The sequence below is a fragment of the Cetorhinus maximus genome, chromosome 10 (assembly GCF_964194155.1).
Source record: "Cetorhinus maximus chromosome 10, sCetMax3.hap1.1, whole genome shotgun sequence".
In the NCBI taxonomy this organism is placed as follows: Eukaryota; Metazoa; Chordata; class Chondrichthyes; order Lamniformes; family Cetorhinidae; genus Cetorhinus; species Cetorhinus maximus.
Window position 1 is genome coordinate 127014138 of NC_135888.1, and position 72089 is coordinate 127086226.

Consider the following 72089-nt stretch of genomic DNA (forward strand, 5'->3'; position numbering starts at 1 on the left):
TACCGTGACGCCACTTTTAATTTTAAAAAAAAATCCCCGAGGTCCGCGAATACCCGAGGTAAGGTTTTTATACTCACCTCTCTGGAACTCCACCCTCTGACTCTGCTCCCTGGAACTAGGCCGCGAATCCCCGAGGTCAGGTTTTTATACTAACCTCTCTGGAACTCCGCCCTCCAACACTGCTCCCTGGAACAAGGACTTCTCCCAGAATTTTTTTTTTTTTTTTGTAAAAATATACTTTATTCATAAAATATCTTCAATCACATTCCAAACCATTTCAATAACAACATTACAAGGGTACAATCCAGGTTAAACTTTTACAAAATGTATCACCAGGTGCATCAGTACAAACAATATTACAATCATTTACAGCCTTTCATTTTGATCTGTACAGCCCGAGGGGCTCTAAACAGTTCCCAGTCTCTCGGTGCGCTGTGGTAGAAAGGTCTTAGACAGCGACCCTTCCCCATTGCGCCTTTGCGGCAGCTGCCCCAAGCTTTAGTGCGTCCCTCAGCACGTAGTCCTGGACTTTGGATTGTGCCAGTCCGCAACAATCGGTCGGGGACAACTCTTTGTGCTGGAAGACCAACAAGTTTCGGGCAGACCAAAGCGCCTCTTTCACCGAGTTGATGATCCTCCAGCTGCAGTCGATGTTTGTCTCGGTGTGTGTCCCTGGGAACAGCCCGTAGAGCACAGAGTCCTGTGTCACAGAACTGCTCGGGATGAACCTCGACAGCAACCACTGCATCTCTCTCCAGACTTTCTTTGCAAAGGCACAATCCACAAGGAGGTGAACAACGGTCTCTTCCCCACCACAGCCACCTCGAGGGCAACGTGCAGAGGGGGTGAGCCTCCTGGCGTGTAGGAAGGATCTGACGGGGAGGGCCTTTCTCACCACCAGCCAAGCTACGTCTTGGTGCTTGTTGGAAAGTTCTGGCGATGAGGCATTCTGCCAAATGACTTTGACAGTCTGCTCGGGGAACCATCCCACAGGGTCCACCCTCTCCTTATCCCTCAGGGCCTCTAGGACGTTACGTGCTGACCACTGCCTGATGGACTTGTGGTCAAAGGTGTTTTTCTGCATAAATTTTTCCACCAGGGACAGGTGGTACGGCACGGTCCAACTACTTGGAGCGTTCCGCGGCAGCGTGGCCAGACCCATCCTTCGCAACACCGGGGACAGGTAGAACCTCAGCACGTAGTGACACTTGGTGTTTGCGTACTGAGGGTCTACGCACCGCTTGATGCAGCCGCACACAAAGGTGGCCATCAGTATGAGGGCGATGTTGGGCACGTTTTTTCCCCCTTTATCTAGAGGCTTGTACATCGCGTCCCTGCGGACACGATCCATTTTCGACCTCCAGACAAAGCGGAAGATGGCTCGAGTGATCGCCATCGCACAGGAGTCTGGAATGGGCCAGACCTGCGCCACGTACAACAACAGCGAGAGTACCTCACACCTGATGACCAGGTTCTTACCCGCAATGGAGAGGGAGCATCACTCCCACATGCCCAGTTTCCTCTTCACCATAGCCACTCGCTCCTTCCAGTTTCTAACGCATGCCCCGGTCCCTCCGAACCATATCCCCAGCACATGTCAGGGCGGACTTCTCCCAGAATGCTTCATTCACTTCTCACCGCTGCCCTCTGTTGGATGCCCTTCCTCCTGCTGAGCGCAGGAGTCCTTCACCTCGATCCCCTTCTTAGCCGTGGTGACTTCTCCTAGAATGCTTCTGTCACTTCTCACCACTGCCCTCTGTTGGTTCACTTGATAGTCTCCTTCTGCGGTCATCATTCTAACAGCCACAATCCATTTATCACCTATAAACTTGACGGAACCAACCTATTGTATGGTGTACAATGCTTCATCAGACTCTTTGGCTGATATCTCTCCAGCGACCATCTGTATAGGCTTGTTTTGCTTCTTTGTAGCCAAACACTTGTGTGCGAAATAATTTGGCTTCTTGCATTTAAAATGCTGCTTTCCCTGTGCTGGACAATCCTTCTTTTCCTTTGTATGATGTCCTCCACTGTATTTGCATCCTGCCCTTTGTCCGGGATTGTTCTGACCTTTCAGTCTGGAATGTCTCTCAGCATAACGTAGCTCCTGGTCTGTTCTGCCAAGTACATGCTCTAGCTGGCATTTGACAACCTCCACATTTCTGCATACGTCTATCGCTTTCTTGAGATGAAATTTCTCCTCTCTCAGTGGACTTGGTCTCATTGTCAGATCTCTTATGCCTAAGACAATTCTGTCTTTAATTCATTCATCTTTTAGTTGTGCAAATTCACAGGATTCTGTGAGTTGGGTTACTGCAGTCCCATACTGATCAATGGACTCTTTTTCACCTTGAGACCTAACGTTGAACACATCACATTCGTAAGTTATGTTCACTTGGGGTTCAAAGTGTGTATTCGAGGCTTTCAAAATTTCTGCAGTGTGTTTTTTCTGTTCCTCCGATACATTTAGGGTGGAATACAATTTGTAGCAGTCTCTTCCCAGCAGTATTAAAAGTATTGTTACTCGTATCAGCTCTGGCTTATAAATTAAATCTGTTGCGATATCGTAGTTTTGTCATTGCAAGTGGAAAAATTGCAGTTCTGCCACCTATCTCCTTTTAGTTCAACAAGAGCTGGGAGTGGAAAATTTACAGCCCTTTTTGTCTCACCCAGTATTTTACTTGCAACCTTCGGCTTGTGTTAGCTTTTCCTTGTCCGTGTATTTTTTTTCAGCAGCTTTTAGTAGGTTGGAACATTTCAGTGTCTCTCTTTCATTAGCTGTGGCTTCTCCTCTAGCTTTTCAAAACTCAATCTCAGCTCCACTTCTGACACCCTGCTATGAGCTCAAAGACTACAGTCTTTCTAGTGTAACGTCTTTATTGAACTGAATGTAAGATAGTTACCTGCAGGAAGGCAGAGGTCACATGACTATGGAAAGCCACAGGTAGCAATGATTGCACTTCAACAGCCAAACACGCATGAAGACTGGCTCAGTGGGCAGGGTACCAGAGATCTGCCAACACCCATCAACTGCCAGGAGGGGCAGCACCTTGAAGGAAAGAGTTTCACTATGGCAGAGAGACAAAGTTCTCCTGAGTGTTACACTTGTGCCATATAAAAGGATCTGTTTTCACTGGTACAAATCCTGCGTTTGTTGTAATTATTACTTGTCTGCATTGTCCGCACACAATGAAACCCAGCTTTACTGGCCCAGTGTTCCAGTGCTGGAAACCAATTGGAATAAATCATAATTGAGCATAGGTAGTTAAGCTAACATTGTGCTCATTAAAAATACTGTGATCTCTATATGCATGTTTCCGACTGAAAGCAGGATTAAATATTGAGCAAAAACAAAAATACCTGGAAAAGCTCAGCAGGTCTGACAGCATCTGCGGAGAGGAACACAGTTAACGTTTTGAGTCCGAATGACTCTTTATCAGAACTAAGGAAAAATAGAAAAGAGGTGAAATATAAGCTGGTTTAAGTTGGGGGGGGGGGGGGGGTGGTGGGACAGGTAGAGCTGGATAGAGGGCCAGTGATAGTTGGAGATAGCCAAAAGATGTCATAGACAAAAGGACAAAGAGGTGTTGACAGTGGTTTAAATATTGATAGCATGGTCTGAGCATTCCTAAGAACTAATTTTAACCCTGCCTGATGGAAGCCTAGCAGGCGAGGAGTTAAAATGGGTGGTGTAATTACCCCATGCCAGTCTTGCTGCCTTCCAGCCAATTGCCACCTTAATCTGCTCTAGTCAGCAGGCAAGGGGGACGTCTGCTGGATGACAGCAGAGCTGTTCTTTAAATGTCAAACACTGATAGCGTCACTGGGGCCCAACTGGAATATGGGGTATCAAGGAATAGGGCAGGATTGAGGAACTGTGGTAGAAGATCAGCCAGCATCTTGTTGAATGGAGAAGTGGACTCGGGGCCTCTACTCCGTTTCCTGATTCTTAGGTTTTCAAGTTTTTAACTGGAAGCCTTTGTGGGCAATCTGTTGTAACGTTCCTTGCCAGGCCAACTTGTGAATAAATGGAGCTGGGGCCAGAAGAATGAGCTAATCTTATCTTTTTGTTTCCTTGTTGGGCACAAGGAACCCTCCCACTGCTCCTGGGCCACAAGGGAACCTTTAGAACACCAAAAGCTTGCACCTTCTCGTCCTTTTTCCAGGCCTGCTCTTGTTTGCATCCAGCTTTCTGTGCCTCTGTGTGTAAAAAATCACAACAGGGTCGCAAGGCCTTTAAGGGGCCCTCACCAGCCTGCCTGAAACATGCCAGTTATACTGGCACGGAGTATGACAGTAACCCAGACGAGAGGACATTGGCTCTGTTTTAAATTCCCCCACACATCCCTTCTTGTTGGGTGCAAGATTCATAATCAGCCCTCAGTATTTATGTGTTCCATGGACCACAGGGTGACATTAAACACTTGGGTGTCTAAATCTGCAGTAATCCATCTGTACACCTAAATCAATGACGGTGTAAGGGGTTCGATCAGTGCTCGTTTACTCTTACTGTTATTCTTGACTTTAGGATTTTATAAAGGACAAAACTCACAGGGACATAGAGGTTTAGGCTCAACCAGAAACTTATTTATTGACAGAACACCTCCACTGCCCCTAATATAGGAACTCTAAACTAGTGTAATAACGCCGCACAACACTCTAAACCACAAACTCATTTATAAAACTCCACTGAAAAGTGGAACCACAGGCAAAACCCCACGTTTCTGCCCCAAAATTTACTCAGTTCAATTCAATTCTGCCCTATTCCTTGATACCCCATATTCCAGTTGGGCCCTAGTGACATTATCAGTGCTTGACATTTAAAGAACAGCTCTGCTGCCATCCCTTTCAGGATTTAGTTACTACCCTTAAAGCTATCCTTAATTGTCAGCCCCAAAATCCATGGAACTGGCTGATACTTACAACTCCCCACACGGCTGGTCATTCCAGCGCAAGTTGTAGGTCTGTAGATCAGGTTGACCGTTTCTAATCCTCCTTGGTGATCAGGTGACTGCAGTGCCAGATCCCACGGCCTCGGCCTTTTTATTACAAAACTTATTTATAGTATCAAAGCACATTTCCTGGGGCACATTCTGTTTGGATGGTCAGTGCTTAGCACCCCTTAATCTCTTTAATCTGCTTCCTGCCTTGGTTCAGACAACCCATTCATTGCGATGTTGTTTCCACGACCATAGCAATGGATCCCGTCCCAGTGTGATGTCTCTGGATCTCAAGTTAATGTGCAAGTGATAAGATCCATTTCTCCTTAAGGTGCGGTCGATGTTTGTTTGTGTGATGCCTGTTGTCTAGGGCCATTTGCTGTGATGGTCTCCCAGTTTCTTTAGTTGGATTGTCTGATGGCACTTGCTTTGTGTCTTTGAGATGGTAATGTCCCAGTGTCTTTTCACAGTATCGATTTGGTTTCAGTATTAACATGTTTGAAGATTAACCCCTTGCGGTACGGCCTGCCTCTGTGTTGAGGTTTGCCTATTTTGTTTTGCGGTGTTTATATCCATGAAGCCAGGTCTTTGGAGTTTTCATATTTAATAAAGTCCAGCTGGAGGGGATTCCAATCCTACAGTGGACATCTTAATGAGACAGTTTAGTAGAGATTTAGACAGATGTTGAAACATCTTGATGTCAATAGTCCGTGGGGAAGCGTTTAAAATCATTACTAATAAATGGCGACCCACATGGATCTTCAAAAGCCACCAGCTCATCACAAGCTACCCTCCAGCATTTAGCCAGAGATACAACACATTCAGGTCCAAACCTTTCCCCATGAGAGTACTTATAAGACCTCATGTGTGACTTCCTTGATGCAAATTGGCTCTGAAGGTTGGGAGATGTGACAGAGATCTCTGAAAATAAAACAGAAAATGCTGGAAATACTCAGCAGGTCTGGCAGCATCTGTGGAGAGAGAAACATAGTTAACCTTTCAGGTTGATGTAGATCACCTGTAACTCTCCTTCTATCTCCATGGATGCTGCCTGACCTGCTGAGTGTTTCCAGCATCCCTTGTTTTATTTCAGATGTTCAGACCCATAGTAATTTGTTTTTGTACAATCTGCTGCAGTTGTTTGGAATAAAAAAATTAACATAACCTTAACTATGCCAACCGCTGACCTGTAAAAATTAGTTTGGAAGCCTGGCAGCAGGTTTGTATACAGTTACTTAATAGCGGGAATATTAGTCTGTGTCAGCAATTATTTTCAGACATGCTCGAGATTGAAAGTTGCATGGCACGTTCATTCTCTTCCAGATACTGCAATTAAAGCAGTGTTCCCATGCTAGCATGTATAGCTGCAAACGCAAGAGGTTAGTAGCCTGTAGTTAGAGAAAAGAGATGTGATAAGAAGTGCCAGGAAACTGCAAAAAAAGTTTCGCTCAGTTCTTTTGCCCAACAAAATCAAATGGAGTAAAAACAACGAGCTGCTAGGAGATAAAGCAAGAACAGCAATATACTCTTTAACAAAGACACAACTGAAATGATTAAGCCTCCTTGTAGCATTGGTTTTATATGGGCTCTTAGCCTATTGGGTGAAGGCTCAGCACTCTGAATTGCATTATGGAAACTTCACCTTATTTATATGAAATTTGGCCCGATAATAAGCCTTGCACACAGTAGATTCTAAATTCTCCAGTTATTGTAGCTGCTGGGTTTAGTTATGGCACAGCCGATGGTAAATGCTGAGCTGCTCAAATCCAAAAGGGAAATTTGAAACAATTGCCACAACTGTTTTGCAATTTGTATAAATTTTGAGATTCGTGCCTTGAATTCAATAGTAATAAGACCACCGAGTCTTGCAGGTTTCTTACAAAACTAAATTAAACCTTTATTAATAGAAGAAATCATTTTAAGCATATACATAGATCTACAAATTACTACTATGATAACTTCTAAACTCCCTATTAATCTAACTCCCAGTTACATCTCCATTAAGGCAACAGTAAAAACACATATATTTTAAAAGACCCAGGCAAAGTAACACCATACCCTGAACAGTCAAGTTCAAAGTAAGTTTTCTTAACTTCAGTTTCTTTAGACAGCAGCTTGAGATTAGATGCTGGAGGCTTTTCACAATTGTTAGATCTTAGAATTCCTTCTTTCCTACACACAGCCTCATCTCCTTTTTACAGATTTCTCCCTTTTCAATGTAAATTCCATTGTCCTAATATGTCTTTTCAACTCTACTTTTCTAATAATAAAAATCTTTCATTGTATCAATTTTACCAGTAATCTTTGGGAAAAATAAACACACTTGACTCTAAACTTCTCCTGGCTATGTGAAACATTTCAACCCCTCTTTTGAATTCAAGCTAGTCTGGTTTATTTAAAAATGCAAATGTTCCTTTTACACCTTACATTCTACAACTTCAACCATGTTTACCTACATAACATTTCAAACCTAGCTTGTCTTCTGATACATCAAAGCCTTCAGACCAACTGTCTTTAATTCAAATAAGTCCCACACACATACACATACACACACACACACATATACACACACAGACCCACAGACACAGACTCCACTATTACACTACTTTACAATAAATTCCAATAACATTATGAAAATTTTTATATCTCCCTGACAATTTAAGGAGATTACACATATGCTGTGTAAGTATACAGCTGGATGCATGCATCTCTTGGAGACACACTGTAGCCTTGAATTTGTTCTATGCCATGAGGCCTGAACCAAATTGAAGCCTGGACCTTTTTGTGCCTGCAAATGCCATGGTACTCTGTAGCATGCTTGTTGGACTTCCAGAGATCGGGGGTCTAAGGTGATCCTGGGACTGGGGGCTGATAGGGAGGAGGGAGGTCCCAGAATAAGCCAGAAGAGGCCTGGGGATTTTTAGTAGGCTCAGCAGGAATACCCTTGGTCTATTCGGCCCCATAAAAATCAAAATGAAGAAACAACGCTAGCCATTTTCTCAACAACATCCTTAACAATTGGTACAAATGGGCAGAAGGTGCGTGCTACTCGTACTCTCAAAATTGCAGCCAGGATCCTACGTACCCTGCCTCTCAGGACCCTATCCTGAATGGTAATGGCCAGGGCACCAATGTTAGTAGGGCCACAAAGTGATCCAACTCAATTTTCAGCCTGTTTATGAGAGGTTGGTCAGAGGAGGTGGGGGTGGGGTGGTGGAGGGTGCGGGGGGAGTGCTTTTGAAACTGGCATCTCTGTTTTGTAAAGCAGAAATGCTGGGTAAGGAAAGAAAGAACTTGCATTTATATAGCACCTTTCATTACCTCAGGATGTCACAAAGTGCTTTACAGCCAATGAGGTGCTTTTGAAGTGTAGCCACAGTTGTAATGCAGGAAACGTGATGGCTAATTTTCATACAAGGACCCAACAGCAGCATTGTGATAATGCCAGGTACTCTGTTGTAGTGATGGAGGTTGAGGGGTTACTCACTGGGAAGATCTCCTTTGCTCTTCTTTGAAATAATGCCATGGGAATGTTTTACATCTGCCCATGAGGGCTGATAGGTCTTTATTTAATATCTTACCAAAAGGCAGCACCTTTAACAGGGCAACGCTCCTATAGAATTACACTGGAGTGCCAGGCTAGACCAGCTGTTCAGGGCTCTGGAGAGACACTGAACCTGCAGTTTCGTGACTCAACGTTCGACCAACTGAACAACAACTGACACAATATGTAACTTACTGAACTTGTTGTGAATGTAAGGTATGATTACAGATATAAGTTAAAAAAAAGTGCTGTACATTGTCACCAGCAATCATGCTTATGACAGTTCCAGATCTGGCCTTGCTTGGAAAAGGAGACAACGGCCTAGGTGTTCTGACTTCTTGTCCTTGGGGTGGGACTTCTGGTTGCTATGGAAACCTAGCTAAAATTCTGGCCTTGCGGACTCCCTATGAAGTGTAGGAGTTGGAGGAGCTGTGGTAGTTTAAAGGCAGAAGAATTGCAGTCTTTTTGCTGTCTGAAGAGCTGTTTGATTCTAAATCATTCACTCTGGCTTGTGAACAACCCATGCTCTGTGAATGTTAGGCCAAAGAGGCCTACAGGCCCTGCTGCTATTAACCTTTGAACACTAGATGACTGGATTGAGCTAGTGATTCTTGTGTCCAGGAGTCAACTGAAATAAATGATAGGAAGAAAATATTTTGAATGACACAGCACCTTAATTTGGCTCAGGTTCCAATACGTCTGCTCACATGGCACATTCTGCAACATCATTCCCAGGAATTGGGAAATAGATGGGGTTGGGGGTAGGTACAAAGAGATAGGGATATATGGAAGATCATTATTCCATCCCAAACCACTTCAGGGCTACCGGAAATCAGAGGGGTTTTGGGCAGAAAGTTATGACTAATATATCTGATAGTTTCCCCTTTGCAATCTACTTAGGAACAAGAGATACATTGAAAATAATTTTGTGGTGGTGATGTATATGCCAGAGACACATGGATAATTTAACACCAGAACACAAGAAATAGGAGCAGCAGTTGACCATATGGCCTGTTGAACCTGCTCCACCATTTAATATGATTATGTCTGATTTTGGGCTTCAATTCTATTTTCCTGCCCGCTCCCCATGGCCCTTGATTCCATTTGAGACCAAAAATCTGTCTATCCCAACATTAAATGTACTCAATGATGGAGCATTCACAATCACCTCAAATGGAGAATTCCAAAAAGTCACAACCCTTTAAGTGAAGTAATTTCTTCTCATCTTAGTCCTAAATGACCAGCCCCTTATCCTGAGACTGTGTCCCCGTGTTTTAGATTCCCCGACCAGTGGAGACAATCTCTCAGCATCTACCTCATCAAGTCCCTTCAGAATCTTGTATGTTTCAATGAGATTACCTCTCATTCTTCTAGACTCCAGAGAATATGGGCCCAATTTACTCAGCGCCTCATCATAGGACAATACTCTCCCTCTAGGGACCAACCTAGTAAACCTTCACTGTACCGACTTCAGTGCAACATATCCTTCCTTAAATATGGAGACAAAAACTGCACACAGTGCAGTCTCACCAAAGCCCTGAATGACTCTAGCAAGTCTTCTTTAGTTATTGGACCCCAATTCCCTTGCAACAAAGGCCAACATGCTATTTGCCTTTCTATTTGCATGCCCTGCCTGCATGCTAACTTTCTGTGTTCCTTGTATGAGCACAGTGTCTCTGAACATCATCATTTAAAAATTGTAAACGGATTTAGTATTTATTAAAGCAAATTCCAGGTGCGATGAATTTTATCTTCTTCTTAGGCTTGCCGTTCCTTTTTGTCTGGTCACACCATACTGTGGGACATTTTTCTACATGTAAAGCATTGCACAGATACAGGTTATTGCTGTAGTATACAGTAAATGAGAAAAGGTAATGGAAACCTTAACGTAACCTCTTAATTATCTTGAATTTTCCTTGTGTGTGTTTGATCTGCTGAAGAATGTTAAGGGGAGATTTAACGGATGTGTTCAAGACTTTGAAGGGTTTTGAAAGTGTAAATATAAGGAACAACTGTTTCGATTGACCAGAGGTTTGATAACCAGAGGACACAGATTTAAAGCACAGAACCAATGGAGATATGAGGAAGATTGTTTTACACAGTGAGTTGTTATGATCTGGAATCCACAGCTTGTAAGAGTGGTGGAAGCAAATTCAGTAGTAACTTTCAAAAGGAAATTGGATAAATATTTGAAGGGAAGAGTTTGCATGGCCACATGGAAAGAGCAGGGAAGTGGGACTAATTGGTTAGTTCTTTCAAAGGTCAACACAGCCACAGTGGGCTGAAGGGCCACCTTTTGTGTTTGGATAATTCTATGACGAGGTTAACCCATAAAGAATTAGTCACAATCTTGTTGTACTAAATATGAAGAATATCTTCTCTGCTCGCTATGGGCTGAATCTTATCACCTCCGAAACCTTTCTGCTGTTGGGATCAAAAGGTGGTGTCGCTGGCCACATGGTGTCATGATCTTATGGGGGCCAATTAAGAGGCCGGATGGTGGACAGGTTGCCAAGGCACGTGGTCCAATCAAAGGGCCTGAGGTTTAGACAGCCAGCAGCACCACAGGGAGAGGCCAGCCCTACTGAAGCATCTAGGAGACTTGAGGGTGCTTCAAGGTGGAGGCACTCTCTGAAGTCTTATAAAAAAATTAAGATGAAGAATGGTCACAGGTCATCATTGCAGGGGGGTCACCTCCAGTACCTGCTGGGCTTTGGCCTCAGTGGGGAGTCTGTCAGAGGTCGGGAAGTTCCCAGAGGCAAAAGCATTCCTGCATCCCCCCCACCTCCTTCCCCACCCCCTCCACCTCCATTTGGCCCCTTAAGTGGCTTAATAGGATGCTGGCCACTGCCAGGTGGGTAGCTGCTGCCATGTTGACCTTGCCTCCAGCAAGGTAGCTCGGACACAGGAATGTGTTGGGAAAATGACCTGATGTGCTACCTGCAGATTTTACTCCAGGTCCCACCTGCAATCTCGCTTCTGTGAGACTGGGAAGATTCCACCTTATGTGTTGTAAATGCAGTTGGAAATGTTCCTATGTCCACTGCTCCTGATGAATTTGGAAATCCATTCTAAAACCGATTAATATCTCTGTTAAAGTAGTACACAGTGTCATTTAAATGTAATAAATTTTCACTAATATTGCAAGTGGTGGGCTTTGACTAGTTAAGGATTATGGCCTGTGATCATAATTTTCATTTGAAGAATGATAACTACAATGCTGACACTTGTTATAATCCACATTTCATGTGCAATCTTGTAGGAGCAGGTGAAGTTGGGTTTAGGGGCTGAAATGAAGAATCCCCATAAAATTGGTGTTATGCAAGAAACAGTTCATTCCAGAAGTTAGTTCTACTCCTAGTAGCTACTTCGCAGATCTTCTTTATGCTTAAATGGTGCAGACCAGCCAAACACTTGGCTGCCATTGAGTAGAATGCTGCCTACAATATTTCACTGTCTAAACTGAATAACTAAGGTTCCCCTAATGTGAAAGATCTATGAGAACTCTACACCACAGCAGAGCTCAAAACTACTAGTGATATCCTAAGTTGCTTGGAAATGTGACAGAAGATCTGAAATTTACATTTGCAGAAGTTGACAGGGAAAAATGTCCATTATTTCCTCTGGTGCAGAGGCACTTCTGTGATGGGATGGAGCTGTTAAAGATGCACAATTTCTTTTAATAACACTTTGCTCTGCCATCTTTGAGCTATCACTAATGGTGTAATCTTGTTCCACAAAGTTTAGAATGTTTCTTGGTTACTGTTTAAAAATCAATTAAATAACGCCTAACAAGAGCCTCTCGGAATGAAGGATCAGTAATTATTTATTTCCATTTTCCTCTCTAAAACCCAAAGTGGAGGTAATGGAGATCAACACTGGAACCCTCTAATCCTAAACAAACTGAGGACATTTCAGCCCACTGGCTTCAGAGAACTGGATTTTGCATAATTTGTTCTAAAAATGTTTCCTAACTGGTTGTGGCCGGAGCAGTGAGACCTTTGAATACATTTCCTGCCTTGCCAGCAATCGAAGCAATTGTTTTTCAGAGTGACGACTAAGTGAAACACTTCCCAGAAACAAACTGGGCACAGCTGTTGAAACACAGCCTGTGGAAGTTAATTTAAAGATGACTCATTTGCCAATAAAAAAATTGCACTATCACTTGCAATTTGGGTTTGTGTTATAATCTTGTAGTGAACTTTGCATCCCCAGTCTGAAACTTTCAGTGTGCAACTTGGGCTGAAAGAAACTTGGTGCTGGTCCAATCTAAGTTTTCACTGGCTCACAAATTACTGATTCAGCAATCAGTTGCTTTGTATCAGTCACCAGGAAAAATCGCCACACTGTCCTTGCATTTCAGGAACAGGGTCAATCTTCAGAGGCTTTAGATCATTGCTCATTTGTGACCTTAAATCTACATTTGATTAAAGTTTGCTTTTCACCAAGGAATAGGTTGGAGTCATACCTAGCACAAAGGAAGATGGTTGTGGTTGTTGGTGGTCAATCATATCAGCTCCAGGACATCCCTGCAGGAGTTCCTCAGGGTCGTGTCCTAGGCCCAACCATCTTCAGCTACATCATCAATGACATTCCTTCCATCATCAGGTCAGAAGTGGGGATGTTCGCTGATCATTGCACAATGCTCAGCACCATTCATGACTCCTCAGATACTGAAGCAGTCCATGTCCAAATGCAGCAAGAGCTGGACAATATCCAGGCTTGGGCTGACAAGTGGCAAGTAACATTTGCGCTACAAAAGCGCCAGGCAATGACCACCTCCAACAAGAGAGGATCTAACCATTGCCCCTTGACATTCAATGGCATTACCATCACTGAAACCCCCACTATCAACATCCTGGGGTTACCATTGACCAGAAACTGAACAGGACTAGCCATATAAATGCTGAGGCTACAAGAGGAGCTCAGAGGCTAAGAATCCTGCGGTGAGTAACTCAACTCGTTACTCCCCAGAGCCTGTCCACCATCTACAAAGCACAAGTCAGGAGTGTGATGGAATACTTTCCACTTGCCTGGATGAGTGCAGCCCCGACAACATTCAAGAAGCTTGACACCAGGATAAAGCAGCCCATTTGATTGGCACCCCATCCACAAACATTCACTCGCTCCACCACTGACACACAATGGCAGCAGTGTGTACCATCTACAAGATGCACTGCAGAAACTCACCAATCCTCCTTAGATAGCACCTTCCAAACCCATGACCATTACCATCTAGAAATACAAGGGCAGCAGACATATGGGAACACCACCACCTGGAAGTTCCCTTCCAAGCCACTCACCATCCTGACTTGGAAATATATCACTGTTCCTTCACTGTTGCTTGGTCCAAACCCTGGAACTCCCTTCCTAACAGCATTGTGGGTGTACCTACACCACATGGACTGCAGCGGTTCAAAAAGTCAGCTCACCACCACCTTCTCAAGGGCAATTAGGGATGGGCAATTAATGCTGGCCCAGCCAGCGATACCCACTACCATGAATGAATTTTAAAAATTAGAGTTTGGCAGGTATAGATGTGTATATCCACATAAATTAGGGCTACAGTAACATAGAGGATATGTTACTGGACTAGTAATCCAGAGGGCTGGATGAATGATCTGGGGACAAGAGTTCAAATTCCATTGTGTGCCTGGGATTTTAAATTCAATAATTTAATTAATTAATTAAATACAATCTGGAATAAAAAGTTAGTATCAGTCATGGTGACGATGAAATTGCCAGATTGTTGTAATTACCTGATTGATTCACCAATAAACTTTACAGAAGGAAATCTGCTGTCCTGAATTGGTCTGACTTATATGTGACTCCAGACCCACGCAATGTGGTTGATACTTAACTGCCCTCTGAAAGGCCTAGCAAGCCTTTCAGTTGTGTTCAAGAGGGTGGCTATCAAGAGCATTACTATTGTATTGAGGAACCTAAGAGTGGAATTTTCAAGTTGAAATGTTTTGTAATGTACTTTTACAAATTTTGATTTTTTTTGTATATTTTTGGGGAAAAAAATAAGGTGCTCATCAACACCAGCTTAAAGCAATGAGGGATGATCAATAAATGTTGGCCTTACAAGCAATGGCCACATCCTGTGAATGAATAAAAAAAAATACTAATCCTACAGTTCCCTTCATACAAATTAGCCATTGAATCTCAGCACTGTACTTCAGATGCTTTTGAAGCCTCTTGTCATATAGATTGTGAGGGACCATTTGTTTAAGGCCCACTCCATACTACTGAGACTGGTACCCAGTACTGCGCTGAGCAGCAGAAGTTTCTCTTTATCAGCTAGCTTAGCTTACATCTCATGTGGCATATTTAATGAAGCTGAGCTCTTAATTTTCTGAGTAGTTCTTCCTGTTTCTGAAGGAGTAGTACAGGAGGACCTGTGGTTGATTCAGGTTTTTTCCCCTGAATTCCTTTATGTGGTCTTCTGAGGTACAATACACCTTTTAGAGAATGTGAGCAGATTGACCACATGATTGTATTATCCAATTGCTGTGTAGCACAGGCTACAATGTTAATCAGTAGTTTAGAATAGGGTCTGTTTTGAGAACACGCATGTGTTAGTGCTCTGTGACTTGTGTTAATAAACAGCATGTGCTTCATCTTACATTGGCCTCTGCATCTGCAGTATATTGTTTACCAACTCACTCACTAATAGAATGATGTGCAACCGTGTTCGTGGGCTATCCATTGTATTTGGCATTAGAAGTTCCACCAATACATCCATGGTTGCCACTTCACCAATGTATCCAATCACAAGCCACTACGAGTCTTGTTCGGGGAAGATAAGACAATATCCCCAATTGCCTCTGCACGCATCCAAAGGTGGGCACTGATTCTAGCTGCTTACGAATATACTTTTATCCACCAGCCGAGAAGCCAGATTGCAAATGCAGACGCACTAAGCCGATTACCTCTAAAAGACAGCAATGTGAACATCCCAATTCCTCAAGGATTTGTCTTGTTAAACTTTCTGGATTCGTCACCAGTACATGCCAAACAAATAAGAGAGTGGACAGACCGTGATCCAGTTTTGTCTCACGTAAGGGAACAAGTCTTAGAGGGATGGTCTAACCAGCCAAAGTCTGACAAAATGAAGCCCTATTTTAATAGGAGATACGAGCTCACCAGCCAGGATGGTATCTTGCTGTGGGGAGCGAAAGTCATTGTGCCTATGATAGGTAGAGAGCCATTATTTACCAAATTGCATAGTGCTCACCCCGGCATCTCTAGAATGAAAATGTTGGCGCGCAGCTACTTATGGTGGCCTGGGATGGATACAGAAATCGAAAACATAGTCAAGAGCTGCATACAGTGCCAACAGGTACAGAAATTGCCCCCTTCTACTCCATTGCAACCATTGGAATGGCCAGGAAGGCCATGGGTCTGCCTCCACATTGACTACGTGGGGCCTTTTTTGGGCACAATGTTCCTCTTGATTATAGGCACTCACTCGAGGTGAAATCTCCTACATCTGCCACCATCATAGACAGATTGCATCAGAGTTTTGTGATACACAGATTACCAGAGATAATAGTGTCTGATAATGGAACGGCATTCACCAGCGGGGATTTCCAATGATTTGCAAATCTCAATGGCATAACATATGTTAAGACCTCGCCATACCACCCTGCATTCAATGGTTTGGCCGAGAGGGCAGTCCAGACCTTCAGGTCTGGAATGGAAAAACTGGATGGAGACTCTATGGCAACTAGATTAAAACGTTTCCTACTCAGCAATAGGACTAATCCATGCACAGACAACTGATATTGCCCCCACAGAGTTGTTGATGGAGAGACGTCTCAGGACATGTTTGAGTCTCATAAGGCTGAATTTAGACTAGGAGGGTGCAGGGGGAGGGTAGAGAGAAGTCAGGAGGCCCAGAAAAATGGACACGATTATCATAGTCATGACAGAAACTTCACTGTTGGAGACACAGTTTTTGCAAAGAACTTTGGAGATGGGCCCAAATGGCTATCAGGTGAAGTTAGTGCTGTAACAGGACCCCTTCCATATCACAAATTAGTCAAAGTTCAGTTTATTAAGAGACATGGAGATCACCTCAGGAAAAAGGAAAAAGATCTACAGGAAAGGATGCACCAAGCATTCCTGTTGGAGTCTTCACCACATGTGGAATGAACTCCACTTGGTTTGGAAGTGCCTGTAGGATCCATTGAGCCTGAGAGAATTGAATAAACAAATTTACAGGTTCCTACTGGAGAGCCTAGTGGACAGAGAGCTCCTGAGAGGAGGCCTCGGATAAACCATCCAAAGTCGTAGACCTACGACGTTCGACACGTTTGAAGAAGCCTCGAGAAAGACTGAATTTGTAAATAGTTTATTTATGTAAATAGTTGATATATTGTAAAGATTGTAAATTGTGCTTTCAAGTAAAGGGGGAGGGATGTGGTAATCTGAGGTGCAATACACCTTTAAGAGAATATGAGCAGATTGGCCACATGATTGCATTGCCCAATTGCTGTGTAGTGCAGGCTACAATGTTAATCCGTAGTTTAGAATAGGGTCTGGTTGGAGAAGCACACATTGTGTTCGTGCTCTGTGACTTGTGTTAATAAACAGCATGTGCTTCATCTTACATTGGCCTCTGCGTCTGCAGTATCTTGTTTACCAACTCACTCACCAGTAGATAGGCGTGCAACCCTGTTCACTGAGCAAAGCGACTTGACAGAAGGAACATAACACTTTACCTGAACCAAATACTTTAGAATACAATTACATATTATTTTATCTGAAAACTAGAACATATTTTGCATTTATTGAAACTGTGACTGAGAGGGAAAAAAAAAAAGGCAATGTGTGTGGCCTTCTGAAATAAAAAAAGCTCTGTCATGTTTCAAACATAGAACATCGTACCAAAATATTATTATTTATGATTTTGGCAGGGGTAGGTTGTTTGGATGTTGTGGTGGGGGGAGCGGGGTGGTTGAGGGGGGCGGTGGTGATGGAACACGATAGACAGGAAGGCACAGAGTTTCTGAAATGCCACAGTGTATGTATTTTATGTTTGCCAGGACCCCCTCCCAGATGTCAGCTTGACTGACAGGCTTGGCTTCCCGTCAGATGGGGAGCAGGCTGGAACTGTCTACATCCCCGGGGAGGGAGTTAAAGTGGAAAAAAGATCCAATGTTGCCTCCCAGTTGTTTAGAAAAATCTCACTACTAATGATGGAAAGAAGAAAGAGACTTACATAACACCTTTCATAGCCTGAGGAAATTGAGCACTTTGCACCCGATGACGTGTGTGAGAAAAGCTAATATAGTGTTTAAAGTGGTTCCAACACTTTGGTCTCTCTAAGAGGGAGATTTGTGAATAATTGATTAACCAGGTTGCTAACTTAATGATATAGGGTGTATGAAAAAAGAAAACACTCAAAGTCATTTATCACTTATGGGAAGGTGATGGTGTAGTGGTATTGCTGCTGGACTAGTAATGCTAAAGACCTGGGTTTGAATCCTACCCTGGCAGATGGTGGGATTTGAATTTGATTAAAATCTGGAACTACAAGTCTAATGATGACCATGAAACCATCGTTTCACTGACTATTATAAAATCCCATCTGATCCACAAGTGCCCTTTAGGGAAGGAAATCTGTCACCCTTACCAGGTCTGGCCTACATATGACTCTAGACCCACAGTAATGTGGTTGACTCTTAAATGCTCTCTGAACAAGGGCAATCAGGGATGGACTAGCCTAGCCAGCAGCACCCACATCACATGAATGAATAAAAAAAAAGCACGTTCAGGATGTTTGAAGCACTTCCTGATGTTGCCCAGAGTAGATAGTTGGACACATCTTATTTGTTAAAAATTTGCAGCTGTCAGGATTACAGAGCTGTCTTCTTTAAGTGGAAAAAGCCGTGCACAGAACCATTCTCTTTCAAATATCTTTGCTACATGTATACTTCTCATTACCCTAGAATTATGCTGTCTTTGAATTTCCTAAACAATTAATAACAATAATGATATCTCGGTTGACTCCAAAAATAACTTAGATCTTTGTAGGATGAAAATGATAACTATATTTTCACCGAGTAATCCAGAGCCTGTTTCCTGAATAAAGTATATCATACGCACTTACCGTTCACTCGACACAAAATAACTCCTGACCAACATTAAATATGGAAATATTAAATTACTACATTATCACTTAAATTAGTGCTCCACTGAAATTTTCAACATTTAATGCAATTTATTATTTAATTTCATAGCAGAGAGCAGGGTTTAATGAATAAATCAAATGAATAGATAGCTTCAAAGTTTCTAAGTTTTGGAGTGACTTTGGATTTAATGTTAATTTCATTTTAAAATTTGGGTAATTTGGTGGATAAAAATGAACCCCGTTTCAAAGTACTTGGTTGATCTGGATGATGCTGTGAAGGAGATACAGTCTTCATAATGAAGGCAAAGTGGACTCATATAGCAACCTCTATTATAATAAACTTCTCATTATAACTAATGTTTTCCCTAGTGCCAGCTATAATTCTATTAAGGAGCTCAAACCTTAGTAATATGATCCTTTGCTACAAGTTACTTCACCAGTCTGCACGAGTTAATGATACTGAAATTTGACTGCATTTGAATTGACAGTTTGTTTTTAACTAAATGTTATCAATTAAGTGTCCGTCCCAACACTCCGTTCTCTCAGGTCCATCCCTGACATTGTCATCAAACCTACTGACAAGGGTGGTGCTGTTGTTGTCTGGCTCACTGACCTCTACTTCGCAGAGGCTGAGCGTCAACTCGCAGACACTTCCTCCTACCTCCCCCTGGACCGCGACCCTACCACTGAACATCAAGCCATTGTTTCCAGGACTGTTACTGACCTCACCTCCTCCGGAGATCTTCCTTCCACAGCTTCCAACTTCATAGTCTCCCAACCTCGGACGGCCCGCTTCTACCTCTTACCCAAAATCCACAAACAGGACTGTCCCGGCAGACCGATCGTGTCAGCCTGTTCCTGCTCCACGGAACTCATTTCTTGTTATCTTGGCTCCATTCTCTCTCCCCTTGTCCAGTCCCTTCCCACCTACATCCATGATTCCTCTGACACCCTACATCATATCAACAATTTCCAGTTCCCTGGCCCCAACCGCCTCCTCTTCACCATGAATGTCCAATCCCTCTACACCTCCATCCCCCACCGGGATGGTCTGAGGGCTCTCCACTTCTTCCTCGAACAGAGGCCCAAACAATCCCCATCCACCACTACTCTCCTCTGTCTGGCTGAACTTGTTCTCTCACTGAACAATTTCTCCTTAAACTCCTCTCACTTCCTCCAAATAAAAGGTGTGGCTATGGGTACCTGCATGGGCCCCAGTTATGCCTGTCTCTTTATGGGGTATGTAGAATATCCTTGTTCCAGTCCTACTCCGGCCCCCTCCCACAACTTTTTTTACGGTACATCGATGACTGATTCGGTGCTGCTTCATGCTCTTGTCGGGACCTGGAAAAATTTATTAATTTTGCTTCAAATTTCCAGCCCTCCATCATTTTCACATGGTCCATCTCTGACACTTCCCTTCCCTTCCTTGACCTCTCTGTCTCAATTTCTGGTGATAGACTGTCCATTAATATTCATTACAAGCCTACCGATTCCCACAGCTACCTTGAATACAGCTCCTCACACCCCGCTTCCTGTAAGGACTCCATCCCATTCTCTCAGTTCCTTCACCTCCGTCACATCTGTTCTGGTGATGCCACTCTCAAAAACAGTTCCTCTGACATGTCTTCCTTCTTCCTTAACCAAGGTTTTCCACCCACGGTGGTTGACAGGGCCCTCAACCGTGTCCAGCCCACCTCCCGCGCATCCACCCTCACACCTTCCTCTCCCTCCCAGAACCATGATAGGATCCACCTTGTCCTCACTTATCACCCCACCAGCCTCCACATTCAAAGGATCATCCTCCGCCATTTCCGCCAACTCCAGCATGATGCCACCACCAAACACATCTTCCCTTCACCCCTCCTGGCGGCATTCCACAGGGATGGTTCCCTCTGGGACACCCTGGTCCACTCCTCCATCACCCCCTACATCTCAACTCCCTCCCACAGCACCTTCCCAAGCAACCGCAGGTGCCCCTTTACTTCCCCTCTCCTCACCGTCCCAGGGCTCAAACACTCCTTTCAAGTGAAGCAGCATTTCACTTGCATTTCCCTCAATTTAGTCTACTGCATTCACTGCTCCCAATGCAGTTTCCTCTACATTGGAGAGACCAAACGCAGACTGGGTGACCGCTTTGCAGAACACCTTCGGTCTGTCTGCAAACATGACCCAGACCTCCCTGTCGCTTGCCATTTCAACACTCCACCCTGCTCTCATGCCCACATGTCCACCCTTGGCCTGCTGCAATGTTCCAGTGAAGCTCAACGCAAACTGGAGGAACAGCACCTCATCTTCCAACTAGGCACTTTACAGCCTTCCGGACTGAATATTGAGTTCAACAACTTTAGATCATGAACTCTCTCCTCCAACCCCACCCCCTTTCCGATCCCCCTTTTTTCCAATAATTTATATAGATTTTTCTTTTCCCACCTATTTCCATTATTTTTAAATGTATTTCCATTCATTGTTTTATCTCTTCCTTTTAGCCTATTTCAATTCCTTCACCCAAACCTGCCCCCACTAGGGCTATCTGTACCTTGCTCGTACTGCTTTCTACCCTTAATGTCACCTATTAGCACATTTCTTATCTAATATCACCACCGTCAACACCTCTTTGTCCTTTTGTCTATGACATCTCTTGGCAATCTCCACCTATCACTGGCCCTCTTTTCAGCTCTACTTGTCCCACCACCCCCCTTAAACCAGCTTATATTTCATCTCTCTTCTATTTTTCCTTAATTCTGTTGAAGAGTCATACAGACCCGAAACGTTAACTGTGTTCCTCTCCGCAGAGGCTGTCAGACCTGCTGAGTTTTTCCAGGTATTTTTATTTTTGTTTTTGTTTTGGATTTCCAGCATCCACATTTTTTTGCTTTTACCCTTATGAAACTCCCTGACAGCTTAAGCAAACCTTCCATCTTTCTAACATCCGTATGCAACATCTGAATACCAGAGACCATTCACCACCATTCCAACACTGTCACAATTATTTTTGTCTGCTGCATGTTGTATGTTCCCCCAAGTGCTCAATTGTTCACCACAGAAAACAAAGTGGACCTCCACATTCTACAGATATGCTCCGGTCAAATGTTTGATGCTGTGTTTAAGTCTTCACTCAGCACTAGCCTGCTGTAAGTCCGCTACCCTGTGAGAACAGTTAACCACTTCATATGAGGTGTACTTAACATCACTGCAGTCAAGCCACATACTAAAAGCAAGCAAGATTCAGCAAAGTATGTCATATTTTGACCGATACATTAGTAACTATGTTAATAGTGTCAATTGGTTATACTGCATGCAAGTCTTCACTGATAATTTATCTGAATGGTATTGCACCAGGTACAGGTGTCTCTCTTAGTAACAAGATAGGAAAGATGAGAATTGTAATCCTTACTGCAGTCGCATCTCTTCCATCCACCACTGTTAAATCTTCCATTAACCAGACTTCCTGGGTGATGTATTTCTCTTTAAGCCCATTAGGTAAGATTTTCAATAAAGTGATCTGCACCTCTTCAGCCCTAGTAACTAATTTTGGAAAAGAGACGCATTGCAGGAAACTTTATAATATCAAAACCTTATAAAAAATATGTTATAAGAGAACTATAATTTAGTGCACAAGTGATACAGTTTACTTGATTAAAGGAAAATATTTTTTATCTCTATTTCATTGACTACCTGTGAGGCACAAGCAGTATTCTTCATTTTCTTCAGATACCTGTATTTTCAGAACGTGTATCAGCTTTTCCCCTTTCGGAGTGAAAACGCTATCTTGCAGCATTGCCTTACGTGCATTAGCCATGCCCGTGGCCTGTTACACATGAAATGAGTTGGCACTCCCCTCTTGCTTCAGTTCGATAGGTTTACTTGGCTATTTTCTCCCATTCGAAGAATTTGTAATCGGTGCAGGCTGATCGACAGCCAAGCGGAAAACTGCACTGGCCTTAGAGAGAAAAAAAATAGGAAACAAAATACACCACTTTATAGTGATAGGACCCATTAACTTTCCATTAAATTCTAGGCAGTGAAGTAATGAGCCTGTGAATTGTTTTGGTCAGGAGGGCAGTAAGTAACTTAATATCACACATCATTTGTCACAACCATGCTGAGACCTGTGCGATAAGAGACGCAAACTGAAAATGGGCTGATGGACGGTGAATTACCTTAACCCGATGCCAGACATGGCTGGCATACTTGAGGGGCTGTAACCAGCCCAAATCAATCAAAGACATTTTTTTAATATCTTCCGAGCACTTAATGCAGGCGCACGGTGTCAACGGTGCAGGAGCAATTAGTTTGAGATAAACTGTGTTTCCTGGAATGTAAAGAGATGGGCAACATGCTGTCTAGACTTTTGCTGCAATTCTGAGAGGATTGCAACAGGTGGAGAAGGATAGGTTGTTAATGTGACAGATTTCCTACATTCAAAGTTAGGTTACCATAGCAACCTTTCTTACCTGCTACCAGTCCATTAGTGCTAGATCACAGCACTGCCATTAAAGCCTGATAATCAGTTATGTCTGACAATTTACAAGTTTGTTGAAAACTGAGTGCATTTTTCTATCTCACACCGCTAATAGGCTCAAGACATTGATCTGCTGCCATATTATGACTCATACAGCCCACTGTCTTTAAAAAAAAAATCATTTAAAGCTATTCCATTCCAAAAGAGAAACATTATTATATTTTCTCATAGTATTCCCTGCTCCTCTTTCCACTCCATATTGAAAAGAAGATTTTCTTGACTATGGACATGGTTAAAGAGATAGGAAATTAGTCATAAATTTGGTTGTCATCCTTCATCTGAAGCATCCTCAGTGGCTTCCAGTGTTGCCTCTGACTGCTTACCAATAGCATGTGAGTAGCATGCTTGATATTTGTGATTATGACTTAATACTAGGATTGCAAACTCTTTATTTTACTTTGATGTGGCATGAACAATGGAGTCTCAAAAGAGTTCAATTGCATCTGGTTGGCTACAGTTCACTCAGGCTCCCTGGGTTGCTGTGGCAACATGCACATTAGAGTCACGAGCTATGGACAGTATTGGGAGAGACTCCAGCAATCTTGTCCATCACATGTCTGACCAGGAATCTCTCCCAACCTTTCTACCTGCCATTGGCACATGGTGAAAGGATTTGCAGGTTGATACTCAACCTGTTGGTCACATGAACACTCTTTCTTTGGCCATCAAGTCCTGGGTGGGACTTAAATCCAGAGCTTCGAGGCAGGGACATAACCTACAGCACCACAAGACCTCCCTGTTTGGTGGGTGTGGATGGCTGAATAAGAGCCAGAAGGTCACTTTTTCTGAATCCCACTTCCCACCCACTCCACTCACAGGTCCTTCCTCCATTATTCCGAGCTGCAACATCTAATTCCAAACGTTTTTCTGCAGCCTTCTGATAATCACCCTCAATGATTGTGACATCTCTACGAGACATTCTTTTTTTTTTAGTCACTCTAACCTCTTTGTTTGCTGCTCTGCCTCACTAGAATGATGAAGAGAATTAACAGAGTGACCTTTATACAAGTATAAAGAATGTAAAGAGGCCTTTTGGCACATTTAGACCAAACTCTTGGACAAAGTGTTCACACTTTGCATTACTTTGAAAAAGAAAGGAACTGCTTTGAATGCACCATAACTTGTTCGATCTTCCAAGAGAGGTAAATAACTTGTTTGATCTTCTAAAAGAGGCAAACAGCTGACAACATTTCAAGCAAATGAAAATTTCGGATGCCCAAAGAACATAAGGGTAAGAGCTGGAGTTGGACATTTTAACCCTGCAAGCCTGCCACATCATTCAACAAAACCTGGCGGCCTATTTGAGCACGTCACACTAACAGCAAAGAGATAAATAATCTGAAATAAAAACAAAATGCTGGAAAAATTTAGCTCTGAAGAAGAGTCATATGGACTTGAAACATTAACTCTGTTTCTCTCTCCACAGATGCTGCCAGACCTGCTAAGCTATTCCAACATTTATTGTTTTTATTTCAGATTTCCAGCATCCGCAGTATTTTCATTTCGTCAGAGAAATAATCTCATTCAATGATGTCAGATGAAGGGTAAGTATTTGCAAGGAAATCGGAGAACTCTTCTGTTCAACTTCAATTAGTATCATGGTAGCAGGTGGGGTGTTGGTTTAATATCTTATCTGAAAAGTGGAACTTCCCAAATAGTGCACTGATAGTGCACCTTAGAATAGGAATAGGGTTGTGAACCTGTAACCTTCTGACTCAGAATCAAGTGTTTCCACACTGAGCCAAGGCTGAGATCTAATTGCCTAAATGGCTTCTCGTTTCTTGCTTTATGTTTTTATGAGATGCTAACCATGGACGTCACATTTAACCTCAGAATTATGCATGGTTTCTCCCTGAGGACCTGGTCACCCTCACTTTTTCAGTTCCCCAGTGCAATAGGGGCACATGGTGATGGAGATTGAAATATCAATAATTTAATTTGCTTACAATTAGTAAGAAAAAAACTTGGTTACTTGAGCTCCTCCCTGCCTGATGCAGCCTCCAGGAACTAAAGCCTAGAATTTTTGTTTGTGTTACTCACGTAAAGCGCAAGTCAATATCCCTTTAAATGGTGGCAAAGGAATGATGTACAATAACAACAGCAGCAAATTGCACTAATATAACACCTTTAATGTAGTTAACTTTCCAAGATATTTCACACGATTATCAAACAAAATTTGACGCTGAGCCACTTAAGGACGCATTGGAACAGGTGACCAAAAGCTTGGTCAAAGAGGTAGGTTTTATGAAGTGTCATAAAGAAAGAGGGAGGAGTAGAGAGGCACGGGGAGGGAATATCAAAGCCCAAGGCCTAGGCAGCCGAAGGTTCCGCCACCAATGGTGGAGCGATGAAAATCAGGAATGGGTAAGCAGCCATCAATGGTGGAAGGCTAATATCTTGGAGGGTTATAAGAACATAAGAAACAGGAGCAGGAGTAGGCCATTTGGCCCCTCAAGCCTGCCCCGCCATTCATTAAGATCATGGCTGATATGCCCCAGGCCTCAACTCCTCTTTCGTGCCAGCTCCTCATAGCCCTCAACTCCCCGATATTTCAAAAATCTTTCCGTCTCCTCTTTAAATACTTTCAGTGATCTAGCCTCCACAACTCTCTGAAGTAGAGAATTCCAGACATTCACCACCCTCTGAGCGAAGAAATTCCTTTGCATCTCAGTTTTTAATGAATGTCCCATTATTCTGTAACTATGTCCCCCAGTTCGAGGTTCCCCCACTAGTGGAAACATATTCTCAACATCTACCCTGTCGAGCCCCCTCAGAATCTTATATGTTTCAGTAAGATAACTCCTCATTCTTCTAAACTCTAATCAATAAAGGCCTAAACTGTTTAGCCACTCTTGATAAGTCAGTCCCTTCATCCCAGGAAGCAGCCTAGTGAATCTCTTTTGAACTGCCTCCAATGCCAGTATATCCTTTCTTAAATACAGGGACCTAAACTGTACACAGTACTCCAGGTGTGGCCTCACCAACACCCTGTACAGTTGTAACCAGACTTTCCTATTTTTAAACTCCAAACCCCTAGCAATAAAGGCCAAAATTCCATTTACTTTCCGAATTACTTGCTGCACCTGCATGCTAACTTTTTGTGTTTTATGAACAAGAACACCCAGATCCCTCTGTGCTGCACTTTCTTGGAGTCTCTCTCCATTTAAGTAATAGTCTGCCTTTTGATTCTTCCTACCAAAGTGCATGACCTCACACCTTCCTATATTAAATTCCATCTGCCAAGTTTTTGCCCACTTACTCAACCTGTCTATATCCCCTTGCAAATTCCTTATGTCCCCATCACAATCTGCCCTCCCACCTATTTTTGTATCATCAGCAAATTTGGATACATTACACTCTGTCCCCTCCTCCAAGTCATTAATATAGGTAGTAAATATTTGAGGCCCTAGGACTGATCCTTATGGCACTCCACTATTTACATCTTTCCAACCTGAAAAAGACCCATTAATTCTGACTCTTTGTCTTCCGTGTGTTAACCAATCCTCATCCATGCTAATACATTACCCCAATACCAATATCTTGTGCAATAACCTTTTATGTGGCACCTTATCAAATGCCTTCTGGAAATCTAAACACACTACATCTACCGGTTCCCCTTTATCAACTCTGCTTGTTATATCCTCAAAGAGCTCTAGCAAATTTGTCAAACATGATTTCCCTTTTACAAAACCATGTTGACTCTGTTTGATTGTGTTAAGCTTTTCTAAATGTCCTGCTATTTCTTCCTTAATAATGGACTCTAGCATTTTCCCAATGACAGATGTTAGGCTGACTGGCCTATAGTTTCCTGCTTTTTGTCTCCTTCCCTTCTTGAACAGGGGCATCGCATTAGCGGTTTTCCAATCCACTGGGACCCTCCTGGAATCCAGTGAGCTCTGGAATATTTCGACCAGTGCCTCCACTATCTCTGCAGCCACTTCCTTTAAAGGAGGTTAAAGGATTGGACGGGGTTACTGAGATAGGGAGGGGTGGGGTCATGGAATCATGGAATCATTTGAAAACAAGGATGCAAATTTGAAAATTGAGACACATCAGGACTGGAAACAACGTATTGCCAGCACAGGAGTGATGGGTAAACAAAGGGCTCAATGAGAGTTTAGATATGGGCAACAGTGTTTTGGATGAGCTCTAAGTTAATAGAAGGTGGAAGATGGGAGGGCAGCCAGGAGATGATTGGAATAGTCCAGAGGTAGCCAAGACACAGATGAAGGTTTCAGCAACCGATGAGCTGAGATGCACTAACACAAATGCATTAAGCATTCTTGTGCTAATATATAATGCAGCTCACAGCTGAAAGCCTGTTGTATGTGATTTGCTCCTACTGCTTGTGAGTACATTGTAAAACACGTCCGAAGAAGAAATAAGTATTAATCAAGTTATTTGCCTCATGGGAGATGAATAGCTCAGTTTATCCCTCTATATTGACAGTGTAAACATGGTGTGAGGGGGTTGGGGTGGTGGTGGTGAAAGAATGCTTAGCGCATTTGTATTAATGCAATTGACAGTTCTGATCCTGCAGGATTACTTGGCCTTCCACATTCCATTTTCAAATTCCTTAGCCCCTTACATTATGCCTTCTGCCCTCTTCTTCCTCTATCTGTCCTGGCCTCGCCCTTAATGTGCCACTGGAGAACTCTCTTTGTCAGCTGGTCCAGATTGATTTTACCCCTCCAACCTCCCCCCCACCCCCAAGCAAACTGCCAGCACTTTAATTGAAAAGGCAACTGACCAACTACATAAAAATGAAGACCGACCACCAAGATGGTTCAGGTTTCTCACTTAAAACAGTGGCAATGTGAGCAGGGGTAGGCCACTTGGCCCCTCGAGCCTGCTTCAACATTCAACTAGATCATGCCTGATCTTCTACCTCAACATCATTTACCCACAGTATCCCCATATCCCTTGATATAGAGTCAAAGAGTTTTACAGCATGGGAAGAGTGTCCATCATGTCTGCGCTGGTTATCAAGCCCTATCTACTCTAATCCCATTTTCCAGCACTTGGCCCATAGCCCTGTATGCCTTGGCATTTCAAGTGCTCATCTAAATACTTGTTAAATGTTGTGAGAGTTCCCGCCTCCAGATACCCCCCACCTTCTGGATGAAAAAGTTTTTCCTCAAATCCCATCTAAACCTCCTACCCCTTACCTTAAATCTATGGCCCCTGGTTATTGACCCTCCACTAAGGGGAAAAATTTCTTCCTATCTACCCTATCTATGCCCCTCACAATTTTGAACACCTCATTCAGGTCCCCCTCAGCCTTCTCTGCCCAGCCTATTTGATCTTTCTTCATAGCTGAAATGGTCTAGCCCAGGCAACATCCTAATGAATCTCCTCTGCATCCTCTCCAGTGCAATCATATCCTTCCTATAGTGCGGCGACCAGAACTGCACACAGTACTCCAAGTGTGGCCTAACTAATGCTTTATACAGCTCCATCATAACCTTCCTGCTCTTGTATTCAATGCCTCAACTAATAAAGGCAAGTATCCCATTTGCTTTCTTAACCACCTTATCTACCTGTCTTGCTGCCTTCTAGGATCTATGGACATGCACGCCAAGGTCCCTCTGACCCTCTATACTTCCTAAGGTCCTACCATTCATCATGTACTCCCTTTCCTTGTTAGTCCTCTCAAAATGCATCACCTCACAGTTTTCAGGATTAAATTCCATTTGCCACTGTTTTGCCTATCTGACCAGCCTGTCTATATCACCCTGTAGTCTAAGGCTTTCCTCCTCGCTATTTACACATCACCAATTTTCGTATCATCTACGCACTTACTGAGCATACCTTCTACATTCACGTCTAGATCATTAATACACACAACAAACAGCAAGGGACCCCACAGAACACCACTGGACACAAGCTTCCAGTCACAAAAATAATCTTCAACCATCACCCTCTGCCTCCTGCCACTAAGCCAATTTTGGGTTCAATTTGCCAAATTGCCCTGGATCCCATGGGCTCTTACCTTCTTGACCGGTCTCCCATGCGAGACCTTGTCACAAGCCTTACTGAGGCCCATATAGACTACATCAACTGCACTACCCTCATCTACACAATTAGTCACCTCCTCAAAATAATCAATCAAATTTGTTAGACATGATCTCCCCCTGACAAAGCCATGCTGACTATCCTTGATTAACCCCTGCATCTCTAAGCGGAGATTAATTCTGTCCCTTAGAATTTTTTCCAGAAGTTTCCCTACCACTGATGTTAGACTCAGTGGCCTATCATTCCCTGGTTTATCCCTACCACCCTTCGTGAATAATTGTACCACATTAGCTGTCCTCCAGTCCTCTGGCACCTCTCCTGTGGCCTGAGAGGATTTGAAAATTAATGTCAGGACCCCTGCAACCTCCTCCCTTGCCTCCCACAGCATCCTGGGATATATCTCATCTGGGCCTGGGAATCTATCCACTTTTAAGCTTGCTAAAACCATTAATACATCCTCCCTCTCAATGCTGGTTTGTTCAAGTATATCTCAGTCGTCCTCTCTGATTTCTATACCGACATCGTCCTTCTCTATAGTGAACACAGATGCAAAATACTCATTTAAAACCTCACCCACGTCTTCCAGCTCCTCACACAGATTGCCACTTTGGCCCCCAATGGGCCCTAATCTTTCCCTGGTTATCTTCTTTGCCCCTAATATACTTATAAAAGGCTTTTGAATTTTCCTTTGTTTTACCTGCCAGTGTTTTTTTCATGCCCCCTCTTCACCTTCCTAATTTCTTTTTTAAGTAACCCCCTGTACATTCTATACTGCTCTAGGGCTTCTGCTGTTTTGAGCCCTTGGTATCTACCGTAAGTTTTCCTTTTTCTCCTTATCCAATCCTGTACATTCTTCAACATCTAAGGTTCTCTGGTTGGTCCCACCCTTCACCTTTACGGGAACATGTTGGCCCTGCACACTCTCTATTTCCTTTTTGAATGACTCTCACTGCTCTGATGTAGATTTTCCTACAAGTTGCTGCTCCCAGTCCACTTTGGCCAGATCCTATCTTATTATATTAAAATCGACCTTACCCCAATTCAGAACCTTTATTTCCAGTCCATCTTTGTCCTTTTCCATAATTACCTTAAATCTTACTGAATTATGGTTGCTATCACCAAAATGCTCCCCTGCTGACACTTCTACCACTTGCCTGGCTTCGTTCCCTAAAACTAGGTCCAGCACTGCCCACTCTCTTGTAGGACTTTCTTCTTGCTGGCTTAAAAAGCTTTCCTGGATACATTGTAAGAAATCCACCCCCTCTGAGCTTTTCACACTTTGTCCATCCATCCCAGTTAATATTGGGGAAGTTGAAATCCCCTACCGTTATTACCCTATTGTTTTTACACTTCTCTGAGATTTATCAACTATCTGCCCTTCCATTTCCCTCTGACTGTTTGGGGCTCTATAGTACACTCCCAGCAATGTGATTGCCCCCTTTTTTGTTTTTAAGTTCTACCCATATGGCCTCATTTGAGGAACCTTCTAAGATATCATCCCTCCTTACTGCAGTAATTGACTCCTTGATCAATATTGTGATACCACCTCCTCTTTTACACCCCCAACCCCATCTCGCCTGAAGATTCTATACCCCGGAATACTGAGCTGCCAGTCCTGCCCCTCCCTCAACCATGTCTCTGTGATAGCAATGATATCATATCCCCATGTGTTAATCAACACCCTCAACTCATCTGCTTTACTCACAAGACTCCTTGCATTAAAATAAATACCATCCAGCCTTGCCATGATATGCTCTGCCTTCCAGGCTGACTTGGTGTTTCTTCTATACTTGTCTGTACATCACCCCCTACTATGCCTCCGCTCCATATCCCATCCCCCTGCCAAATTAGTTTAAACCCTTACCAACAGCACTAGCAAGCCCCCTGGCAAGGATGTTGATTACTATCTAGAAATCTATCCACCTCTGCCTCGAATATGCTCAACGACTGAGCTTCCACAGCCCTTAGGGTTCACATTCACCACCTTCCGAGTGAGGAAATTCCTCTTCTTCTCAGTCCTAGATGGCCTACCCCTTATTTTAAGGCTGTGGTTCTAGACCCTGCCAGACAGGGGAGACAGCCTTCCTGAATCTACCCTGTCGAGCCCTGTAAAGTTTTGTATGTTTCAATAAGGTCACCTCTCTCCTGGCCTGGTGTGTTGCAATCATTCCGTTCACCATCTGCCAACACACATTAAAGGCCAACATCAGGGCCAATTGGACCTAGAAGTTTCATAGTGATTCTTCCAGTTTTCCACTGAAAGTAATGGCAAATAGATAGAACTGCCAGAAAATGGCTGGTCTGTTTTCTTTGTGGTTGCGTTCAACTCCTGACAGAGCTAGAACTGTTAAAAAGTCATAATTAGGGGATTTGAGGGATGAGTTCCAATGGGCAATGTTGCATCGGCCTCATTTTCAACATTTCGATGTGCTCAATTCAAAATGGAGACCCAAGTTTGGACCATTATTGAGTTAAGCCAAAAAGAAGAGGATAAAAAAAACTATGGCCAGAATGTTCCAGCCCCAATGGCATTGGGCATCATGACAGATGGGGTGGGACACACACAGACACAGATACACACACACAATATGGTGAGGCCAAAAATTGGTCTTATACCATTGTGAAACCAGTTTGCAATCGTCCGTTCCACCTGTCAATGGCAGGTCACGTTTCCTGTGGCCACAGGTTGGGAATGTCATTTTAATACATTCGCATCTACTGATAAGCCTTGCTTACCAGAATCACCCTCCCACGTCAGCGTGACTTCAGAACACTGTGCAAGGCAGCACAGACAGACCGAAGGAAATACTCAAGCACTTGCTGGGAGGGTGGGGGGAAGGGGCGTGGTGAGGGAAGCGGCCACACACTTGGAAAAGCTTGTCAGAAGTGAGCATTCTTCCACAGCTGAGACCGTTCAGCTGCAGCTCCATTGACCCGCTTGGAGCCCGGCCTCTGAAGCTTTTCTGTCCACTCAAGCAACGCAAAAGCATGAAAGTGCCACCAAATGCTCCAGAACCTTTCACCCCTCGGGCACAGGCTGCAAATTGCGTTTTAGGAGGCAGCAGAGCAATTCGCCAACTGGGCAAGTTGTACAATCCCCTTGTGAAAGGCGGCCATGGCACAATCATGGTGCTCACAGCCCCTTGCAACGTCTTTATTAAGTTTTGGGCCAGTATCCATTATGGTTCAAGCTAACAGCGCAGCCTTGCAGTGTGGGCTCGGAGAATGCCTGCTCCTGAGCTGAGAGTACAGCTTGCAGCCTATCGGCCGAAGCTGCCGCCAATTGGTCAAGTGCAGTGGGGCAGAGGTGGATGGGGTTTTGGACAGCCAATGAGTGCACTACACACTGGCCATCCAATTGGTGGCCAGCACTCTCCTGCATGCGTGAAGTGGCCTTCAGACTTAAACAAGAGAGGTTCTCAGTACACCTTTGCTAACCCATGCATCTCTCTCTTTGATCCTGCAGGGGGAGAACATCAAGATCATGGAGCCTGGTGATTTAGCTGTATGCCTCATGGTTTACAAAAGGCAGAGAAGAAGGAGAAGATTTCGACGGAGATGCCTGTTCCGGCAAAGGGTGGAGCATCTCTCTTAAGATGAAGGGGTGGATGTGCCTGCTGCGCAAACAGCTGAAGATCCACAGTTATCCACCACTCTTAGGTGCCTTTCTAGACCCAGGGTCTATAGACACCGCCTTTCATTTCTGCAGATGACTGACAACTAGTGTCAGCAAAGACTGTGCATGTCCAGGGAACTGGTCGGTCACATATGCCACCAGCTGCAGGATTTTGCGCCATGGGAGGGCATCCATTGCCAGTAACTGTGAAAGTGGCCATGGCAATCAATTTTTACGCCAATTGCTCCTTCCAGAGCTCCACAGGTGACCTCCGCAGGATCTCGCAAGCCTCCACACACAAGTATATCTGGGAAGCTTAATAAGCCTCAGATCCCTGATGTCTTCCAGGGTCCACAGAGGCTGCAGGATTGGCTCCTCAGGAACAAGGGCTACCCACAGACGATATGGCTGATGACGCCTGTGTAGCGGCCTCAGATTGCGGCAGAGTGACGGTAAACGAGGCTCATGCCATGACCTGGACTTCCGTGAAACAAACGATAGGCATTTTGAAAATGGGGTTCTGGTACCTCGACAGGTTCGGTGGAGCACTGCACTGCAGTCCACCGAGGGTGTTACGCATCACCATCGCTTGCTGTGCACTCCTCAACCTGGTGCTGCAAAGGGGTGAGAACCTAGGTGTGGAGGAGATGGAGGAGCTGCACGTATCCTCCGATAAGGAGGATGTCATAGGGGATGATGATGATGAGGTCCTTGAATGCAAGGATGTCAATGATGAGGCCATCACACTGTCAAGATGAGGCAGGCGATCTGGGGGGCCCTCATATCCTCAAGATTCGTGGAGGATGATGACAAGATGCATTAAAGACAGTCTTGACATCCTCACCTTGCATCTATGAGTGTTTGACTCCTGTGTGGCTGATGGCAGTGCACATACCCTCAGTCTCATGTCATGGAGATGCAGTGAAGGCCCTAATAGTCGCTAGATTCCAGGAGAATGATGACAACATGCAGTGAGGACGCTCCATAGATCTTCACATTGCCTCTGTCAATGCCTGACTCCTGCCTGGCCAAGAGCAACTCACTTGCTGTCTGTGATCAGGATCATATCATGGAGATGCAGCCGTAAAACTTTAAATGCACATGACCCTTTGTCCGCCTTCAGCACCTGTCCCCTTCAGGAGCACAGCGTCACCAGTCACAGATGCTGAAGAGATGGGGGGCCAGCCCCACTCAAAGGTGCTGAGAACACACAGAGAGAATGACGGAAACAAAAACAAAAATTGCTGGAAAAACTCAGCAGGTCTGGCAGCACCTGTGGAGAGAAAGACAGAGTTAACGGTTCGAGTCTGTGGAAGAGTCATACGGACTCGAAATGTTAACTCTGTCTTTCTCTTCACAGGTGCTGTCAGACCTGCTGAGATTTTTCAGCATTTTTTGTTTTTGTTTCAGATTTCAGGCACCCGCAGTATTTTGCCTTTATCTGAGAGAATGACGGAACTCTGTGACGCCTGCCCACGACATTCTGGCAGCAATGACAAGCACCATCGAGGTGCAGGCATCTGTAATGTGTCCTGGGAGTGTGAGGCCAGACCATCACTTTGGTATGAAGGCTGCACAAAACAAAGGGAAGAGGCCCTGGACTGAGACACCTGCCTTTAACTTGTGCAGGAACCAAGGTTTCACACCTGAGTGACACGGACACCGCTCATCAGAACAAGGAGCCATAGACAAGGAGACATTCTTTTGGAGTTTATTTACAATAGTGAACATTAAATCTAAGTGATTAACACCCATGCTCAGGCTGTGCAACTACATCTTCTTAACCTTCCTAACTCTGCTGCTCCGTCTTGATGCTCCCTGGAATCCACAACAGAGGTAGAAGCAGCCTGCTGACTGCTATGCCTTGTCTGCGATGACCTTAGCAGGTGTCCTCTGGAGGGCTGAATCCTGGAGCACCCTGGCCTGCTTTTGGTGCTCTGTTGTGTGACAGTGGCACCTTCCTCAGCCTGTAGAACTGGAGCTGCTGGGGTCACAGGAAGAGGGGATTGGGATGGGCTGGACACTCTCAGAGTCACCTGGGTAGATGGCCCCGGGGTGTGCACCAGCTGATCCTCCTCCCTATGGGTCCCCAAGGGCCCCTTGCTGACTCCTAGAGGAGAAGAGGAAGCTGGAGTGAGATCGAGCTGCCCCGCACCCCTCTCACGTTGACACTTTTGGAGGCATCAGCGATGGAGTTCAGCCCATGCAGCAGTGCAGGACCAATGCCCTGGACCAAGGTCTCCATGGCGGCCACCATCCTACCAGTGTTGACCTCGGTACGTTGACATGCTAGTGCTATCAACTCAGACTGAAGCGGACAGACTCCTCCATTGTGCCTTGCAATCTGAGGAGTGTAGCAGACATCCCTTCCTGGTGTTCCTGAGCTTGCCTTTGCAGCTCCAGCAACTAAGGTATGACCAAGTCCTGAGGCTCGTCATCTGACTTGGACACAGCGGATTTCTGGCCTCCAGCACTCCTCTGAGTGCCAGAAACTTGGAAGTCCCTGCCACCACCTGCTGTGGATCAGACAGTGTGGTGTGCTCACCAGATTGTGTCCCCGAGGCTACTCTAGAACTAGGTCCCACCAAAGTGTGTGTCTCTGCGCTGGTTGAAGGTGTGGGTGAGCGATGTGATGGGCCTTCAATTAGGGTGGCATCAGACTCTTCTCCTGAGGTGTCTTCAGTGCTTGAGTTGAGTTGTGTTGTGGACCCCCTCAGCTGCTTCCCAGATATGCCTGCAAGAGCAAGGAGAGATAATTAGTGCATGGCAGGGGACTGCGGATCAGGGGAAGTGACTGACAGCATGGTTGTCTGATGGATGTTGCACTGCTGGATCCTCACTTGGTTGAGCACCGCTGACCTCACCGTCAGCACAGGAATGGTCCAGATTGTTGCCAGCCAGGTGGCTCTATTTTCAAAGCCTGTGAGGACCTCGATGTCAGGCATTCCTCCACCAGTCTGCGACCTCTCCCTTTTGTTGCCAGTTTGTCCTGCATGGATGAATATGGAGAAAGTGTAAGCAGGATGCCTACCAGGCCAGATGGGAAGGATGCTTGGCATTTGTGGGTGGTGAGTGGTGCCATGGATGGGATGAGAACACCATCCACAGGGTAAATGAAGCTGTGTGTGAGAAACTGAATGGTGATGTTGCTTGAACTAGCAGAGAGTGAGATCCCTGCAGATGTGTGATGGGCTTGTGAGTGTGAGAGTTGAAAGCGATGAGAAGGGTGACTCACCCTGGCGAAAGGGAGGAGATCATTGATCCTCTTTCGGCACTGGGTGGCTGTCCTCTTTTACAGGGCGTTGGCACTAACCACCCCTGCCACCAGCTCCCATGCTGGATTTGTCACCTTGCTTGATGGCCTTCGCCCAGAGTGGGAGTAGAGGGCTTCACGGTGGGCCTCCACTGCATCCTGTAGGCACCTGAGGGAAGCATCGTTAAATCTGGGGGGCAGCATGTGTCCTCTATTTGGCAGCCATGGCTTTGCAGCAGCTTCCGATCCCTTACAAAGAGCTATCTCTGTGCAGAGGCGGCCTTTAAACTTGGCACCTGGCGGGGCGGGCGATTCAGAGACTGCCCCACCAGCAATCCGGTGTGTTTCCCGGGAATGCATTATTAATGATGCCAGGAATGGAATGGTACGATGCCAAAAATCTACCATTACAGCCGGCGCGTAAAACATACTTTTCCCACCCGCTACTGCACTTTGTGCAAATCTGGGATGACTCTGCCCTATGTTTTTTTCAATATGTTAGAATCTCTATTGGATACAGCAGCTGAGGAAACTATGAAGATCTTCAAAATGGCACTGGATGCTAGGTGGGAGAATTATGTTACCGAAAATGAACTTTGATGGACCAAATGGTGTTTTCTTCCCTATAACTCATGTTGTGCCATTGCATCGCTCATACTGAGTGGATAGAATGAAGAGGGCGACACTGCTTAGACTCCCAGCTGCAATACTCTGCATTCTCATTATATTAGAGGTATTCTCATTTCCAATTCTGCCCTGAGCCACTACAAAGATAATCTGATCCATTCATTGTCCTGCCGTGCTTAATCTTTTTTATTATGCTGGGGTTTCCCTTGATGTCTCAAAGAGGGCAGGGTTCATGGCATGGCCCCACTTCTGTAATCACTATAGTTACATGGTATTTTCCCTCTTTGCTGCAAGTTCAAGGGAATGCAGTACATTAGAGCTAATATAAGAAGGAGAATATCTTAAGAGCATACATTCAATTTAGTACAGAGTGCTAAAAGGAAAATGTTGCCAGCAGCCCAGATAGCACTTAACAGGCCTGTTTCATTAGGCTCCATATCAATAAATGTGGTTTCGCATAAAGCACACACAAATAGATCCATTCTGTTGATTCACTAATCTTCAACAAAGCCTAAAATCATCAAATTGTATGGAATATTGATTGTTAAATTAATTTTCAGAAATGGGTGTTACTGGCAAGACTGGCATTTATTACTTATCCCGAGCAACCCCAACAAGATGGTTGTGGGCTTCCTTCTAGAATCACTGACACACCTGACAAACTTGCTTGAGTTATTTGATGAATTAACAGAGAGAGTTGATGAGGGTACTGTAGTTGTCATTGGGCATATAGACTTTTAAAAGGCATTTAATAAGTTACCACATAATAGACTTGCTCGTCAAATTGAAGCCTGTAAGTTTAAAGGGGCAGTGACTGCATGGATATGTAATTGCCTAAGAGGCAGAAAGCAGAGTATAATGGTGAATGGACATTTTTCAGGCCGGAGGTAACCCACATTGGGGTGGTTATTAGGACCACTGCTCCTTTTTTTTGATCCATTCATGGGATGTGGGCATCGCTGGCTAGGCCAACATTTATTGCCCATCCCCAATTGCTCTTGAGAAGGTGATGGTGAGCTGCCTTCTTGAGCCACTGCAGCCCAAGTGGTGTGGATACACCCACAGTGCTCTTATGGTGGGAGTTCCAGGATTTTGACCCAGCGACAGTGAGGGAATGGTGATATATTTCCAATTCAGTGTGGCAAGTGGCTTGGAGGGAAACTTGCAGATGGTGGTGTTCGCATGTGTCTGCTGCCCTTGTCCTTCTAGGTGGTAGTGGTTGTCGGTTTGGAAGGTGTTGTCAAGGAGCCTTGGTGAGTTCCTGCAGTGCATCTTGTAGACGGTACACACTGCTGCTACTGTGTGTCGGCGGTGGAGGGAATGAATGTTTGTGGATGGGCTGCCAATCAAGCGGGCTGCTTTGTCCTGGATGGTATCAAGTTTATTGAGTGTTTTTGGAGCTGCACTCATCCGGGAAAGTGGACAGTATTCCATCACACTCCTGACTTGTGTCTTGTAGATGGTGGACAGGCTTTAGGGAGTGAGGAGGTGAGTTACTCATTGCAGGATTCCTAGCCTCTGACCTGCTCTTGTAGCCACAGTATTTATATGGCTAGTCCAGTTCAGTTTCTGGTCAATGGTAACCCCCAGGATGTTGATAGTGGGGGATTCAGTGATGGTAATGCCATTGGATGTCAAGGGGCAATGGTTAAATTCTCTCTTGTTGGAGATGGTAATTGCCTGGCACTTGTGTGGTGGGAAAGTTACTTGCCACTTGTCATCCCAAGCTTGGATATTGTCCAGGTCTTGCTGCATTTGGACATGGATAGCATCAGTATCTGGGGAGTCATGAATGGTGCTGAATATTATGCAATCATCAGTGAACATCCCCGCTCCTGGCCTTATGATGGAAGGACGGTCATTGATGAAGCAACTGAGGACCTAGGGCACCACCGTGAAGAATCCTGCAATGATGTCCTGGAGCTGAGATGACTGACCTCCAACAATCACAATCATCTTCCCTTGTGCTAGGTATGACCCCAACCAGTGGATAGTTTTCCCCCTAATTCCTATTGACTCCAGTTTTGCTAGATGCCACACTCCATCAAATGCTGCCTGATGTCAAGAGTAGTCACTCCTTCCTCACCTCGGGCGTTCAGTTCTTTTGTCCATGTTTGAATCAAGGCTGTAATTAGGTCAGGAGCTGAGTGAGCCTGGTGGAACCCGAAATTGAGCATCAGTGAGCAGTTCTTTTGATATATCCTTTTGATATATATTAATGGGATATATTTCACTGGGGTTTGGGGGAGTGGCATATTGCTTGTACCCACTACCCCCCACACCCTGTTGGAAAAATCAACTTCCAACCACACACCTAAAAAAGCCCGCCCCACAGCCATAATCCACTGCTGGCAGGCGAGTGATGGAGCCCAGAGTGAGGTAAATCTGGGTCTTTAGGGTGGGAAGGGAGAGGGCAACCTAGCGAGATGGGCGAGTGGGGGGTGAGAGGGTGGGCTTTGAAGACCCAGGCGGGAGGAACAAAGGGGGAAAAACTTTGGCGGGGATAGCCTAGATGTACACAGGGCATCTCCCAGAGGACATCCCACCTTCCTTCGCACCTTTTAAACATGTGTATAGAAAAAGGGCCTGCACACTCCTGCCTGTCTTCCCACTTCAATTGTATTATGGCATGAGCAGCGTAATATACAGGTCAATTGGCTTGGTTATGACAGGCTCAATTGACCATTAATTATCAATTTAAAAGTGGTGGGGGGGCTGCCTATTTTGATACCCGCCCACCTACTATGTTATGGGAGACAGCTCAGGGGTGAGTGGGAAGATGGTGGACTTGCCACCACTGGTACTTTACATGGCCCCCCTCCACCAAAAACATACCAGGCGGAGGAGACCAGAAAATCCAGCCCAATGTCCTGTACACCAGCATATTTTCAAAGTTTGCAGATGACACAGAGCTCAGAAATATAATGGGGAACATAGCAGCAGACCTCAGGAGATTTATTTGTCTCCTGTCCAAAAAGGGAAGAAGTCGTCTTTGATCTGCTCCTGGGAATTGAAGTAGGCCAAGTGGATGTGTTCCAATAGAAGATCATCTAGCTAACAGTGACCACAACATAATTCAGTTTGAAGCAATTATGGAAAGAGAAAGAAAATATCAAAGAAACACTCAACAGGGGAAGAACTCATTTCAATGATTTAAAAAGGGACCCAGCACAGCTAGATTGGAAAAGGCAATTGCAGGGTTAAACAGTAATGGAGCAAGGGAGGGCAGTAAGGAAAGAGAAGGCTCAGGCACAAACTTGACACATTCCTTTGAAAGGCAAAGGTAGAGAACCCAAAGATAGTGCAATCTGGATTACAGAAGAAATAAAAGTTAAAATAAAAGAGAAAAAGGAGGTTTATGACAAATGTTAGTGTTTTGTCTTGTGTTCAGGGTCCAGGTGGGTTTCTTTGGGGTTTGTCTATTCTCCCAAAGTAAGTTGCTTGAGACTGTAATTTGTTAAAACCATTACCCTTTACTTACAGTTACTATGTACACATTAGGAACTCTGCACGAGGTTGGAACTTCTCTCTCTGTTACTAAATCATGTGGTTTTACGTCATCATTACATCAGCCTCATCTATTCTTCTGATATTAACCCTTTACTCTGCATCTGCCCCAAAGTCTTTATACTCATCCTATTTACATCCTCCTACATCTCCCCCCAAAGTCTTTATACTTATCCTATTTACAGCCTCTTACATCTTCCCCAAAGTGTCATATTTCACAGGGTTAGTGCCTGAGGTGCCTTGACCAATCTCCCTGATGTTGTTCTGATCTCTTTCTGAGGTCAAGGATATTCCATACTCTACATGTGAGTATTTGTGCTCTTCTCCTGGGTGGCTGTAAGAGCTTTGTCTTATTATTTCTTCTTTCTCTTCAGGAATCTGAGTGGTAAGCCCAAGTTTCTATTGGCTTTCCTTCCAAGCATATTAAGATGCTGTGGCTCCTCCTTATGGTAGCCTGGTCTGTGTCAATCCGTCATGGAGTTCGTTCAATGATTGTGCCTTCTTTCTGTTGGTCTTGTACCCATACTCTCTCCCCGGACTTTAACACTGGTAACTCATGTGTTGGTTATTTCCCTGTTCTTTCTTTTGTTGTTTTGCCCTCTCATAGTCATTTGTGGTGACATTGGTTTTAAGGTTCTGTGTCATAGATGGAAGTTGTGTTCTCAATCTCCTGTCCATTAATAACTCTGATGGTGAGAAACCATTTTGTTGCAGTGAGATTCGGTAACTCAGAAGAGCTAGATTAAGGTCTTCATTCTTCTTCAGCAAACTGTCACAAAACCATCATATTTTTCATAATATTATTGCAGGCTTGTGGATGTGGGTGTGGATGTTTCTGTCTGTGTGACTGATTTAAATAGAATAGAGACGCTTAGACTACAAGATTAGAATTATCAAAAGAGTAGGTGTAAAACAGAGTTTTGAAATGCAAGTGGATAAGCTAGGATAAGGGTTCCACAGAAAGGGTGTGGATGAAAGTTGCATTTTTGATTAAGTGAAGGGGTTGTTTGATTTTCAAAGGGTTGGTGTAATGTTTACAACTAACATGATAAGTGAGTCAAAGCAATAAGTTTATCTTTCCCAGAAGGGCTGACTGCCATGATGACATGAAAGATTTTTATGTTATGGGAAAAGTAAATTTCCATAGACATGTAGAACAATGGGATTTTACACATTAAAGAGAGAGAAACATATATAAAAAGGACCACAGAATTGTTTCGGGGCAGAGGGAGGCCATATGGACCATTGTGCCTGCACCAGCTCTCCAAATGAGCTAGTGTCGTTCTCCTGCCTTTTCCCCACAGCCTTGCACATTGTTTCTATTCAAACAATCATCTATTGCCCTCTTGAATGCCTCAGTTGAACCTACTTCCACCATACTTCCAGGCAGTGCATTCCGGACTCGAACCATGCACTGAAATAGTTTTATCCTCACATCACATTTGCTTCTTTTGCAAATCACTTTAAATCTGTGCCCTCTAGTTCTAAATCCTTTTACGAGTGGGAAAAGTTTCTCCCTATCTACCCTATCCGGCCCCCCCATGATTTTGAACACCTCTATCAAATCTCCTTTCAGACTTCTCCTCTCCAAGGAGAACAGCACCAGCATCTCCAATCTATCTTCATAACTCAAGCTTCTCATCCCTGGAACCATTCTTGTAAACCTATTCTGCACTCTCTCCAATGCAATCATAATCTTCCTATAGTGTGGCACCCAGAACTGTACACAATACTGCAGCTGAGGTCTAACTAGTGTCTTATATGAGCTCAGCATAGCCACCCTGCTTTTGTACTCTATGTCCCTATTAATAAAGTCCAGGATACTGTGTGCTTTATTAACTGCTCCCTCCACCTGTCCTGCCACCTTCAATGATCTATGCACGCATACACCCAGGTCTCTCTGCTCCTGCACACCCTTAAGAATTGTACCCCTTATTTTATATTGTCTCTCCATGTTCTTCCCACCAAAATGAATCACCTCAGACTTCTCCACATTAAACTTCATTTGCCACCTATCTGCCACTCCACCTATGTCCTTAAGAAGTTCTATATTGTCCTTCTCAAAGTTTACAAGGCTTCCAAGATTTGTATCATCTGCAAACTTTGAAATTGTCCTCAGCACGCCAAGATCTAGATCATTAATATATATCAGGAAAAGTGAGGGTCCCAATACAGATACCTGGGGAACTCCATTACAAACCTTCCTCCAGCCTGAAAAATATCCATTGACTATTACCCTCTGTTTCCTATTACTCAACCAATTTTCTATCCACGTTGCTACTGTCCCTGTTTTTTTCACGAGCTATAATTTTTCTCACAGGTCTGTTGCACGGCATTGTATCGAATGCCTTTTGAAAGTCCATGAACACTATATCAACAGCATTACCCTCATCAACCCTCTCTGTTACCTCTTCAAAAAGCTTCAGCAAATTAGTTAAATATGATTTCCCCTTTATAAATCCATGCTGGCTCTTCCTAATCAACCCATATTTTTCCATGTGACTATATAAATCCATGCTGGCCCTTCCTAATCAACCCATATTTTTCCATGTGACTATATAAATCCATGCTGGCTCTTCCTAATCAACCCATATTTTTCCATGTGACTACTAATTCTAACCCGAATAACTTTCTCTAGAAGCTTCTCCACCGCTGAAGTTAAACTGACTGGTCTATAATCATTGGGTTTACCCTTACAATCTAGGTAGGGGTGACCATGCAAGATCTAAAAGACACACCATGTGAAAAGACTTGGGGAAAAAGCCTCTAGCCACACTGAAGAACAAGTGCTGCACCAATAACTAAAGTTGTGTTAAAAGCCTTTGGATTCCACTGTCACATGGAAGTATGTGATAACCTTGCTTGGATTGATTGTTTAAATTTAAAATCCATTTGAACCATTGCCTTAAAGGGGGTCTGTAGTTGGGAGTCAGGTTAATTAGGAATTTTGGGATATGTTATAATATTAAGTAACTGTAATCTTATGTATGTGTTTGAATTCCTTTCTTTTGTTAAAAATGTTTTAATTTCATTTTTAAAATCTTTAAATTTGTTAGTGGACTCATTACTTCTGAAATCAGTGCACAAATCTTCTTGTAATAAACACAAATTGCAAAACTGCTGTGATAGTGCGGCCAAGTTTCCCTTGTGGATTTGGTCTGCCTGGCACATACCACCTGCCACATCATAACAAAACCTTTGATGGTTCATACACCTTCCTTAACTCCTCCATTTGTTTTAACGAGGTGATCAGTTACATGTGCAAATCCATATTCCTTTGAAAGATTTTGGAGTAAATCATTAGCAAATTTCAGCCCATTGTCTGGCATTACAATGTCCAGAATGCCATGAGTTATGTGAATTCTCTTCAGTGATTGAATGACTGCTCCTGTCGTGATGAGATGCAATCTGTTTACTTCAATCCACCTTGAGTAATAATCAATGACAATAAGGAATGTTTTCCCCTTAAAATAAAATCATTCCAATCCCAGGCACTCCCACAGCCTTGTTGGAAAAGTAAAAGGTGATAGTGGCTCTTTTTGCTCTTGGCTGTTTACTGCACACATAAGACAATTAGAAGTTATTTCTTCTATGGAATGAGTAACGCTTGGCCACCAAACTGATTGCTGGACCCTCGCATGACATTTTGCTATCCCTAGGTCACCTTGATGAAGTCTTTGAAGAATATCCGGCCGAAGCGCCCTTGGTGTGAATATTCCCTCATTGAAGACTAGTAAATCGCCAATGACTGTGAAGTGTTTGTGCTGTTCAAAGTATTGGCCTTGTCGGGTGGGCTTGGCGGGGGCGGCCGGGAAATCGACCGCCATCCGCGATCGAGCCGGAAGGCGGTTTCATACCGGTGGGCAGATAAGGCCCACCCAGCGTGAAAGGCGAGTGGCAGTAGTCAGCGCTACCTGTGTAGGTGGGGGGAGGAGGACGAGTGGGGCAAGCACGAGCTTCATGCATAAGAGCGAGTATGCACTTGATAATCTCCTTGAGGCACAGAGCTGCCTCAGGGAGATGAAGAGTTTCAAAAAATAATCATAAAGATATGAAACATGTCCCCTCCTGTGGCTCTGTTAGTAATTACATATTAAATTTTTTATTTTATTTTTATTTTCTTTAGGAAACCTCACTCATCCCTACCCGTGGATGAGGTTTCCTAAAAAGTGCAAAGGCCACTTGGCCTTTTGGCTTGCCCGCCAACCGTAAGGTTGGAAGAGCAGCAAAAAATTTCATTCAATTATCTTCTTAATGGCCGTAACAGGCCTTTTGATTGTCAGTAGGCGCTACTGACTCAGGTACGCATTTGCTGAATGAAATATCGTGCGACTGCGCGTTGACGTTGGGATGCTCGCCCGATGTTAACCCGTGTCATTTTACACTCGAGCAGGTCAGTCACGCACCCACCCGCCGAGGTAAAGGTTCTGCCCCTGGAGTAGTACTGGATTACTGGGGATGTAGTAGGGTCCTGAGGGGACTTGACAGGTTGGATGCTAAAAGGATATTTCCCCTTGTGGGAGAGACTAGAACTTGGGACAAAGTTTAAATATGGGGTCTCCCATTTAAGACGGAGACGAGAAGGATTTTTTTCTCTCAGAGGGTTGTGAATCTTTGCAACCATCTTCCCCAGGCAGGGTCAATAAGTATTTTTAAGGCAGAGGTAGATAGATTCTTGACTAACAGGAGAGTCAAAGGCTGTTAGGGGTAGGCAGGCTGTGGAATTGAGGTCACAATGAGATCAGCCATGATCTTATTGAATGGCAGAGCAGGCTCAAGGGGCAAAATGGTCTACTCCTGCTTCTAATTTGTATGTTCATATGTGCATATAGTCTGACCATCCTTCCAGACAATATTCTCTTATCTAGAGATACCCATCATCTTGCTGCTGTGCCTGTTTTATTTCTTGCAAGTGGTAAGCATTGAGTAATTAGGGATGTATATGATTCCACTTTCTCAATGAAGTGTAAATCCTCTGACAGTGTGTCTGCTACCATTTGCTAATTCCTTTGAACATAATCTGTTATGGAGTCATATCTCATCGACCTTAATCTAAACTGCTGGGTTCTGGGCGACATCTTCATATTTCCTTTCATGTTGAGAAGAGTGACTCGTGGCTTATGGTCTGTTTCAATTTTGAAGCATAATCCCATAACGTAGACAAGTGACAGGTGGCCCTGTGGGAAGTGGGGATGAGGGGTGGGAGTAGGGAGAAAACAATTTGATGAAAAAAGGGGTCTAGATGGAGGAGAGTTCATAGGTTCATAGCCTGATGCTGTTGAATGCAATGTTAAGTCCAGAAGCCTATAAAGTGCCTAATTGGAAGATGAGGTACTACATAGAAACATAGAAACAGGAGTAAGTCATTCGGCCCTTTGACCCTGCTCCACCATTCAATATGATCATAACTGATCCTCTATCTCAATGCCGTACACCCGCCCTCTCCCCATACCCCTTGATGCCTTTAGAGTCTCAAAATCATTCTACTTCCTACTTAAGTATATTCAGTGACTTGGCCTCCACAGCCCTCTGTGGTAGAGAATTCCACAGGTTCACCACACTCTGAGTGAAGACATTTCTCCTCACCTCAGTCCTAAATGGCCTACCCTGTATCCTGAGACTGTGACCCCTTGTTCTAGACACCCCAGCCAGAGGAAACATCATCCCTGCATCTAGTCTGTCCCGCCCTGTCAGAATTTTGTATGTTTCAATGAGATCCCCTCTCATTCTTCTAAACTCCAATGAATACAGCCTAGTCGGCCCAATCTCTCCTCATACAACAATCCTGCCATCACAGGAAACAGTCTAGTGAACCTTTGCTGCACTCCCTTTATAGCAAGTATATCCTTTCTTAGGCAAGGAGACTAAAACTGCACACAATACTCCAGGTGTGGTCTCACCAAGGCCCTGTACAGCTACAGTGAGACATATTTGCTCCTGTACTCAAGTCCTCTCGCAGTGAAGGTCAACATACCATTTGCCTTAACTGTTTGCTGCACCTGCATACTTGCTTTCAGTGATTGATGTACAAGGACACCCAGGTCTCTTTGTACATCAACATTTCCCAATCTAGCACTATTTAAATAATACTCTGCCATTCTGTTTTTCCTACCAAAGTGGTTAACTTCACACTTATCCACTGTATAGTGCATCTGCCATGTATTTGCCCACTCACTCAACTTGTCTAAATTGCCTTGAAGCCTCTTAACATCCTCCTCATCACACACATTCCAACCTATTTTTGTGTCATCAGCAAACTTGTAAATATTACATTTGGTTCCCTTATCTAAATCATTGATATATATTGTGAATAGCTGGGGCCCAAGCACTGGTCCCTGCAATACCCCACTAGTCCCTGCCTGCCATTCTGACAAAGACCCATTTATTCCTACTCTCTGGTTCCTATCTGCTAATCAATTCTCGATCCATGCCAATATATTACCCCCAACCCCATTTGCTTTAATTTTGCACACTAACCTCTTATATGGGACTTTATCAAAAGCTTTCTGAAAATCCAAACACCACATCCACTGGTTCTCCCTTATCTATTCTGCTAGTTGCATCCTCAAAAAATTCCAGTAGGTTTGTCAAACATGATTTCCCTTTCATAAATCCATGTTGACTTTGTCTAATCCCGTTGATATTCTCCAAGTGTCCTGTTATCACATCCTTTATAATAGGCTGTGGCATTTTCCCTTCCACTGATGTTAGGCTAACCAGTCTGTAATTCCCTGTTTTTTCCCTCCCTCCTTTTTTAAACAGTCGGGTTACATTTGCCACCCTCCAATCTGCCGGGACTGGGACAGATTCCACAGAATTTTAGAAGATGACAACCAACACATCCATTATTTCCATGGCCACCTCCTTTAGTACCCTGGGATGTAGATTATTAGGCCTTGAGGATTTATTGGCTTTCAGTTCCATTAATTTCTCCAGCAATTTTTAGCAATACTCATTTCCTTCAATTCCTCCTTTTCACTAGACCCTTGGTTCCCTAGTATTTCTGGGAAGTTATTTGTGTCTTCCTCTGTGAAGACAGAACTAAAATAGTTGTTTAATTGCTCTGCCATATACTTGTTCTCCATTATAAATTCCCCTGTTTCGAAGTTTTAGGGACCTACATTTGTCTTCACTAATTTTTTTCTTCACAGACTTATAGTTTTTATAGTCCACTTTTATATTCCTTGCAAGTTTACTCTCATACACTATATTTCTCCTCTTAATCAATCTATTAGTCATCCTTTGCTGATTTGTGAACTGCTCCCAATCCTCAGGCTTGCTGCTTTTTCTAGCAACTTTATATGACACTTCTTTGGATCTAATACTACCCTTAATTTCTTTTGTTAGCCATGGTTGGGCTTTTTCTGTTGTGTTTTTGTATCAGAAAAGAATATGTAACAGTTGCGATGCATACGTTCGTTCCTTAAATATTAGCCATTGCCTATCTACCGTCATGCTTTTTAATGAAGTTCCCCAATCTATCTTAGCCAAGTCATGCCTCATACCATCATAGTTTCCTTTGCTTAGATTTAGAACCCTAGTTTCAGATTGGGCTACTTCACTTTCCAAACTAAGGATGAATTCTATCATGTTATGGTCACTGTTGCACAACAAAATTATTAATTAACCCCTTCTCGTTGCACAAAACCAAATATAGGATAGTCTGTTCCCTAATTGGTTCCTTGACTTACTGGTCGAAAAAAACAACTTGTACACACTCCAGGAATTCATCCGCCACGATATTATTGCTAATTTGGTTTGCCCAGTCTATATGTAGATTAAAGTCACCCATGATTATTGTAGCAACCTTGTTACATGCATTACATGAACATTTCCTGTTCAATACTGTCCCCTACCATACCACTACTGCTTGGAGGCCTATATACAACTCACACTAATGTTTTCTGCTTCTTGTGGCTTCTTAGCTCTCCCCAGACTGATTCTACATCTGGATTTTCTGAACCAATATCCTCTCTCACTATTGCACTCATTTCATCCTTAATTAATAATGCCATGCCACCTCCTTTTCCTTTTTGCCTGTCCTTCCTCAGTATTGAATACCCTTGGATATTCAGTCCCCAGCCATGGTCACCCTGCAGCCATGTCTCTGTAATCGCAATCATGTCATACTTGTTTACATCTATTTGCACTGTTAATTCATCTACCTTATTGCGAATGCTCCATGCATTCAGATACAGTGCCTTTAGACTTGTCTTTTTACACATTTTTTTTGTACTATGGCCCTATTTGCTGCTAGTCCCCGTTTCCTCTGCCTTCCACTTTTGATTTTTACTTTTCTGTCTTTCATTTCTATCTTTGTTTCCCTCTCTTTTGTCTCCCCACTCAGGTTCTCATCCCTCTACTGCACTAGTTTAAACCCTCCCCTACAGTACTAGCGAATACCCCTGCGAGGACATTGGTCCCAGTCCAGCTGGGGTGCAACCGGTCCAGCTTGTACAGGTCCCATCTTCCCCAGAATCAGTCCCCTCAGGAATCTAAATCTCTCCCTCCCACAACATCTATCCAGCCGTGCATTCATCTGGTCTATTCTCCTATTCCTGACCTCATTAGCACATGGCACTGGGAGTAATCCTGAGATAACTGCCTTTGAGGTCCTGCTTTTTGATTTATTTCCTAGCTGCCCATGTTCTGCTTGCAGGATCTCATCCCTCTTTTTAACTATGTTGCTGGTACCAATATGGACCACAACCTCTGGCTATTCACCGTCCCCCTTCAGAATGTCTTGCAGCCGCTCAGTGACATCCTTGATCCTGGCGCAAGGGAGGATTCTGGTGTCATGTCTGTGGCCACAGAAATGTCAATCTGTTTCCCTTACGATAGAATCCCCTATCACTATTGTTCTCACACTCTTTTTCCTCCCCCCTCCTGTGCAGCTGAGCCACTCATGTTGCCACGGTCTTGGGTTTTGTTGCATTCCCCTGAGAAAACAGCTCCCTCAGCAGTATCCAAAATGTAAAATCTGTTAGAGAGGGAGGTGGACACAAGGGACTCCTGCACTATCTGCCTAGAGCCTTTACTATGTCTGACGGTCACGCATTCCCTTTCTGCCTGTGCACTTTTTATCTGCAATGTGACCACGATGTACGTGCTATCCACGAAGATCTCAGCCCTGTAGATGCTCCAAAGTGACTCTTGTCACTGCTCCATATCTGAAATGTGGATTTCAAGTTTTTGCAGCTAGAGACACTTCTTGCACATGTGGTGACCATGGACACTGGAAGAGTCCCTGACTTCCCACATCACACAGGGGGAGCATTCCATATGACCGAGCTGCCCTATCATGACTTACAGTTAAATTACTCCCTTTACTTTTACTTCCTCTAGTTTAGAGAATATTAAGAACAGTAGAAATACTCACCAAGTCATACTTACAAAGGCTCATGCTCTTTTTTCTGAGGAAATGTAGAAAATTAAAGAATCACCTCCTTCCCTCTTCACTGAACTCCCTCACTCACCAAACTCCAACTGAAGCACTCAAATGCAGCCCAAAGGATAACTGTAGATGGCATGCTTTTATGCTGTCTGAATCTAGTTTCTGAAAACCTGTTTAAGCCAGTTAGCTAATTAAATTGTTGCAAGCAGAGCCTGAATGTGCCTTGTTTTAAAGCTGGACTAAAACTCACCTTCTCCCAACCCAAAGAGAAACTTTGAGCTAATTGTTTAATTAAAGAAAGACTAGACTGTAAATAGAAATTGACCCTTAAATCAAATTAACCCTCAAAGCTCCTTCACTCACAAAACTAAACTGAAGCATGCAAATGCAGCCCAAAACAGCACTCCACTGCAGGGTCCAGTGCTATTCCTCCTGTTTGCGTAGAGCTTCACTGGAACATTGCAGTAGGTCAAGGATAGGCATGTGGGCATGACAGCAAGGTAGTGAGTTGAAATGGCAAGCGACAAGAAGGTCTGGGTCATGCTTGAGTGAAGATGATCTGCAAAGAGATCACCCAGCCTGTATCTAGTCTCCCCAATGTAGAGGAGGCTACACTGGGAGCAGTGAATGCAGTAGACCAAATTGAAGGAGGTGCAAATGAAGTGCTGTTTCACCTGAAAGGAGCCTTTGGGGTCTTGGACAGTATGGAGGAAGGAGCTAAAGGGGTAGGTGTTACACCTTCTGTAATTGCATGGGATGGGGATGAGGAGTTCGGGGTGGGGGGGGGTGGTTGCAGCCTGGTGATGGGGTGGATCAGGGTGTCACAACAGAGGCAACAGTCCCTATGGAAACTCAAGGAAGAGCACCTCATCTACTGATTAGACACTTGATAGACTTCTGGACTTAACATTGCATTTAACAACTTTAGACCATGAACACTCTCCTCCAGCTTGACCCCTTTTTAAATTCAATTATTTTCCCAACTCCCACCACTATGACGCCCCCCCCACCAACCCACAGGGTCACCTGTCACTTGTTCTTATGTTTTGCTTTCACAGAATGCTGACCCTTGTCCTGCTATTAAAACATTCTGCTATCTTACCTTTATGCCACCATCAATACTTTCTTTAGTCTTCAACATTACCATTAACGCTCCCTTTGTTTTTTGTCCATGACATCTTTGTCAAATTTCCCCTGAGCTCTCATCTATCCCTGACCTTCTATTTTGCTCCACCTACTCCACCCCCTCTTAAACAGTACAAAATCCATCACATTTCTACTCCTCTTCAGCTCTGAAGAATTCATATGGACTCAAAATGTTAACTGTTTCTCTCTCTAGAGGAGCTGGCAGACCTGCTGAGATTATCCAGTATTTTCTGTTTTTATTTCAAATTTCCAGTATCTGCAGTATTTTGCTCCCACTTACCTCCTTCTCTGGCACCCTAGACTGCTGTCCCAGAAGCAGCCACTGCTCCCAGTGGCACTGCTAGGACTGAAAAGCAGCTGATGCTCTGATCGGCAGTTCTTGAAGGCGGTACTCGAGCTGTCTTGGCCCCACATTCTGGAAACCCCTTTACCTAAGCCCTTTTGCCTTGTCACATCTCTTGCCTCTCACAAAGGTCTCCTCAAACCTATTTTCTCAGCCATGCATTCCATCACCTCCCTTAGCTCTCTGCTCTTGCTCATCAACATTTTTCACATCAACATTTTTCACATCAATGATGCTCTTCAGAATCTTTAACTTCAGGAAAGCAACTACACAAATGCATGCTGTTGATGCAGCATTATATTTAACACCCCTATTAATACTACATTTAGCAGGGTTTTAAACAATTAAACTTGAAGATAATGGATGTTAAATCTCTCCCTACCCACCAATTACAACATTAGATCCAATTAGGAGATCATTATGTAAGGAATCGCATTAGTCCTTTATATTCATAGATTTCTTTCTCCACTGACATAAATTGGAAAGCAATTTGCAAACATCACCTTCTAAAAAATGTTTCATCACAATTTGTTTTCTACCATCTTATACTTGAATCAATATTTTTCTATATAAGATCTAAAGTATCCAGTTTGAAAGGGGAAAGATATTTTACACATAAGTGATTGAGGCCCATTAAGATCAGGACGTGTAATTTGTGTGAATGATATAAGTTAACTATTTAAATATATGGAGGAAGATTTATTCTGTGCGCCAACTAAATTTAAATTGTTAATTTATTTTTTAAAAACACGGTTGAATTTTTCCCTCAATACTGCTTATTTTTAAGAGTGCTGAATGTCAAAGTAAGCCATGCGATTAACTCCTAATGAATTATTTTACGTACAAATGACCAGACTTTGAAAAATGTAGCAATATAGGAACAGGAGTAGGTCATTCAGCCCTTCAGGCATGTTCTGCCATTCAATTAGAACATGAGCTCTAATTATTACTACCAAGCCCTGAAAGCTCTAATTACTCTCGCATCCAAAGGTTTTTGCGGGAGAGTTCCAGGTCCCTGCAATCCAGTCTGTGAAGTAACGGCTTCCTGATTTCATTCCTGAATAGTTTAACCTTAATTTTAAGATCATACGAACATACAAACATACAGATTAGGAGTAGGCCACTTGGCCCCTCGATCCTGCTCCACCATTCAATAAGGTCATGGCTGATCTGAATGTCGCCTCAACCCCACATTTCTGCCTACCCCCAATAACCTTTCACCCCCTTTTCGCATCCTCTCCAGATCCACCCTGTCAAGGCCCCTCAGGATCTTAAAGGTTTAGTTAAGTCACCTCTTACTCTTCTAAATTCCAGTGGATACAAACCTAATCTATCCAGCCTTTCCTAGTAGTGGTCATATTCTCTGTATTGCTTCTAATGCATTTACATCTTTCATTAAATAAGGAGACCAGTACTGTACACAATACTCCAGATATGGTCTCACCAATGCCCTGTATAACTGAAGCACAACCTCCCTACTTTTGTAATCAATTCCCCCTACAATAAATGATAACATTCTTTTGCTTTCCTAAATACCTGCTGTACCTGCATACAAACCTTTTGTGATTCATGCACTAGGACACCCAGATCCCTCTGAATCTCAGAGCTCTGTAATCTCTCACCATTTAGATAATAAGCTTCTTTTTTACTCTTCTTGCCAAAATGAATGATCTCATATTTGCCCACATTGCACTCCATTTGCCAGATCTTTGCCCACTCACTTAACCTATCTATGTCACTTTGTAGCCTCCTTATGTCCTCTTCACAATTTACTTTCCTACCTATCTTTGTATTGTCAACAAATTTAGCAACCAATCATTCGGTCCCTTCATCCAAGTCATCATGGGCTTGATTCCTCCAATAGAAAACTACTTTCTCCACATGGACCCTATCAAATTATTTTATGTCTTAGACTGATCAGATCACCCCACTATGGTGTTATTATAATGATAATACCTTGGGCTTATTTACCCAAATAAATAAAGCATCAATAACTCATAAGGGATTGGGTAAACATGATCCACGCTCATTTATTAAGACTAGGCACAGGAGAGCAGTTATATATAGGTATAAAGCTTGAAGGCATCAGGGCTCTGGGTGTGCTCTGCTCAAAAAAAAAAGTGAAACTCAGACTTGATCACATGACACATTTCCCTTTTTGTGTTGACATGCAGATATTCCTTTAAAGGCATATTTCAACACTCACAATCTCCTTGATTTAAGGGCTAAAATTATGCAACCTACCTGCCAACCACCAGTTGCATTCTCAATATACTGTTGTCTCCAAGTGAAATTTGGGAGCAAATTTACTGATAACTGCAGTTCAGTCCAAAATACTGATTGTGAAGTGCTCTGAATTCCATACTCTTGAGTTAATGCAGCTCCCTGCTGGAGCTATAACTTAGTCCATCTACAAATTCAGGTGCTGAGCCTTGATTCTTTTAATTTATTTCTACTCCCTAAAGGAAAAACTCAAATTGTGTGCTCTTGACATGGGACAGTAATGCCTTAACGTGTTGCATATTCCCACCTGAACCCCTGTATATTTTGCTCATCACACAGGGGAAAATTTTCTCCCTGTCAGGCGGGCGGTTCGGGAGCGGGCGTGGGCGTGGGCGGACATGCAGCCAATCGCCACCCTCGGTTGGCTGGGCGCCGCCATTTTACGTGGGCGGGCCAATTAAGGTCTGCCTGGCATGACACGCACCCGCTACCACTGTGCGCTCCTTGTGCGGGCAGGGGGGTGGGGTGGGGGGTGGAGGGGGCGTTAGCTGCTTTCCAGGAAGTGCGCAGTTTAACTCACGTACGCAGAAATCTCCCTGAGGCACAGAGCTGCCCCAGGGAGATTAGTTTAAGTTCTGAAAATTTTGATAAAAAAAAAATTAAGACATGTCCCCTCATGTGACAGTGTCACATGAGCTGGGACATGTCTATGAATGTTATTAAAATTTTTTATAAAACTTTAAATAGCTTCATGAAACCGCCCGTGGATGAGGTTCCATGATAAATGCGAAGGCTGCCTGGGCTCTTCGCCTGCCCCCCCCGCCAACCTTAAGGCTGGACGGGCAGCTCAGTTTATTGCTTTAATTGATATTTAAATGGACTTAACATGCCTTTGACAGTGCGGTGGGCGCGCAGCCAACTAGGGTGCACGCCCGCCGAACTGAAAACCTGAATGACGCGCGGTAACATTGGGACACACGCCCGACGTCACTGCGCATCATTTTACGTGCCAGCGAGTGGGCCCCGCCCCCGCTTGCTGACCCGAAAGTTCTGGCCATATGCACAGGGGAGCTCTCATCCATGTAATCTGTAGGTATGGAGTCCTGGTGCTTAAAGGTCTGTAGCAGTAAAGTAGAGAATGTTTTTTTTTTAGTGACCAAAGTGCACTTTTATTTTCAAAGGTGCAGAATGCCACCTTTACTATACAGGGAAAAGTGCTATCAGAGCATTCTGAACTTTCAGGCCAGCTATCTAATTCAGTGATAAAAAAAAACAAAGACTTGCAGTTAACAACAACATGTATTTATTTAGCGCCTTTAAGGCGGCAATATCTCCCATGGTGCTTTACAGGATTGTAACCAAACAAAATTTGATACTGAGCCATATAAGTAGACCTGGGGTGAGCAAAAGATGGAGATAGAGGTGGACAGGCTGAGGGAGGAACTCCAGAGCTTAGAAATCATTGTAAATAGTTTTTAAATTCTCATACCTAGCTCATGTTTTCCAATAAATATAAGGCCAGTGAAAAGTCACTTCCATCTAATTTATTTTTTGTCCCTTAAGATGACTTCATAATCCTACCTAATACGGTTGCACCATTTCCACACTCCTCTTCAAGGAGAAGACTCACCACCATTTCTTCTCAGGGCACCTATAGGAATGGGCCACCAGTGTGACCTTGCCAACATTGTCCAGGCACGAAGAAAATTGCTTTAAAGCAAAGGCTCAGAGTGCCAACATTAAAAAACCACAACACGACAGCATTTACTTAGAGCCCACACAAGGAATGCAGCCTATACCATTAAAAACATTTTTAATGCATCATAACTTAATTAACTTATTCATTATCAGATTAGCATTTAGCATGTGGTGTAAACAGGATGTGCTTGAAGGCCATTATGCAGGCTGGCTAGGCGAGATATCACTGATACACATTAATGGTGCTCTTTGTGACTCATAACTTCAAACTTCCAAAGTCATTTGACCAGCTAATTGTCGGATACACAAAATGTAACCTTAATTTCTGAACTGGAAACTCCTCCAATGGAGAGAGACCTCAGTGGTAGGAACCAACAACGCTTGTCTGATTGGAAATTATTTTCTTTGAGCCTCTCTCTCTCTCTCTCTCCCTGTTAGTGTCACACACTTTCTTGTCTCTCTTTTATCAGTATGTGCCACATGATATTTACAACTTGTTTGCTTTGCTGCTCCAATTTTGAGCTCATATTTTCATTTGCAAACCAGTTATAATTTGCAAACTGAGTGAGCGAGATGGTAGGTATAGCTGCAGAGGCTCATTTCATCCACAAACTTCTGGTACACTGGTCAACACATTTCTGTTGGATTTCTATCTACTCATATTTTTACTGGTTGAGCTCAGTTGAAGTGAATAATGGCTTTGCGAATTTATTAAAGTATTTGATGCAAACATATTAACTAAAAATAGAATAGGGAGGAATTCTAAAGCCGCACACTCCTCCATTCATGATTCAAAATCACAAGTAAGTTTTTTTTATTCTTTCATCCTTTTATCCTTTCATGGGACGTGAGCTTGGCTGGCAAGACCAGCATTACATTATGCACTTGGAAATTATGTTGCAGTATAATATTCCTCAAGCTTCTAAGGCCCCACTATCAACATCCTGGGATTTACCATTGACCAGAAACTGAACTGGATTAGCCATATAAATACTGTGGCTATAAGAGCAGGTCAGACACTGGGACACCTGTGGCGAGTAACTCACCTCCTTACTCCCCAAAGCCTGTCCACCATCGACAAGGCACAAGTCAGGAGTGTGGTGGAATACCCGTCGCTTGCCTGGATGAACACAGCCCCAACAACACTCAAGAAGCTTGGCACCATCCAGAACAAAACAGTCTGCTTGATTGACACCCCATCCACAAACATTCACTCCCTCCACCACTGACACTCAGTGGCAGCAGTGTGTACCATCTACAAGATGCACTGCAGCAACTCGCCAAGGCTCTTTAGGCAGCATCTTCCAAACCCACAGCTGCTACCATCTAGAAGGACAAGGGCTATAGATGCATGGGAACACCACCACCTGGAAGCTCCCCTCCAAGCCACACACGATCCTGATTTCAAAATAAATCCCCGTTCCTTCACTGTCACTAGTCAAATTCCTGGAACTCCCTTCCTAACAGCTCTGTGGGTGTACCTACAACACATGGACTGCAATGGTTCAAGAAGGCAGCTCACCACCACCCTCTCAAGGGCAACTAGGGATGGGCAATAAATGCTGTCCTAGCCAGAGACACCCACATCCCATGAACAAATAAAAAAAATTGTTATCTCAATCCTCTGCTTTATTATTTCAAACTGTGTAATTCCCCTGTTAAAATAGTTTGTAAATTGCAGGGGTGAGGGGTGGGAAGGATGGGGGTGTGGGGTAGGGACAGAGGGAAAGCTTTTATTCACCAAATCATGAGCACCTCAAATAAAAAAAATACTTGTGTTGACTCATTGGAGCAGGCTGGTTACATCAAGAAACAGTAAACTTTATTACAGAGACATTTTTAGTGCCTGCATGCTCGACTAGCTCTCTCATTGGAAAGCCCCGCTCTGTGGATTGCCCGTGCTAGGAGCTTACTGGTCGGAGCCCCCACAGTACCTCACATGACTTGTGATTGACAGAAGGGAGTGACTATACATCCAATTACCACATTTCCGCTCCCTTTATTATTTTACAATTTCTCTTTACAGAAAAAAACATTTTAAAAATCCAACTGTTATGGCCAGCGCATGGTAAATACCAAACTGCTCAAATCCCAGAGGGAAGCTTGAAGCAGCTACCACAACTATTTTCAATTTGTATTTATTCCGAGATGCGGGCTTTGAATCAGTAAAAAGGCCACTGAGGCTTAGAGATTTCTTATAAAACTAAATTAAACATTTATTAATAAAAGAAAAAGATTTAAGCACATACATATGTCTCCGAATTAATAAAATAATAACTCTTAAATCCTCTAATTAATTTGGCTCCCAGTTTCAACTCTGTTAAGAGAATAGTAAACCACATAGATTTAAACAGACCCAGGCAAAGCACACACCCTGGACAATTGAATTCAAGGTGAGTTTTCCACAGCTTCAGTTCCTGGTAGACAGCAACTTGAGACTTTTCACACTTGTGTTAGGTCTTAAAATGCCTGCTCCTTACACATAACCTCATCTCCTTTGTACAGATTTCTCCCTTTTCAATGTAAATCCCATTGTTTCAATGTGTCTTTTCAACTCTACTTTCTGATAATAAAAATCTATCATAGTACTAATTTTATCAGTAGGTTGTAGGAAAAGTAAACACACTGTTTGGCTTAGCCTCTATTGGCTAGGCATAATACCTTACCATCTCTTTGAAATTCACTACTCTAATTTATCTAAAATGCAAATGTTCCCTTTGCACCTCACATTCTAGAATTCCAGCCATGTCCACCTATTTAACATTTCAAACTTAGCACCTCTTCTTGATACATCAAAGCATTCAGACCAGCTGTCTCTAATTCAATTAAGTCCCCCACACACAGACACACATTATTTCTACTTTACAATAAATTCCAATAACAGTAAAATTCTGGCCTATATATCATGATGATTTCTTCACTCTCCATTTGAGGAATACTTAAAAAACAGTTAAAATCAAATCCATAAATGTGTTTATATTTTGGAAAATCTGATTTTACACGCATTGGTTCAGTTCTTTTTTAACTACCAATATTCCTCGAATGCTAAGTTCTTTTTATCAACCTTAAAGTAACAGTCTGGACCGAGGCCGGTTACTGTAGTAATTTAATGTTTTAATTAGCTATTTGAAGGGAGGATCATTTTGCACAAATCTGAAATATTGGTGAGAAGAGCACTCTTTGCAATGCCCAAGTGCCCAGCAGCCGTTCCATTCCACTTTCCGATCTCTGTAACGGACAGATTGGCGGACTCGCTCACCATTGCACAGGCATAAGGGGGCACTCTCTTTTTATCTCAGAGGCGCTAGCTTTGAGGTTAGCACGCGGACAGGCGTTTGCATTTTAAAAACCTGAAACAGTTTGAGAGAAGTTAAGCTTGAGAATGTGAGTCCCTATTTAGCAAGTTAGTGAATTGAGTCTATATTATTTTGCATAAGATAGAACTAGAGACTGTACACTGTTCATTTATTTCGAGAGGACTAGAATATAAAAGCAGGGATGTGCTGCTTAGGCTTTATAAGGCTCTGGTCAGACCACATTTAGAATATTGTGAGCAATTTTGGGCCCCGTATCTCAGGAAGGATGTGCTGGCCCTGGAGAGGGTCCAGAGGAGGTTCACGAGAATGATCCCAGGAATGAAAGGCTAAACATATGAGGAACGTTTGAGGACTCTGGTTCTATACTCGATGGAGTTTAGAAGGATGAGGGGGGCCAGGATAGAGTGGACGTGGGGAAGATGTTTCCATTAGTAGGAGAGACTAGGACCCGAGGGCACAGCCTCAGAGTAAAGGGAAGACCTTTTAGAACAGAGATGAGGAGAAACTTCTTAAGACCGAGATAGATAGGTTCTTGATTGGTAAAGGGATCAAAGGTTACGGGGAGAAAGCGGGAGAATGGGGTTGAGAAACTTATTAGCCATGATTGAATGGCGGAGCCGACTCGATGGGCCGATTGGCCTAATTTCTGCTCCTATGTCTTATGGTCTTATGGTCTCTAAAGGTCTTGGTGGATTCATTGCCTCTGAATTCAGTGCACACAATTTCCCATAATAAATACAAATTGCAAAACTCTTGTGATAGCGTGGCAAGTTTCCCTTGTGGACTTGCTCCAAGTGACACACATCATCTGTCACGTCATAACAAATGTGAGAGCCACATACTGATATATTACTCAACATTACTAATTATATAGTTACCTGCTAGTTTTCACAGGGCAAACAATTGTAATAAATTTGGCCTCATTATACAGACTGTTCATGTACTTTTTGCTATTCGAATTTAATAATTTTTGGTAGAGAAAACCAAATTATGTTTGTTCTGTAATTCAGTTTCTGCTTTTGTGCGTAGAATAGCTGCTCCAGCATATAGGCAATGCCAAATGTTGAGGTGTTTCCGTTACCTACCAGTTTTCAGTATCATCAGGAAGTTTCTCTTCCTATTTGGCCAACAATACAAAAGGTCACATGGATGGTTGGAGTGGAAATGGTTATCTTTCATTGGTGCTGTCAGTACACTTTTATAAGTTTGGAGGTATGACACAATAAGGGTAATTTTATCTTCGTTTAAATGTGTAAAACCTGTGATAGTGAGACTTCATCTCTCACAACATTTACTTCCATTGTGTGGCTTCTACTGGAAAGTACTCATGCATGCATGACTGCTGACTGCAGACTGGGCAGGGTTTAACTATAATACAGCACATGGGAGGAAAGCCTGTTGGTATTCATTGCCTATGCTGAACAATACCTTCAAGTGTGGAGGGGTCAAAAGGGGAAAACTTGAGGGGAAATATGTGCAACGTGGAGAGTGGGATAGCAGATTTTCCATTTCTGTCATTTTTTGGGATCTGTTGCCATCAGCTTGTTAAGTACCAATTCAGCTTCCATTGACTCTAGCAGTGAAAACACCTGGACCCTACACTCCCCTTTCTTACTGGTTGGAGGTGAGAAACATATACAGTTCACTCTTCAGAAAATCCTGAAACGGCTGAGTGAGTCATTCAGTTGTATTAAACCCTGACAACTATGGACGTGCGGTAATTGCCGAGCTTGCCATGGCTCCCACATCCTGAGAATGAATTTTTAAAGAAGTTGGCTCTAAGGGCAGGGAACTAGGAGAAACTCTTTCGAGTTATCAACAGTCACAGATTGCAACTCTTTCGAGTACAATCACAGTTCTTGGTTTCTGGGAGTGGGACATGAACCCACAACCCTCTGATTCAAAGGCGAGGGTGCTATGAACTGAGCCACAGCTGACACAAGAAAACTGCATTCAATATGACATTCATTAGCATTAAGTAACACTGATCTTTCATCATTTAAAATCAATTGCTATAATCATTATTGTCAATCTGTCCAAGACACACAAACTACATTTCATACTCAGTTAATTGGAGCCAAGAAGCAAATGAAAAGCTGTGGGCTAGCTCCTTTACCTTGAACTGCTGACTCCCACCCCACCTCGAAACCTTATTGTCTTATATCCATAAACATTTGTCAGAGGAGATGACAACACATTTTGGAAATATGGGGGAGAATTATCCCCCCCCGTTGGGGGGTTGCGCGGGGGCAAGTGGGGGTGGGCGAGGACCCGGTTGCTGCCCCCAATCGGGTCCGTGCCGCCATTTTATGTGGGCGGGCCAATTAAGGCCCACCCAGCATGACATGCGCCCGGAAGCGCTGAGCGCTCCCTGGTGGGGAATCGTTCCCTGAGTCGGGGGTCTGCAATCTTTTGCGCATGCGCATGAATGAGTGCAGAAATCTCCCTGAGGCACGGAGCTGCCTCAGGGAGATTAGTTTAAGTTCCCAAAATTTTAATAAAGAAAAGAAAAAATTTTAGGGCATGCCCCCTCATGTGACAGCGTCACATGCGCTGGGACATGTCAATGAACGTTAATGAAACAATTTACTTAATTTCTAAACCCTTCATGAAACCTCATCCCGCCCGTGGATGAGGTCCCAAAAAAGTGCAAAGGCCGCCTAGGCTCTTCGCCTGCCCGCCAACCTTAAGATTGGACGGGCAGCTCAGTTTATTAGTTTAATTGATATTTAAATAGCCTTAACAGGCCTTTGACAGTTTGGTGGGCATGCAGAAAGCCTAAATGATGCGCGGTGACGTTGGGTCGCCCGCCCGACATCACCGCGCGTCATTTTACGCCTCGGCAAGCGGGCCCCGCCCCCGCTCGCCGAGCCAAAGATTCAGGCCATGGAGTGTTATTAAAAAATGCCAAAATTCATGTGCAGCAATGAGGCTTGATTATGCAATTGTACAGCTTTTGGGAATTTGGCATCTGCTATACCAACAGTTTCATTTTAAAATTCTTATCTTAATGTTTAAATCCCTCCATGGACTCATCCCTCCCTATCTCTGTTACAGCCACCAGACCTACAATCCATAAAGACCTCTGCAACTCCTCCAACTCTGAGCTCTTTTGCATTAGCCACTATCTTACTTCCCATTGGCGGGCATACCTTCATTGTTTGAGCTTTAAGGTCTAGAATTCCCTTCAGGAACCTCTCTGCCTTTAAGATGCTGCTTAAAGCTCTTTGACCAAGCTATTCCTGACCTGTTCCAATGTCTCCTTATGTTACTGGGTACACATTTCTGTCTGCTTACAATGAAGCTCCTTGAATTTTTAAAAATTTATTCACAGGATAAGATTAACACCTTTTGCCCATCCCTAATTGCCCTTAACTGAGGGGCTTGTGAGGCCATTTCAGTGGGCAGTTAAAAGTTAACTGCATTGCTGTGGGTATTGTTACGATGAGAGGAAATTGTGACGGAGTGATATTGACCAATAATTCTACCAGCTAACCCAAAACATACTGAACTGTTAAAAAAGGAACCTTTATTTTAAAAGACAAGAAAAATAGCACTGACTAAGATGGCTGCCACAAGTCGCCTGATGTCTGGAAATGTAAATCGATCGCTAAATTATTATATGGATTACGGAGCAGACACGCCCTGACATGATTGTTCATGGAATGTCACACCTGGGGGGTGTCAAGGCCCACTTCAAAAAGAACCATCAAGCCAATGGGGAACTGTTAGCCAGCCAGGATATACAACCAACGGTAACTCAAAACCCCTCCTGTGGAGGATGAAAGAACCCTGTCTCCTGTTGGCTTCTACTATCTTGAAATGTGACAATAGTTTCTGAGATGAAACATCAAAATGTGATTACTTGTCTACAACAAGCAGACATGGTAATCAAATTCCTTTGGAATATACAGCAAGCAGGGCTTGAAAAAAATGCTTTTACCAAGCCAAAAGAGACACCAATATGGAGATTTTGGAAAAAGACTTCAGCAGAGAAACACGCTGAAGAGATATCTCTCTCTCTCTCTCCCTGGGAATAAACACAGCACCCTGTTCAAGAAATCAGTGTAACCCAGACCTACCAACGAACCAAGATCTTGAATGAAATGCAAAATCTTCTACACCTACCTGCACTAAGGAACCAAATAACTTCAATCAGCCACAACGTTTAATAATCTACACATCTAACCGTATATTCTTTTAACTCTTATTTGGACTCTAACTTTCCTTACTTCTGATACCTGTAGGTGTATGATGTCACATCTTAAATGATTTTTTTCTTGGGCCAGCATCTTCCGGTTGGCGAGCGGGGCCGGGGCCCACTCGCTGACACATAAAATGACACGGGGTGACGTCGGGCGTGCGTCCCACAATTTAGATTGTCAGTTCAGCGGGCGCGCATCGGACTCGTATAGCGCACGTCACGCTGGACGGGCCTTAATTGGCCCGCTCACGTAAAATGGCGGCATGCCACCGACCGGGGGCGCCGATAGGAAGCCCGCCCACCTGCGCCCTCTCCCGCACTTCCCCCCCCACCAACAGGGGGAAAATGTTGCCTTTGGGTTTAGTGGCTAATGAGCTTGCTCTTTCTTTAACTCAAGAAAACCCCATTGATTAGCTCCTTATTGCAAGTTGCATTGATAGTAAAAAATACATGTGGATTTGGAAAAGGCATCCACAGGGAAAAGAAATTTAAAAACCTTTGGTGCGACCAACTGAGGAGGCTGACTAGAGGGGAGCCAGTTCACTCCTGTTCACCTGGTCGTATATAGACCAGACCGGACAAGGACGGCACATTTCCTTCCCTAGACGACATTAGTGAACCAGATTGGAATTTTTAAATCATAGTTTTATTTATTAACTGCATTTACATTCCCCAGCTGCTGTGGTATGATTTGAGCTAATATTCCCAGTTCAGTTGACAAGGAATCAAAACAGAAAATGTTGGAAATACACAGCAGTTCTAGCAGCATCCATGAAGAAACAGAGTGAACGTTTTGGGTCTGAGACCTCTGATTATTAGTCCAGGGCTCTGGATTACTAGTCCAGTAACATAGCCATTATGCTACTATCGTCTAAATATAACTATATCCTATTAACTGCAAGTTGTTGCACTGGACAATTGCTATGTAGTAGTCTTATAATAAGTGAGTGCCGGGGAGATTATTCTGGGGAGCTCCTCTAACCAATTGTATCATTTCAGTCATGTTCTCTCCCCCATCACAAACACTATCAGTCTGCATTAAATCTTAAATTCCCATTTTTAAAAAAAACATGTTTACTTGATGCAAAGAATCGAGGAATCGAGGATCAGTCTGATCACAAGAATTTCATTTAATTTCAATGAAGGGAATAAATAAGGTTTGATAAGATTTCCCATGGCCAGGATTTCCCAGTCGGTGAGCGGGGGGGCGGGGCCCGCTCGCCGATGTGTAAAATGATGCGGGATGACATTGGGCGGAACTCCTGATGTCACCCCACCTCATTTCAATTTACAGGTCGGTGGGGGCTCAACCGAATCAGCTGTGTGCCCACCGACCTGTCAATGGCCAATTGAGGCCATTGACAAAGTAATTAACATAATTAATGGACCTGCCCGTCCAACCTTAAGGCTGGCGGGCAGGCCGGGAGCCCTGGATTGGATTTCCATGCATTGGAAAAAGCATGAAACCTCATCCATGGGCGGGTTGAAGTTTCATGTAGGTTTTTAAAAATTTAGTAAAAGCGTAACTAAAAGTGATGGACATGTCCCAACTCATATGACAGTGGCACATGAGAGGACATGTCAGGGGAATTTTTTTTTTCTGTTTTTAACATTTTTTAATGTAGAGCTGATCTCCCTGAGGCAGCACTTAGCCTCAGGGAGATGAGTGAGCTATTTCGTGCGCATGCGTGAAAGAGCGCACTCTCGGCTCAGGGAATTCCCCCCACCCCCCCGCCCGCACAGGGAGCGCATAGTGCTTCCTTGCTGACGTCACGCTAGGAGGTCCTTAATTGGCACGCCCACATAAAATGGCAGCGCGCCCCCAATTGGGGGTGCCGATCAGAGGCGCGCCTCCACGCGCCCGCTCCTGCACTTCCCCCGCAACGGGGGGGTAAATTCTGCCCCGTGTGTTTTTTCTTTTCACCACAGAAATACTAATTACATATTGGACAGAAGTGATTATTTGGTACTAAGGGCTCAGGTAGACTAAAATTGATTTTCCTGAATGCTGTTGAAAAGAGAGACGTGTTGATAAAGCTTATCATCTTGCACTCATCAGGACAAATGCAAGAATGCCAAATTTCAAATGATTACAATTTATACCACAGGAGAAAAGGATACTGATTGCAGGGCAAGTTGACTCTGATAGACTGTGGCGTTGCCATGGAGAAAGCAGTGGGGAACATTTACCAGTTTGTACGATACACAGTGAATGATGATCTGATCAAGATAGCCATTGATCTGCAGGATAGCTTTGATGCTGTCTAGCTTGCAAATTGAGCAAATGGCTAGGGCCTTATTTACAAGACTGCTGACAAGACCAATCTTATAGCACGTGGAGCTTTACGTGGAGACAAATGCTGCCAATTTTGGACCGGAAAATGCCCAATCTACCTCAATTACCCTGGAAAGGCAAAGTATCTCAACATTTTGAACAACAGGTTAAGCAAGCTAATCAACATATTGCCCTTATCAAATAAAGACTAAAAATAAAGATGGATATTCGGTTAAATGACAGCGGTGAGCTAGCTACCTCAATTGCTCTTCAGAAGTGCAGCAAACGAAATGCGCAAGATTATTTTCCAGTAGGTTACTCTGAGACGTTTGACTACACGTATGAGAAATTCCCCAACGGAAAAAAGTGGGAACAACAGAAAAATATTGTTGAAATCCATGTTGGGAGTCATATTTGTCAATGTACCTTTGTTTTTATCTTTCACAAATACTTGTCAGCCTACGCTGATAGGTGGTCAAGTTAAATAAAGCAATACAGATCACTGTCGTCACTTGGCTTCAGGATGGTGTGACAGGCTGAGTAAATACTGAATGCTAGTTAATGGATAGTGATAGACTGAAGAAATTACTGAAGAAAGTACCTTAATGGACAATTACACACTGCATTCTGCAAACCACAGAGGTGACTGGGGCACTCTTTACTTCATTGTTTCAAAGCTAGCAGATAAACCAGATACTTTTACACTGGTGGAACACACTCTGATACCAAAGTTCACTTCTCAAGCTGCTTGCTGCACCCATCGTTGTGCATCACTTGGCACTCAACAATGGTCTGCATTTGTATAGCCTCTGTAACGTAGTAAAAAAATCCCAAGGTGCTTCACAGGAGCACCACCAAATGACGTTTGACACTGAACCATATAAGGAGGTATTGGGACAGGTGACCAAAAACTTTATTAATGAGGCAGGTTCTAAGGAGCATTTTAAAGAAGGAGAGAGGGCTCGGACAGCTTCAGCGCAGCTGCCAATGGTGGAGTGATTCAAATCGTGGACGTGCCAAAGGGTCTGAGTTAGAGGAGTGCAGAGATCTTGGAGGGCTGCAGGATTGGAGGAAATCACAGAGACAGGGAGGGGCGAGGCCTTGGAGGGATGAGAAAACAAGGGTAAGTACTTTAAAATCTAGGCGTTGCCAGACAGGGAGCCAAAGGCATGACAGACGTAAGAAAACATGGATCTATGAACTTGTTATTGGTTTAAGGCTGGCTGCTTCAATCAAGATGCTGCCCAGTGTGTATAATCTCTAGGTCTCTACCTTAAACAGCAGGAGGCAACACGATACAAAATTGAATGACAAGGCTTAAAACCAAGAGAGATGTACTTTGAGGTTACAATCAGATGAAATATTTCTTTCACTCAATGCTTAAGTATCAAAGTAAATGTTCCTACTAAGGGCAATAAAAACAAATGTCTCCTTTTATTATTATTTATCTGTAATATTGTCCAGTTCTGACAAAGGGTTGTAAACCTGAAACATTAATAGCTCTGCTGGATGTTTTCAGCACTTTTCTCTTTAAGTTTCCTATAAAGGTTCAAAGGTCTAAATTCAAAATAGCATTAATAAAACCTACCCTATCCAGTAAACCCACCTAGGTGTCAGCCTTGGCTCACTGTTAGCATCTCCGAGTCAGAACTGTGATGGGGATAGTCTTGAACTTCAAAAGCACATAGACATGTTGGTGGATTTGGCAGACTAGAGGCAGATGAAGTTCAATGCAGAAAAGTGTGAGGTGATTCATTTTGGCAGGAAAGATATGGTGAGATACTATAAAATAAAGAGAGAGCCTCTAAACAAGGTGCAGGAACAGAGGGACCTTGGTGTATACGTACATAGGTAATTGAAAATGGCAGGGCATGATGAGAGAACAGTTAATAAAGCATATAGGGGGGAATTTTTAGCTTGGCGGGTGGGCACGTGCCCGACCTGACTGAGCATAAACTGTCGGGCGAGTGTCCCAACGTCATCACGCACTCGCGCGATATTTCGGTCGGCGGACGCAAGGCGGAGTCGGCAGCACATACGCCAACAATTAAAAGGCCTATAAAGGCCATTGAAAAGTTAATTGAAAGAAATGTTTTGCTGCCCGTCCAAACTTACCGTGGCATTTTTTTAGGAAACCTCATCCATGGGCGGGATGAGGTTTCCAACAAGAATAAAAATAAAATAAAATGTTTTAAAATTTAATTAATAACATGTCCCTGCTCATCTGTCACATGAGGGGACATGCTTTATAACATTTTAGAAATCTTTATTTTTTATTCTGAAAAATGTTGATCTCCCTGAGCAGCCCTGTGCCTCAGGGAGCTTTTCCAGCGCGTACTTGCGCGCATGCGCTAAGTTCCTGCTCTCCCTCCTCCCCACCAGCCCCCCTACAACACAGGCAGCGCTGAGCACCGCAGCACGTGTTTCACCCTGGGTAAGCCTTAATTGGCCAGCCAGCGTGAAATCGCACCCACCCTACGAGAGAAAACTCCTCCCCCTGGTCTTTTATTACTCTTGGTGGGGTTTTGCTGTGCATAAATTGGCAGCCACACTTGCACCGAATAGGTTTATGGCTCTGAAGCACTTTGGTAGGCTGTGAAGAAATTCCAAAGATTCACAACTCCCCGGGTGAAGAAATGTCTGCTTGTCTCAGTCATACTGGCTGACCCCTTATCCTGAGACTATGGCCCAAAGTTCTAGGCTCTCCAGCTGGGGAAAACAGCTTGTGGGGAGTCATCCATCATTATAAACTGCCATTCTGAGTGCCAGTGGTGCTATCCGTCCAAGCTGTACTTCGCTGGTCACTGTTGTTGAACATTGAGAGGCCTGGAACACACATTTGCTGCCAGACAGCATTAGTTTCTATAGTAACTCCCATTCTTAAAAAAAAGCTCCAGATAGCAAGCAAAAAGTTCATGTTGGCTTCTTCCTCCTAATTGAAACTTCTGGGATGGGTCCTTGAGGTGGCCCCTTCAAGCATTGTCATAAAACTTTGCTTAAAGCATTCAATGTGCCTGGCTCCACTTTGAGATTATTTCTCAGCTGTAAACAGCGCATATTTCACTTAAACTGTGCTTAGCGGATATGCTCCTTTTGGTCCTAAACAATATGCCTCTGGTTTTGATTTTGGTGCTAAGTTCATTCACTGAGGTGGTAGTGGAACTGCAAAGTCTACCTGGACAGCAGTTTGTAAAAAGACGTGTACAAGAACACTCATCCCACAATGAGTTCATTGATTTATTTGTCAAAAACCGCAGCACAGCTCCTTGGCTCCTTGTCAGGTACAGTCAGATATAACAATGGATTAGACACATCTGTTTCTAAAACACACACTGCCAAGAATTTAAAGTTAGACTGGAGCCTGGGGAAGGGGAGGAAACTGTTCCGCCAGCTCTCAGCTCACGTACACGACTCTGGTTAGGCTGCACTTAGACTGTGCTGTCTCCCTGTACTCTGGCCATGAAAAGGAAATAGAAGCCTTTCAGAAAAGGCGCAAAAGGGTTTACAAGGATGGTACCAGAACAGAGTTCACAGGTTTCAGGAAAGATTGAAAAGGTTGAACTTTTTCTCTCGGGAAGAGAAGACGCTATGGTGCCAGTAATGCGACGAACAGGGTAAATGTGGAGAGAATGCTTCCACTTGGGGGAGAATCCAAACTAGGGGCCATTAAATACAAGATGGTTACAAATAAACCCAATAAGGAAATAAAGACAAATGTCTTTACGCAGAGAGTGGTTAGAATGTGGAACTTGGGAAGTGAGGCGAATCACTTAGATGCTTTCAGAAGGAAACTAGAAGGTCACATGAGAAAAAAAGGGAATAAAGAAATATGCTCAAGAGCTTAAATGAGATAAATGGGATGGGTGAAGATTCATATTAACACCATAATGACTGTTGGACCAAATGGCCCATTTCTGTGCTGAATATTGTATCTCATTTCACATAAGTAGGGAAGACCTGATAAAGGACAGATTCCAGTCTTTACTATTTACTTTCTGATAAAGGTGCAGACTTGTAATAAAAGTTAACTTTTGTCCACCATTATTGGGTTCATTCTGAGGTCCCCACCCTGACACCATTAAGGGTGTAAAATGAATGATTAGCATGGGGCCCAATTTCTACAGTAATACCTTTTGGTCCTTTTGCTCGCCAGCCTCAACTAGAAATGTTGGCAGTTAGCAGCTTAGGCGAGAAACCACTAGAACAAAGTGGAAGCACAGGACACCCAATGTCTACCACCAGGACTGTCATACTCCTGATTTTAAAGTGGAGACAGGAACGTGACAGTCATGAAATTGATAGACAGTCCCGGTTGATGAATTTTGCTGGAGTCCTGCCTGATCCTCACCAAACCTACTACCTGTACTGACAGACAGGAGTTTGGTGGCCAGAGGCCATAACCGGAGATCCACGGTTACGATCCCCGGTTGTCAGCCAAAGTGGGGCTTTGGAGATGATCCGTAGGGCGTGGGAGGGGGTAGTCATTCCGATCACTATTGGTAGGAGGGGAGGTAACTGGGGCTAAGGAGACCTAAAATTTCCTTTTAAGGATGGGAGTAGCACTCCTGTCCCTCCTGGAAGGCTAAATTCCCGAAAATGCCGCCTTAGGCCTCTTTTGGTCCATGGCTCACCTCTTGGTAGGCCTGGCCTGACAGAGAAGCCGTCACTGTTTCCAGCTCACATCACTGACTTATATTGCACCATATTTCAAGAAAGACTTCACTTGCCTAAATTAGCAGGTTAATATCAGGACCCAACAAATGGAAAGGCAGTGGGATCAGAGGTGGTAAGTGACTGCTCTCATTCAATTCAATTAGTATACATAAATGATTTGGAGGAAAATGTAACTGGGCTAATTAGTAAGTTTGCAGATGACACTAAGGTTGGAGGAGTTGCAGATAGTGAAGAGGATTGTCAAAGGATACAACGGGATATAGATCGGTTGGAGACTTGAGCGGAGAAATGGCAGATGGAGTTTAATCCGGACAAATGCGAGGTAATGCATTTTGGATGGTCTAATACAGGCAGGAATTATACAGTAAATGGCAGAACCCTTAAGTGCATCGATGGGCAGAGAGATCTGGGTGTACAGGTCCACAGGTCACTGAAAGTGGCAACGCAGGTGGATAAGGTAGTCAGGAAGGCATATGGCATGCTTGCCTTCATTGGCAGGGGTATTGAGTATAAAAGCTGGGAAGTCATGCTGCAGCTGTATAGAACCTTGGTTAGGCCATACTTGGAATAACACGTGCAATTCTGGTCACCACATTACCAGAAGGATATGGAGGCGTTGGAGAGGGTGCAGAGGAGGTTTACGAGAATGCTGCCTGGTCTGGAGGTTATTAGCTATGAGGAGAGGTTGGAGAAACTCGGATTGTTCTCACTAGAGCGACAGAGATTGAGGGGCGACTTGATAAAAGTTTACAAAATTATGAGTGGCATGGACAGAGTAGATAGTCAGAAGCTTTTTCCCAGGGTGGAAGAGTCAATTAATAGGGGACATAGATTTAAGGTGAGAGGAGAAAACTATAAAGGAGATGTGCGGGGCAAGTTTTTTACGCAGAGGGTAGTGAGTGTCTGGAATTCGCTGCCAGAGGAGGTGGTGGAAGCAGGTACGATAGTGATATTTAAGAGGCAGCTTGACAAATACATGAATAGGATGGGAATAGAGGGATACGGACCCTGGAAGTGCAAAATGTTTTAGTCGACGGGCAATGTGATCGGCGCAGGCTTGGAGGGCCGAAGGGCCTGTTCCTGTGCTGTACTGTTCTTTGTTTGTTCTTTGTTCTCATTTTAACCATCCAGTTAAAATCACGTCCTTTGATTTAGAAAGGTGTGCTCAACTGTTAATTGTATCTGTTGAATTTAAGGACACACAGGTGGAGGGCATGGTTACTTGAGCACACATAAAGAGGCACTTACAGGAACAGGAGTGGAGTGCACTAGGAGATATATGCCTGTAAAGTTTCACTCTGTGAATAAATCTATTCTGTGTAAAGGCTGGCTTTGGATTCTTCTTTCACCAACTGGCTATCTGGAGTATAACATCAACAAGACAGCATTTGGATCATGTCATCAGTTGCAGGGTTGAAGTACATTTTAAAGTTCAACAGAAAAGTCCAGAGACAAGTATTGACCTGATTTTCTTATTTTATTCATTCATCCTAACACAGAAACACAGTAAACAGTTGGACCACGACTTCCTCCAATCAGTTTGAGCCGTTTGTGCTCCATACAAAAAAATACTAAAACAAATTTAATAACATTAAGATATTTTTTTTTTTTTTAAAAAGTTAATAAAACCACTCTGTATTTAAAGAAAATATATGCAACGAATACGCCAGAGGTAAAAAGGCAAATGAAATCAAACATCAATAATATTCTGCAATTGCAACGACCCAACCAAATTTAATATTCAGGTAGGAAAATAAAATCTTTCCCCTCCCTGATCTTTGGAGTGAAACTGGTTAAAGCAGCTTAGAAAGAATTACACAGGCAATTTTGTGCTTCTTTGGGTTTCCAACACAATCTGCTCGATTGCCCCAACAGATGACAGGAAGACTTAGAGAAGCAATTGAGGTTGGTTTCAGGCTTGTAAAAGGATCAAGATGAATTATGCAGCTTTTGGAGGATAGAAATTATCGGCCACATTATAGCTATTGGTTTCTACAGATTCCGGTTCAGTTACACAAGAGGAACAAAAGAGAATTTATAACTTTGATACCATGCGGTGCCTAAGCATCGTGCCCTTCACCAAGTGAAGTTTAATATACCAGAGTGCAGGGAGATGTCTGAGTTAGTAAACGTTTAAGGGCTTAAGGCCTTAAATTGTGTCTCAGCAAAGCCCTTCTTAACTGAAGGAATCACCAGAATGCTTCTGAAGAATCCACAACAGCAGAAATCCATTTTGTTTTCAGCATTTTGTTCATCTTCTGTAAAAGTGAAAGCTATTGTGGTCATTTTAATCATCCCTTCAGGGCAGAGAGTGAACTACATAGAATTTACAGCACAGAATTGAGGATTCTCATCACCACCTTGTCAAGGGACGATCAATAATGCTGATCTTGTCAGTGATGCTCACATCCCATGAAAAAATAAAAAGAGAAAGAAACAGGCCAGTCTGCCAATTGGGCTGCACAGCATTTATGCTCCACAAGAGCCTCTTGCTACCTCTCTTCATCTTGCCTTTCAGCGTATTCTTCTATTGCTTTCTCCCTCATGCGCTTAACTAGCTTCCCCTTAAACGCATGTATGCTATTTACCTCAATTATTCCTTGTGGTGATGAGTCCCACACTCTAATCACTCTTTGGTTGTAGGGGC